The following is a 72,089-nucleotide window of genomic DNA, read 5'->3' as shown; positions in this document are numbered from 1 at the left end:
AGAAAACGTGTATTGCAGACTACCTGGCGGTAAAGACGTTACAGTACCAAGTATAATGCATCATGTCATGACAAGAAATAACGAAACAACAAATCAACAGGCTTATATCTTATAAAATTAAATTATCAATGTTTTAGTTCAGATCTAGACATGATAGAAACTAGGACTAAATTTGTTCTAACTTATATGTAATATGATTTTCATGAACAAACTTAAGACAAGGAGATGTTTGAGAACCATACTCATAATGTCATAGTTTTCCTTTTCTGTTTCATCTACCTCAGAATTGACTTTTCATGAGCAACTCGGCGGGTGTTTCTAGAAAAGCAGAGCACGCTAACTCTACCGGTGCACATGGTCCATGCTCCCAATTTCTAGTGGAGTCCTAGTTGCTCATTCCCTTTTGTTACTTTATTTAACTTTCTATATGTTTTTGTCGTCTCTGCTCTGGATTTTATTATTTTGATTTCCGGTGGAATCTTGGTTCCCTTGATTACTCTTTCAAATTGTATTAGCCCAAATATAATTCCCATGTCTTTTGGCTTTTGTCAGAATCGCAAATTGAATACCACTATAGCATCTTCATTTTTCAAAAACATTTCATAAGCTATTCCTAATAATGTTAAGATTTACCTCTATTATGAGGCGAGTCATATAGGGGTGTGTTCACGTTTCTCCAACATTTAATTATTAGAATAAATTAACATCAATTGGTCCTCAAAAGGTTTGGTAGTTTGAATTTATCTGTATTTTACCTTTTCCAATAAAAAAGTTTTTTTAAATGATTCGATTGACTAAAGACGCAATAATATAATAATAATGTTTTCATTTAAATTGTTTTTTTGTTTTTGTGTTTGCAAAAAGAAAGTAGCATATTAAAACAATACATATTATAGAAAATATATTCCTATCTTTTTTAAGATAATTATTTGAATTCTTCTTGAAAATGAAATAATTTAAAATTTGTTTAGGCAATATAATATTATTTAAATTAATTACAATAGTCGTCAAATGTATATACCTGATTATTATTAATTACAAGTCATTAATCAACTTGTTTCAATTTTCATGATTCATGGATTTTAGCTTTGTTCATAGCTCACATGAAATATTGAGCAGAACGCATTGGTGCCTTGTAGTATGACAATGCATATGTCTGTCCGTTTAGGTTCATTAAAAAGTAACAACGACGGCAAATGCAATGCTTGCAGTGAACTGTGTACCAAATAAGGTCGGCAGAGTCAGACTTGAGTTTACATGGTTAAGACAACTAGAGGGGACAGAAGATATTGACCACGTGATGTACCCACTAGTATTCTACTTCCTTCCAGGAAAGAGCAAACAAACCTACGACCGGCTCTTCAACCTACAGGCCATGCAGAAACAAAGACTACAGCTTTCTGCAACGACTTCGAGACTGCTACCCGCAACTCCGCATAGAGGGCTTTTCCCAACGTGTCACTCAAGAGCAGTTTCTCCCACTATACTCGGTATATTTGGCTGCGAACACAGAAACTTCGACTCGCATCAGCCTACAAAGAGAAAGACGACCTACGATTTTTGGTGAGACGAGCAGCCGTACTCCCACTTATCCCAAATGTCCTGGTAAAGGATGTTTGGTTCAGCGCATTTAAAGACGCATAAGGCATCGACATCGACACAACAGCTTTCGTCGACCATATAACCGAATCCTGGACAAGACAGGAACCACTAGAACCAATTCTCAACCGAAGGACCACGCACCAACGACCACTTCGAAGGATGGCAAGCTGAAGAAACTCATTAGACATGTCCATCTGAACATTTACAAATTGGTCGAACTGCTCCAAAAAACACAAGCAAACACATGAGCCAACCAGATACAGGTAGCAGTAGGCGCTACAGCAAGACCAAAGCAGAAGAAATACATCGACAACATACTTGGCATCCTTAAAGACGGATTCCTCCACCAACAAATGACAGATCAAGATTATGCAGACCAGACATCTTTTTGTACATGTATATGTATGGAACGTCGATAGTAATAAATTGTTTGAAATTGACTTTATGCTATGCTTTCAATGTATCTCTGAAAGTACTTCATGTTTTGTTAATTTTACATTGTTTTTATCATATGATACATGTGTATGCAATAACGCGATATATTTGTAATTTGTAATACAATAATTATAATATATATTTGTCTTATTTCAATATAACTGAACTGAAACTGAACAAAAAAAATAACATTACTGTGATCAAACAAGGAAAAAATCGAAAAAAGTATTTAACTTAGTTAAAAAAAAGGTAAAATACAGGTAAATTTAGACTATCAAACCCTTTTGAGGACCCCATAATCCCTAATCTTAATTGATGTTGTTTTAATCTAATAATTAAATATTGGAGAAACGTGAGTAAACCCATATAGGTTCCATCACAAAACTTCACCGCCATTACCTGTTATATTGCTACTATAAATTGATATCATATTCATGTTAAAGAAACTGAGTTTTCAACCTTTACCTTGCGTTTGAAAAACATATTCAAACACATTTTTCTTTAAAGCATTTTATTCACATAAATAATAACAATTTTCTTCAATACTACCATTGCACTTTTACATCTTTTCCTTTTTACACAATTTACATTCAATACGTCTATTTACATTTTTACATAAAAGCTCTTAGCATGTTTATTTTCCGAATCCTAAGGAAAGACGATATCTGCTTGGAACAAGCACAGAGTCAATCACATGAACAACCCCATTAGTGGCGGGTATGTCTGCTTGAGTCACGTGAGCAGCGTTCACGGCAACTCCCTTGCCTGAAAAAGAAAATAATTGAACATGAAGGTAAAAATATAAGTTGATAAACTTATTCAACGATTTGGCATTCCCTGTTTGAGGAAATTAGGAGAAAAAAACTTCAGTGTGCGCGCGCACATTTTTCCATTGTTATTTGAAGTATTTTATGCGTATTTTGTCGTTGTATACTAACATTTCTGTGTATATAAACGTGTATATATGTAAAAAAAGAAATTTTAAGATTGCATCAGAACGATTAAACGCGATACCTATTTTCATTTCTTTTTTTTTTCTATGAAGTACTATACTTAATGCTGCATTTGAACTAAAACTGAATGGGTAGTTAAACCTCTCTTGAATTTTTATTGATAAAATTTATATTAGTTCCATGATATTTTTGAATTTTTTATTTTATTATTGTTAAACTCTTAAATATTCAAAATATACGTCAAATGTAAATAATCGGTTTGTAGAAACAAGCGGTTTCGTTGTATAATCCTTAAAATGTACCATCAAATTGTTATTTGTAGATTCTTACATACTAAATAAACAAAACAATGGTTTGATGTAATTTTTTTTTACACAGTTGCACCGACATATATACTTTTCTTTCTAATTTAATCTTTTAATAATTTTTGTCAATATTTATACAGATACAAATGCATTTCCCATACCCCATTAACTATAGTATTGAATCAAATAACGCCAAAGTGATCTTACTTGTGACGTGGATTCGAATTCTGTCATGGTGTTGATCAAGAGTTCTGAGTGGTTCTCTGTTCCAGAGTCCTTCTGAGTATTCTGTATGAGGAACAACGTGGTAAAGGAGAATATCTGAAATAGAAAACAACGGGGTAAAGAAGAGAATCACTACAGAGGAGCAATGTGGTAAAAGGGAATATCTGAAAAGGAGAACAACTCGGTAAAAGAGAATATTTAAAATGGAAAACAACGTGGTAAAGGAGAATAATTGAAGTAGGAAACACAGTTGTAATGGGGAATATTTGAAATTGAAAGGAATGTGGTAAAAGAGAATATCTAAAATAGGGAACAGCATGGTATCGTTGAATATCTGAAATAGGGTACATCGTGGTAAAGGAGAATATTTGAAATAGGAAACAGTGCAATAAAGGAGAATATTGTACATGGTAAAAACGAATATCTGAAATAGGGAGCAGAGTGGTAAAGTGGAAAAATGGAAACAGAGTGGTAAAGGTGAATATCTGAAATGAAATACGTGGTAAGGAAGAATATTTGAAATGGGAAACAATGTAATAAAAGAGAATTATTTAAAATAGGGAACAGCATGGTAAAGGAGAATATTGGAAATGGGAACATCGTGGTTAAGAAGAATATTTGAAAATGGAATCAGTATGGTAAAGCAGAATACTTGAAATGGGAAAAAGCGTGATAAAAGAGAATCTGAAATGGAAAACAGTGTGGCAAAGGAGATTATTTAAAATGGGAAACGGCTTGGTAAAGGAGAATTATCTAAAATCGGGAGCATCTCGGTGAAGAATAATATTTTAAGTTGATAAATACCAGTATAAGCAGAAGCCATTACAAATCTTTAAAAACATCAGAGTAAAGGATTAAACTGTTATGCTTTTTTTTTTACAAATGAGCGTCTAGCATTATGAACAATGAATGTAAAAATTGAAATGAACAAAGCCGAACAAAGAAAAACAAACAAAATATAAAATGTAAAAAAGATAAAAAGCCTTGCAGGTGATATAAGGTTCAAATTCGTAAGTAAATATCTAAAGAATTACATAAGCATAAATAGAAAGCAACAGAAAACAACGAAAATGAACTAACCTGTCAACATATCCTTGTTGCTTGTTATCTTGCTTATGATATTTGATCCAAGTTTTGCAAAAGCGGCATTGGTTGGTGCAAACACTGTCAAATTATTACCTGTATAAAACGAAAATCATTTAATTGTTCATAAAGATTCATGTATAAATTGTTATTGGTATAAACATTGCCTGCACATCCGTCATATTTCTTGATCTTTTGTAAAATTTCGTAAAACCTGAGATAGATTAAACGCGCTTGTACTTTTCAATCAGTACCGATTTCGTCGAAATGTACAGGTTATTACAACATTAATTAGTACAAGTAAAATAAGTAGATATGATTTACTGAGTGGAATGTGTGAGAAAGAGTACGCATGGGAACCAAGATTATAGCGGTAATCAAAAGAATGCAATCCATGGACAAAACATGGAAAACAGACATACACAAAAAAAAAACATAAAATAACTAAAATTATACATACAAAGTAACAAAATCAAATGAACAATTCGGACTCCACTAAAAACTGGGAGCATGGACCAGGTAGGGTAAGCGTCATCTGCTTTTCTAGAAACAGAGAACTGGCTTAAAATCTAATATTTTATCCTCCAATTTTGTTTTATTTTTAAATCTGGTTTGGATTTTTTTTTATCGTAGTCCTTTTTGATATTCAGATTTCCCGATTGTTCTTGTTATGCGGGGATCTTGTACCCGTTTTCTAATATTGTTAAGTACGCCACGTACATGTATCGCCAAGTTCATGAATATTGCAATTAAACTTACCCTGTAAAGCACTTGCAAGTGATGCAGATTGAACTTGGGCTAACAATGTGCTAAAGTCTTTGTTTCCAGCTACAATGTCAACAATACTTCCGGTTGGCGGGGTCATAACCTTGTTAATAACATGAATCATTCCATTTGAAGCCTTCAGATCGAACTTGACGACCTTTGACCCTTCAACAGTTACCGTATTTTGCTATGGGGTAGAATAAAACAAATGTAGTTTCAAACGATTACCGTATGGTATTAAATTATGAAAACTAGTTTCAAACGACAGAAAAAAAATGTTTAGATTTTATGTTCCACGCATTACCATCACATTCTAGCAGGAATGAAATATGAGTTCGTACATACAATTTCATGACTGCATTGGTAACGTCTTGAAGGTAAAAAAGACAACGTTATAGATAAATTTGAACATGGCTTCATTATTCGTATAATTTCTAAATGCCTTATCAGTCGATATGATGTGTTAATCTCAGTATTAACACCTATTGATCTATTGCCTTAATCATTGGTTCTCATCGACTTTACTTGGAAGTTCCAAAAATGTTCTAACTTAATCTACGAAGTAACATTTAGAACTGGACATGATCCAACGTCCGTAGCTTCAGGTTCATATTTATGAATTATAACAAGCTGTGAGAGATATCTAAATAAAATCTTATAATCGTAACATATATTTAGAAATAAATGTTGCCCAATTACATGTACATGCATATGCATATAAATTACAATGATTTAAACATGTTTTATTGTCAAAAACAATGGGATTAGACACAAGTTGTACAACTTATCAATGCCTTCTCCTAATATATACATTTGATTAATACATACTTATGACATTTACAATAAATAATATCATTTACGAAGTTATTATAGAGACAAACAAACATATAGTGACCCATAAACATAGATTCATGCATTAGGGATTAATCAGGAATAAAACTGGACAGATATATGTAAAATATTTACTCAAATTGAATGATTTATAAGTTGAAATTTTCAAGACATACATGTATCAATGTTACAGTGGAACATGATAAATATAAGCACAAGTTCACGATATACCCTACCAGCTGATTGTAACGACATTATATTATTCATGTGAAAACCGCCTAGTAGCTTCAATGAACGTTTGAACATAACTAAAAATCAATGCGTTAAACTCATTACTCAAATTATCATCTCCAAAAAGCAGAGTGTTGAGACAAATATTTGTTCCTAGACCAGTCAAATTGTGAAAAAGCATGTTTCGTTGCACAGTTAAATTTGGACAGAAGAAAAAAAAACGATCTGCGTCTTCTGTCATAGCTCCACAAGAACAGCTTTTATCAAAAATAATATGTGCTCTAAATGAGTCGTTTTTCAAAGCATTACCCTTATTTCTAATTCGTGCGTGAGTCAAATTCATGAATCGTTTACCAATAAGGTAAAACGGTGGTGGCCTACTAATAGCATTATTATTACGATAATTTAATTTTAAACGTAATTTGAATATATCAGAAGAATGTGATTATCGTAAGGAGAGATCCAAGTTGTTGCATAGGCTCAATGTAGCTGGCAAAAATGACTGTTGATACAATGAAAGTCTAGTTGGAGGGACGCTACAATTGCACTTATTGTCAAGTTATACACTGACTTCTTAGATACTACATGTAATGGGGGAAGTAAATCTGATAAATATTCAGAACAATGTCCATTAATCATATTATACAACAAAAGAAGCTTCTTTTGTTATTTTCTAACCTTCAATGTTTCCCAACCAATCTCTCGATAAAGTGAATCTCAACTAACATACGATGTTAAACCCGTAACTATTCTGGCTGCTTCAAGTTAGATTTTCTCAATTCTATCTGAATTGACTAATCCACAATTATCCAAAACTTCGCTAGAGTATTCTAGAATCGGTCTTTTGAATGTGAAGTAAATCCTCTCGAAGAATTCCCGATCCAGCTTAAATTTTAATTTACTTAATACATTGATTTGCGTAGAAGCTCTCTCAATTAGAATATCTATATAATCTGTCCATTTGCAATCAGAGCTAAATACCAAGCCAAGATATTAATGTAATTCGACTGGTTGTATGATAGAATTACCAAAAGTAAAACAATATTAGTAGATCTGTTGCAAATACTAAATACAATAATGTCAGTTTTATCAGGATTTAGATTTACCAGCCATTCACTAGACCATACAAAAATATTTAAATCCATAGTAGTCATATTGACAAGTGTCACCTCATCATTGGCTCCATGACCAATCGAAATGTCATTTGCAAATAATCTGCAAAGCCCAATCATACTATCAGCTATGTCATTGACATATACAAGAAAAAGAAAGGGACCTATTACAGATCTATGTAGTACACCAGCATACAATGAGCCTATGGTTGATTTCCATCCATGAGAACAACCCTTTGTCTAGATTTTAAATAACTATAAAAATAGGTTTATAAACTATCTTCTCTAAGATTTTACTTGTGAAACTCAACAAAGAAATTGGTCTATAATTTGATACCTTTGATTTGTCTCCCTTTTTATACACGGCAATAACATGTGCCAATTTCCAATATGATGGAAACGTATGACATCTTAATGATTTGTTGAAGAGCATGCATAGGGGTCTTGCTATTTCATTTTTAACAGCAATAAGTATTCTGTTACTTATAGAATCCTAAAAGAACTTAAAGAAAGTTTTGAGTTATCGCTAGGATCGCGGAGTGGTGATATATTGTTGCTTGGATTATCACCCTTCAATAACATCTTAATCGTTTTCCAATATAATTTACTATTGGAAGTTGTTAAATCTGACAATGTCTCGTTAATACTCAGATAAAATTATTCAACTGCGTGTTTTTTTTTTTTTTTTCATATTGTTTACCTTGTTACGTTGGGCTTTGTACTTTAATAGATTACCTGGCGACTTATGTTTTAAATAATGTTTTCGTAATCGAACTCCAATTCTGATGGCACGTCTGAGGTTTGAGTTGAACCAAACTTTATCGTTTCCTCTAATCATGACCTTTTGTGATGGTATACATTCTGTACATAGTTGTAAAAATGTGTCCGTAAATAACTGACATGCTATATCTACATTAGGTTGCTTTTCAATTAAGTTAAACCAATCAGTATCAGCGATCTTTCTACGTAAGAGCTCATAATTTGCTCTTTTATAGTTCCACACTTGCCTCATATGGGTCTTCTTATGGTCATACCCGGAATCAATAGTAATGTAAGTGCCATCATGATCACTTATTCGGCGATCAATTTGATTCTGGACAGTATCACAAGCAATGACTGGTATACTGTCTGTTATCAAAATCAATGACTGGTATACTGTCTGTTATCACAATCAATGACTGGTATACTGTCTGTTATCACAATCAATGACTGGTATACTGTCTGTTACTTCAATACGGTCTAATAGAGAATCAGTATTGCCGAAAAAGTTTGTAGGTCTAACAATAATATTTGAAAGGCCTGTAATAATATCTCGAACTACACTTGGTAAATCAAGAAATTTTTATTCAAATCTCCAAGTACAATAACATTCATGCACTCGTCAAGAGCTGCCTTAATTGACTGATCAAATAGACACCAAAAGTTTGGATCAGAGTGTCTTTCTGATCTATACATAATATTTATTAGAGTGACCATTCATTTAGTTTTCAAATCAAACCACATCAATTCTAAATTAGGAATTCAAGGTCAACACGCCGTTGAAAGTTTAAGTGACTTTTAAAATATACAGTAAGTCCACCACCCACATAGTTCCTATCTTTTCTAATCGGATTATAAAATCCGGGAAGAAGAATGTTATCTGAACTGACGGAAATATTTAAATGCGATTCAGTAAAGAAAACTATGTCTTGCTCATCAACAAAATGAACAATATCGGTTATTTTATTATGCAAACTCCTAATGTTATGATGAAAAATAGATATGGAGGTATTATTCATAGACTCATTACTGTTAAGACTATGATTCAGGGACCAGGATTTTCATGTCTATCACCTGACAATAATATAAAACAATATAAGCATGAGCACATAGTAGATATTTACATGATACGTAGAAGTTATGTTGATATTAACTTACTTGATTATGATGGTAAATATTGAATCTGAGTTTCGTTCCTGCCAAAGTATCCAGCTCGAGTTCATTCTTGGCAGCCGAGCTAGGGATGCTACCAGCTACTACATGGTATTTCAGAAGTTCTGCTAGTTTAGCTGTGTCTTTGGTCAATTCCGCATCAGTTCCCAGAGCATCAAATGCAGCATCCGTTGGCGCGAAAATAGTAAAGGTTCCTGAAACAAGTTAAATTACAGAATGTACAATCTGGATATACAACATGAAATGTTTTTAGAGCTATACTGTCAAAGGATTATGTCACGACTCAACTGTCAATCAATTTAAGCAAGCAAAAAATACGTAGACAAAATGATAAACAGAATATAAATGATTATTAATTTTTTTTTCAATTTAGCAATTTGATTTACCAACAACATCTACATAGTAGTGGTAAAAATGTCCACTTAGTCTGACATAGTTTATAAATTTATGAGCACACATACAAAACAAATGGTAACAAATATGACGAGAATTCCCTTTGGATATGTAACTAGACTGTGTCACAAAAATGTGGGGTTAAAGTAAGGAGGATTTTATGACCGTATGCGTAAATTTTTTTAATAAAGTATTGTTAATTTTAAGGCCTCTAATCACAAATCAGAGTGCAGCACTTTACCCTTTTACCTAAGTATGCTTGATTTAATTCAAGATTTGTGCTGGTCAACGCTACTAACATAAATTGCTTACCCCCGAGCAGAGCATCAGCTAATCCTGCTGCCTTAACCAGATTAATGAGTCTACTCTCTCCATCAGCTTGGAGTACCTCCACTACATTACCACACAAAACTTTCTCCACAACGAGGAGCAGAGCCAAATATTTGAACATCTTCTGGATTGCTAAGTCAGGAAACGAGTGTTTGTAGTCACTGATTCACAGTTATTTATACTATAGTTTTACGTAATATTTGAAGGATACGCATTTCTGCTGTTAGAAACGTGGTTCTATCTCAAGTCCATGGTTTGAAAGTATTTGAATACACGTGATGAAAATATTAGTATAGAAACTTAAAAATGTTAACATGTGTCTCGTGTAAAACAATGCCATGTTTTATCTTTATTTACACAACACTGACCAGTAGTTGGTCTCAATATGACCCAAAGGTCATATTGAGTCCCAAAATTTCTATCACCGGTACACCTTACTGTGGTCATTATGATTGGTTTTCCCTTGATTAAATGGACCACTACACCCTTTAGTACTTTCTTAGGTAGTAAACTGGGAACTCTTTAAATCTCATATTCAATTGATTAGCTATTTTTCAATGAAATTACATCATCAGATATTGGCCATTTAATCAAGAGAAAAGAAAATCTGATATGGTCAAACGCAACCAATGCACCAGCGTTTAACATTACTAAATACTTTCAGAGATCACTAAAAGGCGTTCAAGAAGTATGAACACAGTCACAGCTTTAAGTTAGCCCTGAAGGGTCCCGACAACAAAGTCATAAAATTCACAGTAACAGGGCGATGACAGTTCTTCAAAATACAACTAAAAGATAAAATAACGAAACAAAGACACAATAATGACAACAACTCCTGACTCAGGGCGTGCGCATGTCTGCAATGTGGTTAAACTAGTATTGCAAGGCCTTAACTACCCCTTTTGTAATGTAAAGTCACAAATGAACTGAAACATCAAACAAACACACACAAAAAATCACTTAATGATACATATAATAACCTCCATTGAATACACTATTTAGTCAAAACTTAAAATCCGCATTTACTGAAAGCTAGCGGAGACTTTTTGTATCGCGCTAGAATTCAAACAAATAGCCTTCTGAAACAGGGTTATGTTGCTACAAGATTAAAGTCATCGCTACAGAAGTTTTAAGGTAGTCATCATGAACTCGTGGATCGTTACGGTATATCAATCTGTGCCATGAAAACTGATTTATTCAAGGTACCAGTATCGTATTGCATATCCCTGAGCGGGTGTACGTCAAAACATGGATGCCATAAAAATATAGTGCATTTTCTTTTTGCCTCTCTACAAACTAATGTTTTGTCAAAAGACATGAACAATGACTTAAAAAATAGAGCAAACATCACACTGTAAGATGAAGAACTTTTTTAAAAGAAAATCTAACATAATATCATAAAAATGTTCCACTGAAAAGGTTGGTTAGGTGAGTGCAAAACGAAAGTGAAAGTAGGGAAAATGGCTATTTATAGTTCAAGACTACTTTTCTGTCCAATCTTCGTGGACTCACCCTATTTTCTTTGCAGGAAATTATTTTTTCACATGTCCTTAGAAATGCTACATAAGTGAAAGTTTTATTGAATCAATTTACATATTTTTTAAAAAATCCTAAAAATATGCACTTCACTATAGAGGTCTATGGGAAAATTAATACGATACTGAGACCTCAACCTGTCATAGTTTTCTTTTCATCGTTTGTCTACCCCGGACTTGACTCTTTCACGAGAAACTCGGCCGGTATTTCTAGAAAAGAACATGTAAAATGACAATACCACCGAACCTTCCAGGATTAAAATGATCGGTGACTACAGATTTTGAATAGGAAGGTCAAGTCCCGAAAATGCAAGATTTGATGTAGGGCAATAATCGAAAATGACTTAGCTTTTATATAGTGATGCAATCAGGAGCAGCGTATCTTTATTAGTGAAAACAAAGAAATAGATAATTAGAAAATCGTATTCTTTACGAATAATTATATTAAGGGCAATTGACATATTCTCATTGGGTAATGACGTATGTATCAGTGGCCGTTCATGTCAAAATAGGGATATTTCTATCGGTTTACATATTTCTATCGGCTTACTTTTAACAAGCACCGGCTTAATTTTCAAAAGTATCGGCTTACTTGTTAAAAGTATCGGCATACTTTTCAAAAGTAAGCCGATACAAAAACTTTATGCATAGTGAAAAAAGTATCGGCATACTTTTCAAAAGTATCGGCTTACTTTTCAAAAGTAACGGCTTACATTTTGTTTTAGATATTAACCAATCCAATGTTCCATTACATCTGAGCATTTTCTCACCTAAACCACGCGATAGCTTGAACGCCAGGGATCTGCCTATAAACTATATCTGTTCCATCAGGAGGTCATTAATGATGCTTAGTGAAGACTTTAAAATTAGTAGCGTTTCCTTTTATTAAATAAACAATCTCTCTATATATTGTACATAAAATCGCTTGCCCACTTTGGGCATGTGACAGTTAAAAATTCAGCTATAAATAATTAAAAAGATCAAATTAAAGAAGCAATAGCAAACAATAAACAATTAATTGTATAATTATGAATCAGTCAAGTAAGGCTGACATGTAATAATTAACTCATTTTATTAGTAGCAATAAGGGCTATAATAATTGGTGCTTACATGTATGATGTATTGCATTAATTCAATTAACCATAATGGTATAAAATGTTGTCTCCTTTATTTAATCTATTATGCTGTTTATATCCTTATCCAAAAGTCTTAACATAGTCATCGCAAATTTCTTCTTTCTCTGAAAACCAACACAAATGATCTATGTGAGGCTTTCGTTCAAATTCAAGTAGCAGAGATGACGACGATAGGAGTTTAAAGACCTGTATATACCCCAGTGACTCTGTATGGTCGACCCTTTATCCCGCTTTAATATTGTAATTTATAGTTTAAATATATTATATAATTTAGAAGATTGAAATTGATAACCTAACAAAATAAAGAAAGAAAAAAATATGTATACTAATGAAACTATAACTAACTAAGTGATAATACAAAATATACAAAAATCATAAAAAAGTTAAAGAAAAATAAATGTTTAACGTACGAGGAAAAGCAAGACCAGGTGCAGTAAACCAAGTGAGAAATTTGGAAATAAAAAAAAATACGCCAAAGGTTGATAGGGGGTCGTTCTGGGAAAGAAAAAAATAAACTGTAGATGCGCGTTATTGATATGGAAAGAAAAAAATAAAACCAAAGTATATGACCAGGGGGTTTGTGGAACGAAAAATTAAAAGTCTATAGGTAATGGACTGCTTGTAATTTTAAAGTTTGCTTAATATGTGTATGCAGTTTTAATGACAGAATGTGTGTGTTTTAATGGTGTTCAAAGCTGTGATGTGCAATGCAGTTTTGAGCTTGAGTAATATGCCAAAAGTATATACAGAATGTCTTGTATCGGTCATCTTTAACGTGTCGGGCAACAGATATAGTGTCAAGTAGCAGAGATATAGATGGGAGAATACGATTATTGAACGTGATGAAAAATCATACTAAAGAATTATATACAAAACGTTGCAGCAAATAATTATATCAACAACTAAGTTAATGAGCATTCACAGTGCAAATCAAGAATTTTATTGTAAACTTTCGCAAATGCAAATGCATTAGAACTGACAATAAAAAGGACCTGTACCCTTATGGTATAATCACATCTGAATTCAGCAGAGTAGTGACAACGGGGTAGTTGGGTAGAGGATGTAATGAGGCTTTGATGCTTTGTTATCGTGTAAACGAGTTGTAAAAATGTCACTTGTATGATAGTCTGAAGGGTCAATTTAACTCCCGTTGACAAGGCAGATTAAATGTGTGTTAATTGAGATGCCTTATTCTTGAAAAATAATCTTAGCGGGATTGTTTGACAAATAGAAATAACACCCTTTAAACTACCATACACTATCAACATCTGCATCAATGACGTGGTCAGAACAGTTGAACATTTATTCGAGATTTTTAAAATTCTATATATTCACATCTCCGTCATTGTTGCTTTTATACCTGATTTTCGAGACTGTTTTCATGAGGTTTGTTTAATCTTAACTCTCGCATAGAAGAAAGCGCGCGTTTAATTATGGGTTCACACCTTTGATACGATCGATTTGATTGGCTACACATCTCTGTAAACTCTGCCAAAAGTATCGGCATACTTTTGAAAAGTATGCCGTTACTTTTTTCACTATGCATAAAGTTTTTGTATCGGCTTACTTTTGAAAAGTATGCCGATACTTTTGATAAGTATGCCGATACTTTTGACAAGTAAGCCGATACTTTTGAAAAGTAAGCCGGTACTTGTTGAAAGTAAGCCGATAGAAATATCCCTATTTTGACATGAACGGCCACTGATATGTATGCGGAAGTACATGTGATACATCCCCATTCTTTCAACAGTTGAGCACGTGTGAGGACGTGGCTGGGACAACTCTATACATTCTAAGGTAGAATGTTTTATTTGCCTTGGTGGCCTTTTTTAATTGTTTAATAATTGTTAATATTTTATTTTATAGCCTATATGGCTTGTTAATTGGCCTAGGTGGCCTGTTTTAATGGTCTAGGTGACCTTTGTATAGCCTAGGTGGCCTTTTTTATGGTCTAGGTGACCTGTTTAATATAGCCTTGGCTTGTATTGAATTGAATGCCTTGGTGTTTTTTCGTTGTGAAATAATGGTTTATAATGTTTCATTTTATAGCCTCGGTGGCTTGTATTGACCAAGTTCGTGGCGACTTTTTTCACTTTTTAAAATTGCTAAATATTCTTTTTATGGCCTAGATTGTTTGTCTAATGTCGCCTATGTTATGTGGCTCGTATTTTTCGAGATAAATAATTGAACGCATGAGTAATGCATGACCCCCTTTATTAAGAAAGAGATTTGTAACACGTGATGGGAGTATATATTTTATTTAATTACACCTTGTCAGAAACCAGTAAGTTAAAGGCCAGGTTGATTTTAGAAAGTATTTGAATTAAATTGTTATGGTGACTATTTGGTACATTTATTGTTAAAATGACTATATAATACAGTTTTGAGTCGAGTACACCCTTTTTAAAGTTTCAATAAAGCGGGGCGATAGAGGGTAATATGGTACTTTAAATGAGACCTCTTTATTAAATTTGTTACATTTTAATGAATTCTAATAATTATCAATAACTTGTTATGACTTGATAAGGAGATAATTGCGATATTGCTAATAATGAATAAGTTTTGATTGGAAACCGGAATACGCATATATGTGAATGGTTTCCGATACATAATTATATTTTTGGATTGAATAAGCAGAAAATCTTTCATTTCTGTTTTATCCATGCAATTAATCTCACGTTTCTGATATACGGATGACTCGAATATTTCATCTGTTTATAACTAATAGTCCTGAGAAGCCAAATGCTTATAATTTGTAATTTTATTTCTGTAGATAGTGTTGCCTACAGTATTGAAAAAGAAGCATTTATTGAAAGGAATGAAATTATTAAGTATGGTGGCCAACCCGAGTCATTAAAAGCTTTGGCGAGGGTGCAGAAAGAGGTAAAGACAGAAGATCTTCAGCTGGAGGAAATGGAAGGACATGTTAAATCCATAACAGGGGAGGAGCTTGAGGAAGTGCTTCAGCTTGCTGGCAGAGAAAACAACATTGCTGAAGCTAGATGGGCCCTTCATTGCCTCATACTCTATGCCAATGAGTTTGGTCAGGGTGGCCAGAATCTGTCAGATCAAGATCTTGTGAGTAACATTTTTTGTAACCCTTTTTTTCATAGAATGAACCTTCTCATGTGATGTTTGACTACCTGATTATGAAAGAGTTTGATTGATGATTATATGATTACTAGATGTATTTCTAATATTTTAGTGTCAGAATTTCGATGACCATATTTACCTAGGCATATTTTTAGCATTCATTTCACGCACAAGTCTTGAATATAAGTGGTATTCCAAGAGCGTCAGCTATAACCGCGTGTATCCATGAAACAGATGGATAATGATACTAAAAGAAATGATTGGCAATACACTGTCAATAGGATTTTATAGTTTTCATATTAAATGACTGGATACTGACTACAAAACATGTATGTAAAGTAAGTCGGGCGGGCAGAGCATGCACAAAAGTAACTAACTACATGTATATATAGATCGTCACTAGATTATTTGAGAGAATTCGTAGTTTACCCTACTCATGTTTAGTTTTTTCCTTTCAATCGAGATAACTACCGAGTATTTTACTTCATTCTTTTAGTCGAAACAATGAATTTGTCGAAAACATATTTAAATAATGTGAAACTTTGGACAGCTGCTTTGAAATACTTGTATGGTAACCTACTCAAAATTTATATGACAAATGTTATTAGTTCTAAAATATTGTACGAAATCTCATTACTCTGAATACCCCTCTTGTGTGTTATTGGTGGACTGACCGCTGTCAATTTTGAATCATTCATCTGATTGGATAACTGTTTATATTGATTGACATTAAATACATTCCAAAAACAGATATGTACACCCTGTAAACAAACCTGTTTGGATGGTCACGTGGAAAATGAATAGTTTCAATGCTCAATATTCGTACTTTATAGTTATATATGCAAATCAATGGCTATAATTATTACTAACAATTCCATTTTGTACATATTTTAATCCCCCATTCCTATTTTTGTTTGTATTCATTTTTGAATTTACTGGTGTAAGCAAATTAGCTTAGTTATAAGATGTTCAGTTTGATTATTTTGGTTTTTGGAGTTTTAACGGAAAATGAATGTTTTACAACCGTTTACGGGCAAGTCAATACAAGTTAAATAATTGCTATGTGTGATGAACTTGTATAAATGACATTTATGTTAGACCGGATGCATTTGGTTTTGTCCGATTTTCATGATAGATCTTTTTAGATCACTTTTATATACCTCACAGAATTTGGTCAAGATCTATATTTATAGTTACGCCTACGTATGAATGCGGATTTGACTTCATTTACTTAGTATGTATTGATAATATTTGAAACTGTCAACCACTAATACAGAATTACAATGCCTTGTATTTTGAGGTCAACTTGATTGTCTGGTATCAAGTTATCCCGTTTTGAATACATATAATATATACGAACATTTCTACAAGCATGACAGACAGTAATATTGTTTTAAAATTTAAGAAGTATATCCGAATTATTATTATCATTGAACGAAATTTTGAGCTACTCTATGAAAAGGGTCGTTTCAATTGCCCCATCTATCAATATATTTATAAGGATTTTGTTTCTTGTGTATTGACTCCATATCCCATCAGATTTTCATCAGTGAGTACCAGTTGAAATTGGTAAACTAATTTGTGTTTTATTCATTTATGTAGAGCTTTATCAAATAAGACATGACAACTTTTCGTTTGAAACGATAGTACTCCCTTAAAGTATTCAAACATTTATGGTTTGTTTTTCAGAATACTCCCTCTACATCATCAAATACTTCTGATGAGACAAATGGTAAGGCTACTGGTGGGAAACGTAAAAGAGACCAAGATTCGGATTTGGAGGACAGAATAGCTTCACTTGAGAAAACTGCAAAAGTTGAAGCCGTAAAAGAATTCAAAGAAAAGGGGAGGACCCTTTGTCTTCAGGATGAGCCAAGCAACCCTTTGATTCTTTTAACGTTAGAAGAATTAGCGAAAATATCCAGAAAGGTCGTCCATGAGGAAGCTGATATGTTTGAGGAGCTTGCTCGACAGGCAAATCGCCATCGGGGGAAAATTGACGTAGCTGCTTTGTGTCTGTCTGTCTAAGGGGGGAAAGCGGCTGATGCTATCTCCAAGGCCATTGCAAAATGTCTAAAGGAAAAACAGCCCGATACGAAAAGTGAATCCAAAAATAATCAAAGTGTCAATAGTTTGGGACCGCACCCAGAAAAGTCACCGCTACATAATGTTTACCCTCAACTTCAAACTTCATCAATGTATGGAATGCTACATTTTCCATTTTTTCCACCACCGCATCCTGCATCTACTTTCCAGCAAAACTTTAGAGGTAGACCACGATACTATCGACCAAGGGGTGCATGCTTATTTTGCGACAGCGCAACACATCAAGTGAAGGACTGTATTAAAATGAAGGCCGCCAAGAGCAAATAATACTCTAACTTTCATGTAATATGTATTAAAGTCTCTCAATGGTTATACATGTATTTGAATATATCATTTAAGTAATAAAGGTTCACAGACAATAAATATAGTTTAAAGATGCCGAAACGTTAATAAATGTGGATTTTTTGTACATGGGATTACCACACATCTAATACTTGAAGTTAAAGTTGTTAATTTGAAATTCCTTCATCCGCAATTCAAGGGACACTGATGCCCTAGTGGGATTACTCACGCGAATTGTAGGCGAGGGGATTTCCCCTTTGGTGATTCCATGCTGGTTTTATAGGACTTCTTATTAATTCGTTGTTTGTTTTTATATAGAACATTGGGGAAGATGATTACACTGTGGACTCCACTTTCATTCATGTTCACGACTGGGAAAGAAACAGTGGTTTTGATCCAACATGAGTAAAGATAAGGGAAAAACCAGCATGGACAACACTTGGAGGGGATATCCCTTCGTCTACGACTCGTGTACCATTAGCGGAACATGTACTGAGTGACAATGTTAATTATGATATTAATTTGCTACCTCTGCGTGACCCAGAACTTTTTGTGAGCGGTCAGGTACATGAATGCTTACCAGCCTGGCAATCTATTATAGGAGACAATTCAAATCAAAATGATATTTTGAAATGGTTAAAGGAAGGAGTTAATGTTGAAGATTTTTTCAAACACTTTAAGGGTAAATTTAAGGGGAAGGATTATGACTCTGATTTCCCTCCCAAACAATACTTCGCAAATTCCAATAGTTGTAAACAGTTTGCAGAATTTGTAGCAAATGAATTGTGTGAACGGATTGCTATGGGTTCGGTAAAACTTCTAGGCAAAGTTGGCACTTGCAAACCCCCCCAAAATTATAATGCCCTTAAACAGTTGAACCTAACAAACCACGCTTGTGCCACGATGAGAGGTATTTAAATTTGTGGGTGAAGGACTGCCCTTTTCATTTGGAAACGTTGCGAGATATATCTAGGTTAGTTCAAAAGAATGCTCTGATTATAACATGTGACGACAAGTCAGGTTATGATCATGTGTTTCTAAGTAAAGAGTCTCAGACGTATTTCGGAATACAATTTGGGGATTACTTCATGACATGCACAACGCTACCTTTTGGATGGAAAGCGTCACCTTATGTATATCAAACATTGGGCATGGGTGCTACATCCTACTTGAGAACCCTTGACATTATGAATACATTATATATTGATGATCGATTTGCAGTTTCCCAAGGGGGAGACATATGTTCGAGTCTTGACATTGTAGAGGAGGCAAACAAATTACCGTAGGTCATGCTTGAGCTCCTGACCCGATTGGGTTACACTCTTTCTTTTAAAAAGTCTTTCCTTATTCCAGAACCTTGTAAAAAATTTCTTGGATTTTATGTTGACTCACAAAGGCAAGCTTTCATTCTTCCAGGTGACAAAAAACTCAAGTTTATTGATCTTCGAGAATCAATCCTATCTTCAAAAGTAGTTGATTTGAAAACTTTGCAGAGATTTTGTGGCAAATGCATTTCGATGTCATTAGCTGTGCCAGGTTGTAAGCTTTTCTGCAGAGAGGTGAATGCAACAATTTCTCATGCAACAAAGAGCAGTCGTTTGGTTAATGTGACTAGTAATTTAAGGGAGGAATTGGAGTATTGGAGATTTCTCGACAATTGGTCAGGTTTTTTGGCATGGAGGTCAGAGTTCCACAAGACAATTAAAATGTCTACGGACTCTTCTGGATTTAAGTATGGGGCTATAGTACATGAAGGTGAAGAGAGGGTTGTCTTAAGTGATTATTGGGGTGAAGGCGATGATAGACACATCCATATAAAGGAAGCTGATGCTATCCTTCAATCTTTGAAAGCTCTACAGGGTACATTGTTGAATTCACGCACAGATCTTTTATGTGATAATACTGCTGTTGTTGCAGCTTGGAATAATCAGGGATGTAAATGTCAAACGTTGAATCAGGTATTGAAATCAATTTTCCATTACGTAGTTGATCAGAATATTGATTTGCACATTAGTTATGTATTCTCTAGTAAAAATGCAGCAGATGGACCCTCACGACAGATGAATGCGTCAGATACTATGTTAAGTCAAAGTTCTTGGTCAGAGATAGAATCTCTTTTTGGTCCGCATTCGACTGATCTTATGGCACTAGATTCTAATGTGATGTTGTCAAAAGACGGGAGTCCTCTACGCCATTTTACTCCTTGGCCCACTCCAAATTCGGCAGAAGTAAATGTGTTTTCTCAGAATTTAACAAAGGAAACAAATTTATATGTTTTCCCTCCATTTTTGTTAATTTTCCCCGTACTTTGTTAGAGGAACAGAAAGTTACTTGTACCTTAGTGGTTCCAAAACTTTACCCACTACCTGTTTGGTGGACCAGGTTAAAAAATGCTTCAACACACTCCTTTTGTCTTGGAAAGAAAGGTCAAACTGGAATTGTTAGAATTCCTTCAAAACAAGGGTTTATTACGGACGAAATAGGTTTGCGTTGGCCATTATATGTGTTTAGAGTATTATTTTGTCATTAAATGTGCTTTGTTTTTAGGATCTGGAAATAGATTGGCAGTATATTGAGACCAGGCTTGGTGAATTGGATGAGAGGCAAGCGTCGTCTTCTGCTCTTAAAAAGAAGAATAGTTTCTTGCAGACATTTGTTGCTTTTATTCGTGGATCTGGCTGCCCAACTTTAGCCACTTGCACACCAAACAAAATTCGTCAGTTCTTAGTGTGGAAAGATACTTTTGGTAAAACAATTGTACATAATATCCAATGTAAATATGTAGGTCAAAATGAACAAACCCCTTGTGCTTGCCCAAAAAGGTTATCAGCCGCAACTGTTGAGGGGATAATCCAGCAACTGATAAATGTTTTTGAGGAAAATGGAAATGGAAGAGATTGGGATGTGGTATCTAATACTGGAAATCCTGCTGCGTCCCCTATAATTAAACAATATTTAAAATTAATTAAGGAAGAACAGGCCAGGTCGCATGTTCTTCAAAAGCAAGCAAAACCGATATTTTTGACGAAGGTGAAACAAATGTGTTCTTTCATTAGCAGGGAGATTAAAAAACAACCTGGCCTCTCTGCTCGACATCAGTTTGTTTTGCATAGGGATCAAGCGTGGCTTAAGCTTCAGTTTTTTGCTGGTGATAGGGCCAGTGACCTCTCGGTGGTTGTAGCACAAGAAGTTAAGGTTTTAAATGATGCCTCAGGACTGGTATTCAAGCATACTTTTGGTAAAACACTCAGGGAAAGTAATTCCTTTGTAATCAAAAAATGTGATGATTCCGATGTCTGTCCGGTAAAAGGTCTACTTGAGTATGTGGAATTTTGTAGACGCCGAGGGGTTGATTTATCAACTGGGTATTTATTTCGTGTTGTGTCAGAAAATGGCAGAGTCCTTGACCAGTCTGTAACTTATTCAACAATATACGAAAGGTTAAGATATTACTTGTCTACTTTGGGAATTTATGATGGTGAGACTCCTCACAGTTTTAGATCTGGATGTGCTATCACAATGGTATTATCTGGATCTGTTGATAATGTTGATCAAGTCATGAGTCATGTGGGTTGGTTTAGCAAGGAAAGTATGGAATATTATACAAGAATACATTCATTAGTTGATGCTGGCATTGTAGCATCTAAGCTAGCAAAGTCTGTAAACGCAGCTGAAAAAAAAAACGCATTCTGATATAACAACTTGTCATATTACATAATATGAATTAATATATTGTTGTTCTCTTGTTTGAAATGAATGTAATAAAAAATTTAAATAAAAGTATTTTGAGTTTTGGGAAGACAGGTTGTCTGGGCAGTAATACTTAATGCAGATGGATCCTTGTTTGGTTTGTGGTAATCTGTAGTAGAGTTTTGCTGCCCATACCTTAACTTGGACTGAATGCATGAGATATCAGACACTGAGGACATGGGTATATTCTCATTGGCTGATGACGTATGCGGAAGTACATCCCCATTCTTTCAACAGTTATGCAGTGTTATGGATTTGTAGATGTGATAGGATATACACATTAATATTTTCTACCAGATAAGTATTTTCTATTTTATTGTGCACCCCCTCCCCCTTTTCTCCCGGCCCTTTTTGTGCCTTTGATAACCAAAATGTGGACAAGTTATTGGAGTTTAGAGATAGCTCTTCTATGTGTGGAGACAATTTTAACTATTCTTGGGAAGTTGGTTCGACTGGTACCTGAATTCCTATCGGCTTTTGATGTAAAGAGAGAAGTGACTTGGTGAAAGTAACATTGTCCACATTTTGGTACATCTCGATATCCCTTACATTCAGTTCTAACTCTGTAAAGAGTTTTGCTGCCCATACCTTAACTTGGACTGAATGCATGAGATATCAGACACTGAGGATATGGGTATATCCATTGCGCTTTATCATAAGAAATAAGCTTTATAGACAACATATGCAAAAAAATTCAAACGATTTTCATACGAATTTCACATGATTTTCACCCCAACTGAACAAATAAACTTTGTGATAGAGTCCACGTGAAATTCGGGTGAATCGAGTCTTCGCGCGAAATTCACGTTATTTGTTCACATGCAATCCATGTTAAAATGAAAATCACGTTTAATTTCATGCGAAGTTAATGTGAATTTCATGTGAAACTAGGTTAACACGAATTTTACCTGAAAAAATATTTGCCTGTGTATATTCCTGTAAAAAGAACTGGATTAGCAACACCGTGTGTAATGAAGAACCTATTATATTTTTGAAAGTAAATGCTTTTTGAAGTTTGTGGTATCAATAACTGTGGTGCAAAAGCTTTTCTGTTTGGAAAATATTGTGTTCATTAAGAACAAACACTTTATTACAAACACGAGTAAAACAGTCCATATAGGAAATAGAAATACCGTAGGACGGTTTTTCATGAAAATCACAATCTGGGAATGGAAAATTACAACAGAAAAATAAATCAGTTGCATTACAATAGAAACTATCAGTTGCTGAAATGATCCTTATGATAAGTCCTACCAAAATCTTCTTGATTCACAATTTTTGGACAACTTAATATTACATTAATTGCCTTTGAAATGCAAAATAAAAAAGGTGAGCGAGTCAGGCTCCTGAGAACCTCTTGTCAATCTTTAAAACCACCCTTGTTCAGTCGCATTTATCTGCTTATCAGAAGTACTTAACAGAAAATGAGATTCAAAATTAATTAATATTGTTTATCTCTAATAAAGGTATGAATTGTGGAATAGATATGTTTTCATCTGCGCAAATTATGAAAAATTTCCCCCGTCCTTCACGGTCTGTCACGTGATTTTCTGTTATGGCAAGTTCCGTTGAGTAACGTTTGTTTATCGCTATATCTGGACAAGACATTTTGTTATCGCTGAATTATCTCTGCGTAAACCTGCTCATCAGCAAAATGCAAACAAACTGTCCATCAACTTTTAAATCTTTCCCTCACATGTAAATTGTCAAGAATAACTATTATTTACTTATATTTGTTATTATCATTTTTTATCTTTCAGTAATACACTGTCTTATCAGGTATACACATATCAGGTTTTCCTCAGGGGATGTATTTTTCACTCAGAACAATATTTTTTTCCAAATTTTAATTTAAGTTCAACCGTAGCTAAAATAATCTTGATGCACTTTGCCAACAAATATAGAACAACTTACATTAGTGGCGACCGAGTTGCTCATTTACTCTTGTTACTTTGTATGTATTACTTTGGCTATTTTATGTCTGTCTGTTTTCCCTGTTTGGTCTTTGTCCTTTTGTAACATTCTTTTGTCTTTTGATTATCTTAGTTCCTTTTATTATTATTTCCTCACATACAACTCGCCAAAGATAAATATTTTTTTATTCATATTTATATCTATCTATAATACACCGTACTCGGGGTTTCTGAGCGCGTGCATTTTGCTCTCAGAACAATGTCTTTCCATTTATTATTATTATCATTATTATCATTATTATTAACTTTTCAACCTTTTTCTCACATGTAACTCGTCAAAATACATAATACTTTTTTATCTTTTTATTCATAAAACATTGTCATATTTGCAACGCACAAGGGTTTCTCGGCGCATGCACAATGTCTTTCCATTTTTTCTTTTATTTAATTTAAGTTCGATAGTTAAATGATCTCGGTACATGAACATTTTTTAAGACAATAGAAACTTATTTTCATCATTATTTTCATTGAAATTAACTTTCTGACGTTTATGAGTTTCATATGTTTTTCATGCGTTCCATATATACTTGTTCTAGAGTTATCGGACTTTGTTATGTATTAAACAAAGGACAATGTCAAATCTCTAAAGGAATATTTCCATTCGAGCTCCGCCTTAAGCGGGTTGTCCTACAGTGATCAGTCTGTCCGTCCGCCCCTCCGTAACATATTCGTGTCCGCTCTATATCTAAAGAACCATTATGATTTCATATTTTACATGTATATTAACCAACACCAGAGGGTGTGTCATAATATATGTACAACTTCCTAGGTCAAAAGTGAAGGTAAAAAAACTTTGGTTTCAGTTGACATCCCCATGTCCTGTGGTAAAGATCGTGTCCGCTCTATATCTTGAGAACCGTTATGATTTCAAAGTTTTTACTTAACACGTATACTAACCAATACCAGAGGGTGTGTCATAATGTATGTACAACTTCCTAGGTCAGAGGTCAAGGTCAAAAACTTTGGTTTCAGTATTCACATATTAAACAGGTGATCAATACGGCAACCCATCAATTAGGAGTCCTGCTGAATCAATTCTGGTGTCACTGTTTCTCAACAGATGCTTGCAAGATCTTCTTAAAGTGATCATTTCCAAGTTTTTGCTGATCTTCAATTGTACACTGTTTTTTTTTTATAAATTTTATTCCACAATTTTCCTGATTCAAATAATTTGCTTCTTTATGTTATATTTTTCTTATTTAAAGTATAACCCATACATCCTTTTTCAAAAAAAATGCAGCCCTCAGCAAATTTTTCATGTTTTTAAAATTTAATTCGCATCCTTTTGTTGGTGGGTCATAATAGATTGAAGGCATAATTCTAAATATGTGACAAATAGCTATTGGGCAGCACATTTAAAACATATTATTCAAACATCAACCCATATATCCAGAAGTCACCTAGTGGTCAACAATGAACTCACACAATGCAGTCATATCACTATTGTACTATGAAAGTAAGTCTAGCATATTTATCAGTTTTCACTAAAAAATCTTAGAATAAATTCGCACATAACGAGACTATGTAATAACTTCAAATAATGCTTCATACATGTATCAGCTTATTTACCGCATGTTATTGACAGCGGGGCACACAGAGATGGCTCCCATCTCAATGATATCTAGTTAATTCTGCACGCTAAGGTTGGCCACAACGTAAGTTACTTATTTTTAGCATTTTATAGGAACTTAAGATATTATTTGCATACATGTTATGTTGATAATTAAAACGATTGTTTACGTTTGTACACACAAATCATGTGACGTCAGATATAACTCTATTTGAGATAGATATTTGGTCAAATCGATACTTACCTGGCCTATACTTACCCTTAATTGTATTTGGTACGTCCCTTGGCCTGATTAGCCCATTTTCGAAATTTTGAAAACGACTCTACTACATGTACCCCCTCTTTCTGTCGGCCAACAGCAACGTATGGAAAGCAATTCGTGTCATCAATAAAATATTTTTTGGTGTAAAATGTTTCTACAAGATTCTACATAATGTTTAATACTGTTTTTTTTTTATATATATTGAATTTATTTTTGATTTATCCATACATCATTTAAAGATTTTCATGTATTTTGATTGATATATGTAAGTTTATTATTGTGAATTGTTAACAGTACTACATTGCATTTTATTTTTGTTTTGTAGTTCTTTACCGCTTTTTGTTGGTAACAAGCATCAATAAAATTGGTTTAGACTGACTGCGTCTTAGTAAGGCAGTACAGTTTATTAAGGATATCCTGCACAAATGACCGTATGGCCGCTGTTACTAAAAGTAGAACATACAGTTATTTGCAAATAACTCAAACACCGTTGGATTTGACAAAATTCTGATGGAAAGTGATATTGTTCACCATCAGAAGACAGACCTTCGCCGAAATGTTCAATATGATATGTTGCCTCTTGTAGGATTTATAGCCCCTGAAACAGATTTTTTGTGGTTTTTTTTCACGTGTATAACTCCCGGAAATCAACATGTATTGCAACAAAATTTAATATAAGCCGACAAAATTATTTTACGGTTTCCTCCACAAACTGATCATTTAACATTTTTCATCGGTCTAAAGACATGGCCGTCATTACTAAAATAGCACATACTGGTCAAAATGTCTCCTGATATGAATGCTGATGATTGAAATGTTGAATAGCCGTGGTTTAACTTTATTTTATGTTCTTTTTAAGCAAATGTATATAGGGCAAATGCCTGCTCAGACCCGGTGGAATAACAGGGCATAGGGGAACCTCCTGCCCATTTTTTTTCCAAATGTTCTAAAACTATTTGAAAGCATTTTCAACATTTTACAGTGCCTTAGGTACTCTTTTGAACTTAAAGCATTTCGGCATTTTTTTTTAAACATGGTAACAAAGCATGATACCTTTACTTACTTAATTAATAGGGCATGTTTTGTAAGATGAGCGATTCAGGGTTTTCAGGAGTGTGCAAGGTGAGCGATTCAGGGTTTTCAGGAGTGTGCAAGGTGAGCGATTCAGGGTTTTCAGGGACCTTTCTCTTTATCATTAGTTTATATCATTATGATTGTACCGACCATTAACATATAATCCTTTATTCAATTATATATCAGTCTATGTTCTATCGCCGATGCATGTATATCACAAAATATGGTTAATTTTCTTTATTTAATATTTAGAACAACAACAACAAAAAAATGAAAGCCTTACTAGTGTATAGTATTATTATAGGATTATACTCGGTTTTTTTTTTTTTAGAATTTATGGATGTGTAAATAGGCCTTGGTCTGTATAAACTACAATATCGGTACCTGGCGAAAGATTTCGTTTTTAAATTTAAAGGAGGATTGTAGTTCTCGAGTAGATCTATCAAGTTTATTCTATTCGCGAACGGTTGATGGGACGAATGAATCCGCGGTCATTGACCATCATTATAACCGCTTAATTTAAATAATTTTCGTCCCATGTTTAAATGACTTGTGATATTTTTGATGATATCATTTATATTGGATGTCCACTTTGTAATAAAGTTATTCCGAGATGTTTATGATTTTTTTATAGGTATAGTTTTGGCTTATCTCTCTATGATAATAAATACCTTTATTTCTGTTTTTTTTCTTGATTAAATTCCAAAATCCACTGTTGAGACCATTTATTCAAGGCTTTTAGATCAATATTTATACATGTAGCATTTTGTATTTCAGGCATATTATCACTAGAATAGTATAAGAAAGTGTCATCTGCAAACATTCGTGTTAATGGCCTTAGAGTTTCTCCGATATCGTTTATATTATTATCGTTTATTATATTATATTAGAAATAAAAGAGACCCTAATACCGAACCCTGGGGTACACCTGCACTTATATTTAATAGTGATGATGAAGAAGATTTGCATTTCACTTTTTGTTCACTGTCACTCAAACTATCTTTGAACCAGTTGTAAAAATCGCCTACAATTCTATATGCGTTTAATTTGTGCAACAGACCTTTATGCCAAACTCGGCCAAAAACTTTAATATTTTTCAATGAGTTGATGTACGGTTTATTGTTTCCGTCGTGTACAGACACACATTGGGGGTATGGATACATGTACGTGGATACCGGGGGTACAAAATCGAGACGGTACCGAGACAGTTAAGTCGACTTTTAGGTATTGGTTTAAAAAATGAGATACTTATTTGAACAAGCGATCATTTCACGGAACTCTTTGATTATCAAGCGTATTTTATGTTGAGTTTTATGGTGGTAAAAGCGTTTCATAAAAGGTCGAACACATCGAGATTTCAGGATAGGGTGTCCGTGCGAACATCACTAAATGTTTAATACTAATTCATTTCCCTGTGATTTATTTTAATTATAGTTTATTTACCTTTTATTTAGCCCACTTGAACGATCTAAGACAAAAACAAAACAAAACTCGGATCTTAAAGCCAAAATCCAAATATTGCGTGTGCCAACTGGGGGGTACAATTCTCAGTGAAGATAAGGGAGAAGAAATATACTTTAAATGCTAGACTAAGTACAGTACCATACATCAATGCACTTACAAATTGTTATCTTTTCAATACTTAAAGTTTCGGTAATTTTAACTGAGACTTTAAACAGAGTACAATGTAACTCATGGAGATGTGTGTCAATGCGACATATTGTTTGTATGGATGTTGCTTATAACCGAAGATACATGCACTGACCAAATACCATTCCTCCAGCAGACATAATGGTGATGATCGACTCGTTCATTTTCCTAACATGAATTCTTCTTCGCAAGAAAAAAAGGTTGAGTGATAACGATTGGAAAAATACGCCGTGCATTCGATATTGTAACCTCCAAAACCAACAGGTCTCTTTAGAGGGACCATTTAAAAATGATGTAAACATTTAAAAAATCGCCAGAATATATTTTTGTAAAATTAAAAAACATTATCTTGAGAAAAACTTTTCAATTTCAATATAATACTAAATTATAAAATAACTACCTACCGCATAGTAGTGTGTGTAATATTGACCCCGGAGTTAAGATATTACACGATATATTTTAACCCTGGGGTCAATATTTCGCTGGGTCAGAATATCATATGACACCTGAAACCAGGAATTAAAATACACATTTTCTTAGATAAGATTGCTTTAAAATGTGTAGTGTCATTACAATCGTCGAATATGATTTAATAGACTTTTCTCTTTATGCATTATAAGGGTAAAAACAAACATTTCATGATAAGGGTAACAACAAACATTCCACGATAAGGGTAACAACAAACATTCAGTGATAAGGGTAATAACAAACATTCAACGATAAGGGTGTAACAGCAAACATTCCACGATAAGGGTAACAACACAATTACCGAGCACAAATCTGATCCATTATCAAGTCGTCTGCAAAAACAAATCTGGCAAAATATATTACATTACCGGAGCAGCTGTTATCGCAATGGTCCTGAATTGATACAAGCATTTCAAACGAAATGATGGGTTAAATCTAGGTTCAACAACACTAAATCTCCTTCTTCCATATCGGTCGGCGTGAATTAATCGGTGGTGATTAAATAGCATATTTGCCTAATTGGTATATCAAGAGTCATATCAGCATAAAGAACAAGTTACAAAAAAAAAACAAAAAAACAAAAAAAACAATCCTTACTCATATTTTAGAAGAAACTGAGTATTTTTCAACCAAGGACTTATGTCTAAAAACGAACTTGATAAGTTACATTTGAGACACATTTCTTCATACTCCTTATACAGGAATGGTGATTGGGGATTTTCATCGACCTTGAACACAAATACAGGCCTCTCACGATCGATGTTAGTGGTTAATACAACCAACTGGTGTTAGTGGCGGAGCCCAGCCTTCGTGATACCTGACCGAAGAACTCGGTCAGAGTATGTCCTACCGGCGGCTGGGCCTACTCGCACTGGGTATGGGAGCGTAAAATAAATTGCCTCTTGGTATTAAAATGGGTATGTTTGTTATAAAAAAATCTTTATTCCATTCCGTGTAAAATTGTACATAATAAAATGAGATTTTTAGAACTTATCAAATTAGACATGCTCCACGCAGCGACATACGTTTGCTTCTTTCTTAATAAACCACTGCAGACTGGCTTTTAGAAATTCTCTGACCTAGTACTAATCAGACGTCGTTATTGTGACGGGACCAATAAGGCTGAAAAAATGGATGCCAGAACGAACATAATTGTGACAGGTATATCAATTGTTGGAATAATCATACGTTTAACAACTCTAAAAGTGTATGATGTTGACTTAAACCAGAAACCAGACAATCTAGGATTCTACTCTTGCCCCGATATCAACTCAGAGCAAAACAATAATTTTGCACTTGAAAAACTTTTCCCGGGAATATCTGATATCAATAATGGCAGACCAAATACAACAAAAAGTTGTAAATAGAAAAATTGAGAGACCAAATACATATCTTATCATTTTAACCATCTTACTGAGTAATGATATACATTTCAATCCTAGACCAATTGGAATGCATGCATCAATTGTTCAAAGCCCGTTAGGAAAATTCAACTTCCCTTCAAATGAATTTTTTTCAGCTTTCAAACTCATCGGAAATGCACAGACGTTTCATTCAAAGAATACAACAGACTCATATTTGAATATAAATAGGCTAAGATACTGTAACGGCAGTCGTCTGTGTGTGCAAGTTTCTCAGTGAAAATGGCCAGTTAACACTTTGAAATGTGCAATAGGTAGTGTACGATGTTTAGTGTGTGCTAGTGTACTGATCAATGAATACTCTCTGTATTATACAGCTGTGTTTGCTTTTCCAGATTTATGTGTCAATATCAACTACCTATATTCTGACTTAGTAACCTCATACAGGACATCCTCTTATGTGGTACGTCCGTGCACTGAGCTCTGTAACTGTAACACTGTCTAAATGAAAACACCGTTAGAAATACATACTTTATTTGACCAAGTACAAAGCCTTTGATATAAAACAATGGTACATACCGCTTATAAATGCATAACACTTAATAACCAAAATTAAACGGTATGACAATACTAGTGGAAGTGACTGATTAACACCCTGTTTGTTTACCGCACCATATTTGTAGCTCGACAGAAAACAAGAAATACAAATAATTTCATGATGAATCAGCGTATGAAGAAGATGAAAGGTCAGAATAAATTTAAACCAAAGCATTCTCTTGGAATGTTACATTCCTATGAGAAAACGGTATAACCGTAGATAAGTTAGAAGCAAAGAATATGCAAACTGTAACAGTCAAAGCGTAGAGACGGTGTGATACACACCTGAATGGCTATCTATAGAAGAAGCGATAATCCGCGCTGACGAACTCGCTTAAATACTAAATGCCAACTGAATTGACCAGTCATTGCAACGGTTGTTACTCATGTTATTAAGTCAATCTCGTTCTCATATACATTAAGCTTATGCAAAAAAGAGAGACTCAACAGTTAAATGTAAAACTCCGAGCTCAGCTCACTACTGTTAATAACCATAACGAAATCATATGATAATCATGTGATAATAGCAAAAACATGCGTACATAAAAACAGATTAAAGTCACTTTCATTACAATACAAATTTTGTTCTATTAAAGACCTGCTGAATAAAAACATTGTTGACCTACTTATGATAGTTGAACCAAAATCAGATGAATCCTTTCCGGATACACAATTCATACTAGACAATTACCATCTACACCGTAACGACTGCACTGTCAGTGGTGGCTGTCTTAATATGTATTTAAGGTCTGATTTGGCCTGCGATAGAAAAAGATACCTAGAATGCAATACCATTGAGTCAATTTCAGTAGATATCTCCATCAGTAATAAAAAGGGGTTAATATCAGGACTCTTCCGATTTTACAAATGATGTTATTAAAACTTATGACAAAATTTCAGGGAAATATGACACGAAATGTGCCGATCCAACATTGAATGATGTAATTCTTACAAACCGTAAAAAACCTTTCACAAATGTAACCAACTTCAACTGTGGCTTAAACGACGCCCACAACATAATTTCTGTCAAAAGCGACCACCACAATATCATTTCTGTCCAAAGCGACGCCCACAATATCATTTCTGTCCAAATAAAAGTAAAAATACCACCTATTAGAAAAAAAATTCAAAGAAGCTACAAACATTTGAATTGAGAAGATTTCATCAAAGACCTGACAAATGCTGAACTTTCAAGCAAAATTGACCACGCAGAAGACATAAATGTACTTATAATGATTTTCAATCAGAAATAAAAACCATTGTTGATAAACATTTTCCAAAGAAAAGACGCAAAAATGTTGAAAAACAAGCACCTTCCATGAACAAACAATTACGACAAGCTATACGAAATCTATGCTCTACAACAAATACATGAATGTAAAATCTAAAAGAAATTGGGAATGCCATAGAGTACAACGTAACTTGTTAACAAATTAAAAAAGAAAGTCAGTAAGACATTATTTTATTGAACGTTGTGTTGGAGGCTTCTGGCTTACCATAAAACCCTTTCTTACAAACAAATGTAGTCATTTTGAAAATAGCATTGAATTATGTGACAATAACGAAATTGTCAATGACCAATCAAATGTAGCAAATATGTGTAACAACTTTTTTGTTAATGTACATGTAGCCAAAGAGATTTGGAGTGGCATTTGCCCAGCAGATGTAAACCATCCTAGTGTTACAGCTATAGCTAAAAATAGTAAAGTAGAAGGTAATTTAAAATTTGAAAAGATTGAATGTGACTTTGTAGAAAAGCAGATACATAAAATCAATGTAAATAAATATAGATGGTATATCTGTGAAAATGTAAACAATTGGAAAATCAGCTTTACTAGAGCCTATCACTAAACTTGTGAATATGTCATTAGAAAAATCAACATTTCCTGACGCTTTCAAAATGCTCAGATAGTACCATTACATAAGAAAAATAGCCAACTTGAGGTCGGAAACTACAGACCAGTTAGTATTTTACATGCAATGTCGAAGATCTTTGAGAAAGCCATTTACCAGCAGCTAATTGATTATTTTGATAAGATCTTATGGTCTATCTGAAAATGCAGTTGAGTTAATATGTATACTCGGCGTCACATAAATAACATGCTGTTAAAATTTGAATAAAAATATTTTCTACGACTTTATTGACACCAACCGTCGTTTAAATTGTCTTAAATGACTTGCTCATTCGTTTAGCCAAACAGCTTCTCAAAAACAAGTCGCTTATTAGCTTAAATCATGCGTAACAAATCCTTACGGGAAAATCCCATACTAATATCCGCCATGTTGGTTTTTACGGGACGATTTGTTTACAAACGAAGTGCGTAAGTTCCCGTCGAACTCCGGTGACAATCGTCTGCTTGATCAACTTCTCGGTATTATACGTTGTTCGCGTAAAATAAATCCGAGATATCCGAAATAACGCCAAATTGCATTCTGGGTTCTTCGGTTTTTGGACAAACCATTTAAACGTAAACAACATCTCCTAGCAACCCGATCACTGTAAACATGGCCGACTTTTTACAATGTAAATATTGCCACCTAGAATTAAAATCTGACCGGAATTTAACGATTCAATGTTTAGGGAGAAGCCGTTTGGCTAAACGAATGAGCAAGTCATTTAAGACAATTTAAACGACGGTAGGTGTCAATAAAGTCGTAGAAAATATTTTTATTCAAATTTTAACAGTATGTTATTTATGTGACGCCGACTATAGTTATTTATCTGATTGAACACAGTGTGTCAGATTTTGTTTGTTTTGTTGGGGTTTAACGTCCGAGCAGCAATATTTCAGCTATATTCAGACGACGAACATGAAATTGATGATAAAATGAACATGAAATGATGATGAAATGAAAAATGGATGGGACATGAGGACAATGGGGTCAACAAATTTTGATTGCCACTGGAAATAGGGCGAGGTGGGTAAGGTCGGGCAATTTAGCCTTCTGTGGCGGAGCCCTATGGTTCCTACTCCGGGGGAATACCACAATAGGGTTCTTTAACGTGCGAGGAACATGGCATCTTTCTCAACACGGTGCACCACTACGGTTTGCGGTCAGGTTTTCCGTATTATAGCCTGACAACCCCAGCATTTAACACGCCAGGGGTACCCTATTCCACCACCTGGGGCACACATCCCAGTTGCCCTGTGGGCAGAGCGCCCTAGCCCCCGGCTAGGGTTCTGAGCACTATTTAGTCGCCTTTTGCGACAAGCTTAGCGCCGCTGCAGGCCTATTCTTTTGACACCCGGACCTGCACGGGTCCAGTGTGTCAGAGTAGGGTCTGATTTAGTACATGGCAATATATGTATATATATAAAGGAGTTCCCCAAGGTTCTATCCTTGGACCTATACTTATTTAATATATTTTTAACGATATTTTCACTTTTGTTACAGATAGTACTTTTTATAAGTATGCAGATGATAATACATTGTCATACTCAGGCACTGAAATCAACGGCTTAGTCAAAATTTTGGAAAATGAAAATGCTATTTTAATAAATTGGTTTTCAAATAATCAGATGAAGACTAATCCGGAAAAATTCCAAGCAACTGCCATAGGGAAAAGGACCAAAAATAGGGATCTAAAATTTAACTTTGACGGGAACGAAATTGTTTGTGAGGATGAAGTGAAGTTCCTGATTGTGACAATTGGTTATCAAATGAAATTTAATACTCACATAACAAATATATTTAAAAAAAAAAGCATCAAGGCGGTTAAACATTTTAAAACGCATTAGAAAACATTTGTCAAAATTGGAGAGGTTAACAATCTACTATTATTTTACAATGTTTAATTTTAATTGCTGTCCAGTGGTTTGGCATTTCTGTGGGGAGGGCAATACAAAAAAAAAGATGGAGAAAATACAAGAACGCGCCTTACGCTTTATTTATGAAAATTATGAATGTACATATGAGGAATTACTTTTAAAATCTGGTTTCCATCTCTTAAAATAAAACGTCTTCGATATATGGTAATAGAAGTTTTAAAAATTATCCATAAAAAGTCTCCAACTTATTTACATGACATTATAACTTTTAAAAACTCTAATAACTCTTTTAGGAAGGACAATTTGGCAGAAGTTCCTAGAACAACAGGATTTGGTTTACACTCAGTAAGGTATCCTGGGCCACACTCTGGAATGAGCTGCCAAATTATACTGAAACCCGACTTTAAATAAAATGTCTTAGTCTTAGTCTTGTACCATTGAATAATGTCGCGTAAAATCATTTACTTTTTTCGGAGTATGCGAAATACTTGAATTTTATCCTAGATATAAAACCGCCTAAGGGAACATTTGAAGAAGTTGAGTTGAAATTGAAAGATACCTTGTGATCTGTAGAATTGGTAAATCTGACACTTGACTTTGTGATGACACTTTTGACAAAGATAGAAAGTGCAACTCCGATGTTTAAGTTTTTTATCTCAATATGTTAATTACACTTTAATCTGGCATTCAAACTTGTTTAAATGTTTTCCTCTATAATATAACTTTGTTGAGCGTTATGTAATTGTTGTTGCGTTCTGAGAAATGTAATAAAAATAATCGAAATTAATCATTATAATAAAACTAACAAATTACAAATTATTAACTAGTGTAGTCAATTATTAATCGATTACATGAAATCAACCCATGTAATCTACATCGATTAATTATCGATTACTGTTGAAAGTAATCGTGCCCATTCCTGAACTATACAAGAACAATGCATTATGTATACAATATCAAATATTGACTAACGTTCGTATATTGGCCCAAATATGATGAAAACTGTAAATACAATACAGAATACAAAAGTGCACCAATACGGGATGTATCCGTCCAATACGCTTTTACCCATCTAATACGTCGTATTGGACTAGCGTATTAGACAAGTTATTCAATAAAGGTTTTCCATATTGGCTGACTTATTGGTCCTCGGATAGAAAAATTGGACTCGGCCCAATAATTATGACACTATGGAAAACTTTACGCAATAATACTATAGTATCATGAATATATGATACATGTATGTACGTTATATGAATGTTAATGCAGCGTATCCACCTGTGGGTTTAGGTAGTTGGTATAATTTTTAGTCTATAGATACAGAGATCAATAGATAACTATAATTTGAGTTCCGTGAAGAACTAATACCCCGCTGCAGTATGAGTTGAATTTCTATATGAGTCTTTTTGCTTGTTATTAAAGAGAATTTCTCGAAAAAACGGACAGACAGACTGTAATTAAACTTACATTCATGCAATCCCCTAAACTATATTCCTCTTGGTATGAACTAATATTATTGACAGGGAAATTGTAAAGATATAACTTATATGAAAAAAAATTACAGATGTCAATATTAAGCAGCAGAATGGAACAAACAAGGTATCCTATGTGTATCTAGTACAACGAGTTTTCACAAGTATACTTGTCAATTAGCATTTCTGTTTTATCATCTACAACCAAATGCGAGCATTGGTGTCTAAGATCTCACCGGTCGACCGTGTCTATACAAGCTTTATGTAATATTTATTGTGACAGGCATAACGAAATCTCACGTTACTTTCGACGTGGATCTTATCTAAACATAAAACTTCCCCAAATGGGGCTGGTTTACCACAATTACACAATATTTCATGTGAAAAGTATAAAATAAAGGACCGTTTTCATCTTGGGCACTTAAAACGGTTTCATTTCCACGGGTAGAAGAAAATTGCCGACAGTGTACAATAAAATGCTCCAGTTTCTTACATCACTATTAGTTATTCACATTGTATTTGGTGCAAACTTACTAGAAGTGTTACAAGCAAATGGAAACTCAAAACTGATTAAATATGCCTCAGCATGCGGACTAGCCGATACACTAATGAAAGGTAAGTCTAAAATAATATTATATGCCATGCGTCATACAAATGGAGGGTGGGTATAGTTATCCCGTGTACCTGATAATGAACATCTGTTTATCGTAAAAAGATTGATTTTAGAAAACATAAATGTTTGATAGCATAGATTGTTTTAAAAGAAGGAATCTGGTGTTAGATGTCGGTCTTGTAACAAACATTAAAGTTCATTTAATCCGCAAAAGGCCTCCTCTTAGATGTAACAATGTGTCAGTTTCAGTTGAAGCTCGAGATATGAATAAAAGGGGCGTTAACCGCGGGCCAAGCATTTCATCTTAAATGTCGTACTAAATCTTGGCTAGTGCAACTGTTTTAAACTTTCAAGTTTCGTGTGGATCCAGGTATTTCATGTGTATACATTACCGAACTAATAAACTCAAATAAACGGTTGCATGTAAAAGAGGAAAAACCGTATTCAAATGGCAATCGTGACCGTGAAAATTCAAAACCAGTACTCGCAGAAACCATTAAAGAAATGATTGAAAGGTGTACGTACAGAGCGTAAAAAATTTGGAGTGTCTTAACTTCAAACATTTTATAAGTCAATTGTTAATGTGTTTTTTTTCAAATTGATATTAATTATCTTTATTCTATTATTTAAAGGTTCATTTACCATCTTTGCTCCTACGGATGCAGCGTTTGATACCCTGGGAACAGAACAAGAGTTACTGGCTGATACAGACGCCTTGGCTAGTTTATTGCTTTACCATATTAGAGAAGGGGTGTTAAGGAGCATAGATACTAAAAATGAGCAAGTGGTTGATACTATGACTGGTCAGAAAATCAGATTCAACATATACTCACATAACCAGGTAAGCATAGATAAGTCCTATATTTGTCAAACCGTAGGTTAATTCACCAACATGAAAAGTATTGATTCAAATAGTCCCCTCATCAAAACAAAAGAAGAAAAAGAACGGGGGGAAATTAATAACACACACACACACACACACACAATCACCAGAAATGTTCATTATTAGTTAATAATAATGATCAACGCTAACTTAAGTCTTTCTTTTATTTCTAAGGCCGTGACAATAGAAGGAGCAAAGATTTCTAAATTCGATTTGACGGCTTCAAATGGAATTGTTCACGTGATTGACAAAGTGATGTTACCATCCAATGGAAACATTGTTCAGTTGGTTGCTGGAAACAAGAATCTAACCACTCTCCTATCATTGGTTTCAAAAGTTAGAGATTTGACTTCTAAACTACAGGGTGAGTCGTAATTTCGACTTTTTTTAAGATAAACAATCCTACACTTTTGAAGAGTAAAACTATACTTGTTGAAAGTAATTTAGTCGATATAAATGTACCCATTGTGTCAAGAACCGCCACTTTTTATTATAACAGAAGTATGTTAACAATTGTAGAAGTTTTGGACGGTACATGTACGTGGAAGCATTCTAAATCAATATTTAACTCTCTTCCATTCACAGTTCAGAAATCTTAAGGGAATCACAGGGTCCTTATATCTTCTGTCTTCCTGCATCTGTGTGTGTGTGTGTGTATGTGTGTGTGTGAGAGAGAGATAGAGAGAGAGAGAGTGTGTGTGTTTTTATGCATTTGTTTGTTTACATAATATCATCGCCTCTAGAATTAGATACTAATAGATGTATGAGCAGTGTTGAATGATGCGAGTTGTTGACTTCAGTAATTAACAGTCCGTGGATTGTCCTTCAGAGTCTGGTCACTAACATTGACATTCTCGTGTATATTTCAGCTGACCCATTAACTATTTTTGCGCCAACTAATGCTGCGTTTGCGAGTCTTTCTTCCCACACTTTACACGTGCTGAATAGCGATGTAGGACTTCTTGAAGGTATGCAAAGAAACTAAGTTATTGCTTTTCTTTGTATCTATTGTAAGGCATTTTACTGCGTGCTTTGAGCAAGTCAGTTTGATGTTGTAACTTGAAATGAACTTTTTCTTTTAAAACGTTCCTTACGTATTCTCTTTTATTATCATACATCAGGGAAGAGGTAGCAGACGTGTTTAAGGTTAACACGATTAACTATTTAAAATGCATTGAGTATTGCTTAACTGTTTAAAGTTCATTAATTTTAATTTAAAAAAAAACAGAGTTACTGGAATACCATGTAGTACCCCACACAGAATACTCATCCGGTCTTTACAACAGAGAATATCTCAGAACATTAGATAGACACAATGACAGAATCCGACTTGGCAATTCTGGTAAGTTTTCACCTGCGAATACATGACAGAACTAGATTAAACTGGTATTTTCGGAAGAGAATACCTCAAAACGTAAGTTAGAAACCCATGACAGAATGAGACCTAGAGTATCTTCTAGTAAGTTATCTCTTGCAATTATTAGACACAACCATAAAATATGGTATAATTTGTTAGTCATCTCCTTTATGTTGAGATGCGTTTCTTATATACTTCGAGTCAACAAAATCTACGAATCACATATGTATTTTAGAATGAAACTAGAAAAACTGTGAGTAACACCCACTTACTAAATGAACCCACTCCCCCATTGAGAAAGTGCATCTTTTTACCTCCATATATATTGATTTGAATCAGAATTTAAAATAAAAGGTATACAGTGGTAATAAGGATTCCTTATATTCACAAATAAAATAGTTCATTTTTAAATATGTGGAACACACAAATTGATTCGGATCAAAATCTAAAATAGAAGATGCACAATGGAAATATGTAATAAAGATTCAGTGAAAGTTTCATTCAATTCCATTCAGTGGTTTAGGAAGAGTAAGAGATAAGGAATGTGTCCATCTAGTATAAAGAAATACAGACGAAGGACCAGACACCCTCATCAACAAATGTGAAGATGGGGTTGTATGATAAGATATGTAACTTTCATCCACTTTGAAACGTATAAGTTTCAAACCGTTCGACCCAATGATTTAAGGAGGTAGTCTTAGGGTAAGGGACTTAACCCTTACAAATCATTGGACCGTTTGTATTTAGCATCAAAGTAACTTGGACTGAATTCATTCTGTTTCAAATGAAAGCTTGATAGGCTCTGGTGAAATAGAATATGATACAAACATATCACTGATTTCAATAGTTATGTGCCTTACCCTAAGTCTACCTCCTTAAACAATTCAATATCCTAGATAATTTTAAAAAAGTCTCGTGTATACATTTAACTATTGTTTGAGCATAATTGTAGAAAGATATTTTATTTCAATTTCTCGTGAATTATCATTCAATAATTTTCATTATTTCGGAGAATTAAAAGTAAACATGCTCGCCAATGCTGCATTATTTCCAATTAAAATGTTTTAATATATTTAAACCTCACATGAAGATTAAAAGGAATCTATATTCCAACAATCATGAACTTTATTTGAGTTAGTGATGCGGATAAATAATAAATTTATTTTCCATGCAGGTCACGGTGTAATAGTAAATTTTATAGCTAAGGTAGTACAAGCTGACCTTTCTGCCTCAAATGGAGTTGTTCACATGATCGACCACGTGCTAATTCCTTTACGATTATACCATAATCTCGGAATTAAATATAATTATGTTTTTGGAAAATGATGGACACAGACATGGAAGAGAGTGTCCGATCAAGATCTAGGAGAAGAGATGACAGTTTTAGTTACGCTTTTGTACAGTTTTACATAATGTTAATAAAAATAAATTTATATATATGTTTCACTTATTGACGTATAACTGGAGTCTGGGCTTGAGGGAGCAAAGTAAGCATGTCTCTGACTACGGCAGCATATGTTACTCATACGTAGGATTGATGCAATATCAAATAATCGTATTTGACAAGGCTTTCTTAGATTGTATACCAAAACGGTTGAAAAGAACAAAGAATAATCAAGGAAAACAAGCTTATAGCGGTAATCAAAAGAATGTAATCCAAGGACAAAGACCAGACATGGATATCAGACATACACAACAAAGAACATAAAGTAACTAAAATCATGCATACAAAGTAACAAAAGTAAATGAGCAACTCGGACTCTACAAAAAATGGAAGCATGGGCCAGGTGCACCGGTACGGTATTACACCAAGCATTTTCACAACTTATTAACAATACAGGCGATCAGCAAACGGAGCAATCAATAATCAATGTGCAACGAACTATGAACATTGAAATGGACAAGGTAACAATTGTAATCGATTGCAAAATGTTTCGGTCAGAATACATATTTTAAGTAAATCATTGACATATTTTACTTTGCGTCTATATTGTCGGTAACATGATTACGGAGGTTTAGTGATTCCGTCCTTTGCTTAATTTACTTTATCAACATGAGGTTGCATTTCTTCAAATTGTACTGTAAAAGAAAAGACATTATGATAACTATATACAATATAAAAAAAAACCTATATGTGTAACTAGAGAACTTGGCTAACTGTTCCATGTATTTCATTCCAAGATCATTCGACTCGCAAGCATTGCAAAATTTATCCTAATCTAGTTTTGAAATGTACATGAAAAGCACATGGTGTAACAGACTGACAGCTGTAATGATTTTGAAAGACATTTTAATTGATATAAAAGAAAGCATATAAGCACTATACCTTGTGGATTGCTCAGAAACAGTAGAGAAGTTCCCTATCTTGTCGTTATCTTTGGATAAAACATTACAATGTATTCATTTGATAACGTATACTTTTTTTTTAATTCTGGTTCCCTAGATTCCGTTTTACATTTAGACGTTAAAAGTTGCTGTGCTGAATAGAAAAAAAATCACTGTAGGTTTACCCTCATACCTAAATGCTAAGATTCATAACCAAAAATTAGCTCCCAACCTTCTTTTTCATACAGAAGAAAAATTCCAACATACATGTATGTATTCGTATATAGTATAGCATATAGAAACATATGTTTATTACCAATAAAAAAAGGAAATTAATAAATAAATACAAGCAAGTTATATATTGTTGTCCAAAATGAAAAAAAAACATGTACGACCAATTTATGTTGCAAAATCCCATGTAGTAAACATGTGGAACTTTGTGACCGTACAATACCATAGAGATCTATGTCCTTTTACTCTTCTTTGTCTGAAAAGAGGGTAAAGTTTGTTTTAGCCCCTTATTACTTAATTGGTATGGTAATAAACCCTGGAAATCAATCCAATCCTTACATTTGTTTATACAAAAACGTAAGGTAAAATTTATTTTACTCAGGTCAATCTACGAAAACCGGACAAAAGTATTTGTATTTTTCCCCTTTTGAAACTTTCCAATGGTTAGAGTCGAACACCAAACACAATTGCACGCCTTACTTGTACAATTGCACAGAGATCCACTCAATTTTAATTATAGTGTTATTTCACAGATATTCATTCAGTTTTACTATGTATACAATTTCACAGAAATCCATTTAGTTTTACTGTAGCACAACTTCACAGTAATCCGTTCAGTGTTACTGTGTAGTACAATTTCACATAAATACATTCAATTTTAATGTCCAGTACCATTTCATAGAAATCCCTTCAGTTGTACTGTGCAGTACAATGTCATAGAAATCAATAAAATTCATTCAGTTTTACTGTGCAGTACAATTTCACAGAAATTCATTCAGTTTTACGTGAATTACAAATTCACAGAAATCCGTTCAGTTTTACTGCAAAAACAAAATATCCAAGGACAACAATGACCCTAGTACCATACAACATCATACGACTGCAAAACTGTTGCTGCAATATCAAAGAATTGCTTTGTTGGGCGCAGCTATCAAAACCTGCAGAGTTTGAACCCTGGCCATGTACTAATGGGACAAATATAGACACAACATTTAAGCCTTAAACATCTGACTTTTGTGATTAAATGTTAGACACATGATAAGATGGAAGGAGCCCAATAACTTCAGTATAGATGTACGAGCCAATATAAAATTCAGACATTGGCCATGTATATGTTCAGCCTGGTAGAGGTGGTTTATGTTGGAGAAAACCAACCAAACAAACGATTCTTTGTCCGTCTACATATGCTATATTTCTTATGTAATGCAGTTCAGATTTGTATCTGGGAAGAAATAGATGCATTCATCTCCCGCGAAAATCAAACCAATCAAACCAAATCAAGGATGATTAAACTCTAAATTTGGCTCTTGGACATAAATTTAAATTTATATATAATTGGAATATAAATTGCTTTGCAAACAGCCCCCCATGTTCAATTTCCCTTAGTTATCTAAAACTCCTTATGGATTCTTATTTGTTGGTGCATTTTCATCAAAGACCTCAGTTGTTACAATTGTGTGAACCACGTAGAAATTATTGCTTTCAATTGGAAAAGGAGTACTATTGACAAGGATCATTAAGAAATGGTTGAAAATTAATAAAAATATATTTCCACCATATCCCTCCACCATACTGTATGTCATATGTGGTAATATCAAATGATTATTGATCTATGTGTCAGGTGTGAGGTAGTGAAACCTATACATTTGATTATTCAGATATGTCATATGACACAATTCCCTAGAATTAAAATCCACTGTAACATTTCGCAATGAATTTTCTAACATTTATAGGCACATCTACAAGTACAATAAACAGACAAGAAAATGAGACCAGTGAAATAACTACTTTCTACATTGTGTAACCAATACTTATAGAACAGTTTACCAATTAATATTTATCGTTACATATAAAAACACTATTTAATGAACAGTTACCAATTAATAACTATTTCTCAGTTACATGTAACAACAATATTTAATGAACTTTAACTCCGCCGCATTTTCTTTGCCTGTCCTAGTGCAGGAATTTCTGGCCTCTGTATATCTTATAAAAAGACACTTTTTACCTGTACCTGTGTATATTTTTTTTTGGGGGGGGGGGCAGCTAAAGCCTGCCCGGTTCTGTGAGGGTTTCCTCGTCGTTAATTGAAGTGTTGGCGTTGAGCCGACATTTATCATCCCGATAGGGTTGTTGTCTCTTAGACATATTTGATATATCAAGGAGTAATCAAGGGAACCAAGGTTACAGCGGTAATCAAAAGAATGCAATCCAGGGACAAAGACCAGACATGGAAAACAGACATACACAACAAAGAACATAGAGTAACTAAAATCATACATACTAAGTAACAAAACTCGGACTCCACTAAAAATGGGAGCATGGACCAGGTGCATCGGTAGGGTAAGCGTCCTCTGCTTTTTCCAGAAACACCGACCGAGTTGCTCATAAAAAGTAAAGTCCAGGGTAGACGAAAGAGGAAGGAAAACTATGACACGTTGAACAAATCAGTTTTCATGGTGCAGATGGATACACCGTAACGGTCCACGAGTTCATCATGACGGCCATAAAACGTTTGTAGTGATGACTTTAATCTTGTAGCAACATAACCTGCTCCAGAAGCCTATTTGTTAGAATTCTAGCGCGATACAAAAAGTCTGCGTAGTCTCGGCAAGCTCTGGCGTAACGTATGGACTTAGTGGCTGCATAACTATTACTTGTTGCTATGCTGATCAAACAATTTGGAAATAATCAACAGCTATGATTTTCTGTTCCTTTTGAAAAAAAATATATAACAATTCATAACTTTTAGAAAATGTTATCCATTTGACAAATAACATGTAATATGTATTGGACTCATAAGCCCCTACTCTTTCGTCTTCTATTTGGGTGAAACCGATATCGATATTTCGACATGATATGTTTTCTTTTTAAACATTGATGCCTTCATTTTGAGATGTTTTGTTTGAATAGCGGTATATTTTTCCGAATGATTCTTATTGTTATAAACTTAAAGGAAAGATCATCGCTTATCATGAAGCCGTGGACTGCTTTTTGAATTTAAAAATATCAAATTTTACAAAAAGCCGGACACCTTTTGTTTGTACATTGGCGTTACAGAGATTAAATAACATTTATAGGAAAAACGTATTGTGAAAGAAAAGTAATAGTGTTGAGATGACAGTTTCAATTCTCGTACCGTTTTGGCATTTGACATAATTTGTTATAAACAGGCTAAAGATTTATTCGCCTCTTTGTCCAATAGAGCTTGTCGTCGATTGCCGGCTGCAATAATTAAATAATAGGATTATCCAAAAAAAACATTTGAAGATAGAAATATTATAGCATTGGAAGGGAAACAACAAAAAATGTCAAATATGTGAAATCGTGGCAGTAAAAGTCAAAACCATGGGGAGATCCAAAGTTGTTGTTGGTGTTTTTCTTTCTTTCTTTCTTTTTTTGTGGGGGGGGGGAGGGGGAGGTAGGTGTGATTCCTTTGCCCTCATTTTCCACGAAGTGAAAACTTTCCGAATGATGTGCCAATTCCGAAGCCTTCTCTGTATCTGCCTTTGAGTTATGTTACCATTGTGTGTAATATCAATATCATAATCATAATCGCGTACAATAATAATAACATAACATAACTTTATTTTATCTTTATTTTATCAGCACAACTTATATATATTACATTGAAATACATTTTAACAATAGATATACATAATCATACACATTTATCGCATTGATGAAGCATTTGTCATCATAAATATAAAGGTATCTTACTTTAATACTTAATGTATAAGACCTAATGTAGGTCTATATTATGACTGTAAAATGCCAAAGACTTTTATGAATTGCTAAATTACTATAATGAAACATGGCATGTCTTTGATTAATACTGATTCGATAATATTTACATTTTGTACATATATTACAGTTGAAATGTACAGGTCTTCGTGTACATATAGTACAGTTTTAAAAGTCTGCTGAATATTTACTTTTTCCCAAATCCAAGATAGAGTAAATATCTTGCGGGAACAAGCACGTGGTCGATGACATGGACGACTCCATTTGTGGCGGGAATATCAGCTTTTATTACATGAGCATTATTTATGGAAACACCTGAGCCTGAAAAAATATCAAATATTGTAAATGTATAAGTTTGGAAATAATATCGTTAAAGGTACTTCCATGTAAGTGACTATTTGTGATAGATTTGTTCAAGAAATCAATTACAACAGTAGTTTAGACAAAATAGTCATATTCTTATCGTAAAAAAAATTAGTAGTTTGTATACAATGGGCATATGTATTTAAATGTATTGTTTTGCGTCCATGTGAAATGAACTATCGATTTTAATGGATGTTACATCAGACAGGCTATCGTTATTATGGTGTAGAACATGCTTCTACCTGATAAACCCATTTTAATCACAAGTGGATAGTTTGCCATCTTTTTAGCCTTAACCTGAAGGTCATAATAAAATCTGCAAACTGCGAAACATCATTTCCCAACAAATACAATACAAGAACAAAAAAAATATAATTCAAATACATTGAAAAAAAAAACATGACTAAAAAATCAAAGGCATATAACGTACTTGAAACTCCGAGCCTAATTCTATCCTGGTGTCTATCTAATGTTCTAAGATATTCTCTATTGTAAAGACCGGCAGAGTATTCTGTGTGTGGTACTACATGGTATTCTAAGATCTCTGAAAACAAAACAAAAATGCTTAAATGAAGCACATTCAACGATGTTTTTGCATTCATGATATATCATCACCATTTTATTTGCACAGAAATATATATCTTAAATATGGAAAACTATTGTCTGACTCAAGGTGAATCAATTGATATTTTATTGTTTTCTTTTATTCTGTGACGGGAAGTGCAAGATTGCACAACTCGGCTTGACAGGTGCCTTAAAAAAGCAGGAGATGCTCACACAACTGAAGGACATGAGTTTTGTGGAATCCGTTTCTCGTTTTTGTGTGTAATTTTTCCCATTCTTGTTGTTTGTCTCAGTCAGTTTTTTTTGTCTTCTGGAATGTATTTTCTTGGATTTCACAAGTTTGATATATCTCTCCTCATGGACACTTCGGAACGTTTGCTTATATAGCTTACTTTATTATTTATAAATCCATATACACTTTGAACTTTGCGACTCGGAACAGACAGGCAAAATCAAACATTAATGTTAATGCAATCAATTCCTAAATATCTGTGATCATCAAATATGAAACCATACCTTTTAGAAGACCTTTGTTACTTGTTATTCTTCTAAGAACTGTTGATCCAAGACGTGCGAAAGCGGCATTTGTTGGAGCAAACACGGTAAGGGCATCACCTATAAGAAATGTTTATATAAATGGCCAACGAAACATGTAATTACCATGAAGTGAATAAGCTTTATAATTTTAATAATAGTTTCCAATGACTAAAATATGTTTAATTTTACATCACTGTCTTATAAAGATCAAACTGAATTTCAGATAACATTATACAAACCTTGCAATGCAGATGCCAATCCAGCTGATTGGACCTGTGCTAGAAGCGTACTGAAATCACTGTCTCCTGCAACTATATCCACAATATTTCCGGTCGGTGGGGTCATAACCTTGTCAATGACATGGATAACGCCGTTTGACGCACCGATATCAAAAGATTCAATTGTTGATCCTTCAACGGTTACAGCCTATTAAACAATATAAAAATTAATGTATTGGAGGAAAATTATTCCCTGATTGTGACCACAAATTTCATCTTTGTTAAAAAAAAATCGTTTAAAACATTGTATCTATAACTGTAAGGAAAGTTAATGTTTGTGGCTTTCGGTCTAGATAAACTGCTGACAATAGATAGTTTTGCTACTTTCAGGCACATTCATCATGAACACTAAAACATGTTTAAAACATACATTATATACTTTAGACAATAATAAATGTTTTAATCAAATATGAAATTATTCCATGACCGTGGACATTCTGTCAGAAATATGAACGGAAGGTACAAAAGTAGTGTAATTTCTGTATTTGGTAAACTTCGAGCACTTCATTGTAATGAAATGTATTATCAGAAAAACAAAAATAATGAGGACAATTTAGTTAAATATATTTTCTAAAACTATTGTATGAAAGCAAAAACATTTACAAATGGAATTAACTAAAAAAATGTGTTATTTTGAAATATCAAATAATTTTCTTTTTTTCGATTTAAATACGGATATAATGTTTGTACAGTCCAAACTTATTTATTATCGTTCTTGAGTTTGCTTGATTTGGTTGATTTCAAAGGGAGATAAAAGTATGATTTCTCAAAAGTACAGATATTAATATAGAAAGGACAATTTTTACATAAAAATAGAGCATATATATATTGAAAAAAATGCATCGTTTGTTCGGTGGGGTTTTCTTCAAAGTGAATCGCTTAATATGGGCATTGTATGAATTTTATGTGGACTGGCACTTAAATGATATAAAAACATTGGTAGGTTTATTGGTTCCGATTTCTGCATATATCTTCCATGCTCAATATACGGCAAATAACTGCTTTTGTCGAGTTTCTTGTATAACATTTCAGAATAATAGAAACTATAACGATTAAATAAGGAGCACTATAATGCATAACACTTAAAATAGTTGAGTACTGTAGCATTTAAGGATATAACTCCTAAACTTACATTGTTATGGTCATAAATGTTGAATCTAATTTTTGTTCCTGCCAAAGTTTCCAGTTGAAGTTCGTTCTTGGCTGCTGAGCTTGGAATTCTACCCACAACCACGTGATATTTTAGTAGATTAGCCAAGGCAGTTGTATCTTTTGTTAGTGCCGCGTCAGTTCCCAGAGCATCAAAAGCAGCATTTGTTGGAGCAAAAATTGTGAACGTTCCTGGAGAAAAATGCCTTGATGATAAAATTCAACTCAAAGCCTTTTAAAACTAAGACAAATATATTTTATATACGATACCTTTATAAGAATTAGTCTGCGTATAATCATCAGGTATAAGTTATGTTATTATATCAATCAAATTTGTATTTGTTTTTCGTGTTATCAATTCATATCATGGCCATTAAAATGTACTGTTTGCAATAAAGCATTAGAATTAACAAATGGTAAGACAAAATCAAATAAAGATAACTGTGGAATAAAAAGATGATAATATATAATTATTATAAGCAAGATCAAATTAAATGTCTTGATTTTTTAATAGCTTTAGTTCTAATACAAAATAACCATTTGCTTAAATAAGATAGAAAAGACATTGCAACTTTTTATTAAAATAAAAATTGTATTATTTTAAATCAAACTCGTATCAAAATAAAAAAAAACGACATTAAAAATCTCAAAACAGTACACTATATCGGAAGTTCTGATATTGCTGATACTGCTGTAAAAAGTCCAGAATAATATGTTATATTTAAATTTTCATTAACAACAGAAATGCATGATTAATTGTTTTAAGAAATAAAATCCCAAATCAAAGCGTTCATTTTTCAAAACCTTTACCTCCAAGGATAGCATCAGCAAGTCCGGCTGCTTTAACCAAAGTTATCAATCTGGTTCGTCCATCGTACTGAAGCTCCTCCACCAAATTGCCACACAGGACACTCTCTAAAGCCAGGAAGACAACCAAGTATCTAAACATCTTTACGCACTTTAGTCAGGAACTCAATGTACATTGGCTTCAACATTTCTCTTATTTATATTAAATATTTGTAGAGATTTATGTAAGAAATTTAACGACAACCACATGGATGAAACGTGAGGAGATTACAAGAACAGTGACGAAAGAATTTATTCCTTCGTACATGTACCATATCAGTCAATGACCACGGAGAATCAGCCCTGTACAATATGGAAATAAGTACACATGTCCCTTTCAGGTTCACATTCAAGGTTAGAAATGAAATCTGTCAAAAAAGTAACCATTCTTTAAATATTACATAAAAATCATTAAGGTTTCACTAAAGTCAAAATTCAGCCATTAAAATCTGTACATTTCACACACTAAAGTTCAAAATTTTCAGATCAAAATTCAAAATTCTCAGTTTTAAAAGTAGATTTTACAGATTACATCATGCACTTCATAGAATATATGAAGAAGTATAAAATTTACATATTACATATGCGATTATATGTATATGTCACAGATAAAAATAATAATAATAATAATAAAAAAACAAAAACAAAAACAAAACTATGGAGAGAGAAGAAAATTAGAAAGGTGTAAATTAAGTCCGAATAAACTTACACTGGAAAAATTTTATCTGAAGAAGAAACATACTTAAACGCAGAGAAAGGCAGTTTTCCAAATTAAATTACTTTCTTTTCATTGGCATACATCTTAGAGTTTTTATTGTATTTTAGACCTGTTCACGGAGTTAAAGGAAAAATGAAAAAGGAGATTATTTTTGTCATGGGGATAATTTTAATATAATTCCATTATACATTAACTTCTTTTATAAAAAATTGTTCTTTCAAAATACGGTAGGTTCTGTGTATTAAAACCTTAATGAAAGACAGTATGAAAAAAACATTTCCTTTTGGTAATAGTTTGTCTGTAATATAAGACAGGTTTATATTATATGTACGTACAGATCGGATTTGACTAATTTATGTAAATTTCAATCTATAATACATGTAAGTCAACAGTTTATGTAAGAAACTGTCCCAAAACCACATGGTTAACACGTGAGGAGATAACCATAATAGTTACAAAGGAACGTTTTCTCACACTTTTAATGATATGTGATTCAAATTTAATAAATACTTCATCATTGAATTTGACAACTTATGAAGTATAAAATTGTTATGAGGAGCAAAATACGTCATTGATTTACAGCAATTGTTTTTGGATTCAATCATGTAAGTCCTGTTTGGAATATTATTAGTATTAAACTGAAGCTTGAATATCAACATCTGAACCAAGAAATGCTATCAATCTTTTATACAGTGTATTCTATGGATTAAAAAAGTAATCCGGTTATAGTTCCTGTGGTCTATGTAAATAGGAAGAGAACATGTTTCATCTACTAATGAAAAATCATTAATAATGCTGAATTCAAAATGAAATAGTACTTTAAATATATGCACATCATTTGAACGCGATGGAAAAATAATTGAAACAAAGGGTTTATGCAACCTAAAATATTTCGTCATGTTCAAGCATGAAGTCAATTTTAATAAGAAAACTACACACTTCTGAATAATCACTTAATGAAGAACGATGTATAATTTGATATTAACCATAATGACTACTAAAGGTGCAATGAATTGTCTACTTAATTAACAGTGATTTATAAAATTTTAACAATCAATAACATTGACTGAGGAAAATTATTGGACTACATCTATGACATTATTGATATTTCACAAAGCAAAACATGCAAAAATATTTCATCTTAAGTTTTTGACAATATTTTAACATCGTCAAATTTGATATTCAATATCTAGGTAAATCGTTTGATGTATTTGCATTGCCTATGTGAGTACTCAGTCGCTTGGTTGTCACGTTAGCGACGGCAATAAGCAGACCCTGCGATCCACATAATATTGTAAATACATTATCAAGCCACTTTGATTCTAGATAGAGAGCTAATATTCCAGTTTTATCCTGCAAAGGACGCATGTTCTACCAATATTGCTTGTCTAATATTGTTAATCGATATTGGGCAATTATTTTTAGAATAAGTTCAGGCCACGTCGGAACTACGTTTTGCCTTGTAAACTGAAACAATATCGCGGGCGTCGTTTCGATCTCGCTGAAAAAAAATTATTCATACATTTTGTACGTTTTTTGCATGTAATATTTCTCCTCATTGGAAATAAATAGTCGGTCCGTCTCATATGTCACCCCATTTACTGCCTTCTCAGTCCATTAGCTCATCTTACTTCTCTCAGACCCAGTCAAATTAGCCTGTTAACTCAATGTTTCATGGTTCGACTTTGAACATTCAGAAACTTATTTGTATACATGCATCCACCACCAAATTCCATGCATGAATGACTCGTTTTGTGACGTAATGATACTGTAAAAGCGTTTGACAAGACTTTGTGACATTTTTATCCTGGTGTAAAACAGTTACCTTTACCATTTATATCATTGAGATAGGTGATTTTCACGATATAAAGTTAAAAATAAATCATAATTTTACGAACTCATTTCCGCTCCCATTATCAACAATTTCTTCAGAAAAGTGCCTCGCCGTTTACGCAAAAAGGAAATACCTCAGCCCCGCAACCGTAGTGTTGTATAAGGATCATTTTTCGGCATTAAATCACCAAAACAAAATAGTTTTTTAAAATACTTTTAGAGTCATTTTCATTTATAAAAAATATTTTGGTTACAAATACAGAAAGCATTTTCTCCCGAATGTATTATTTTAAAATGAATGGGCACACTCGCACGGATTGACGTACCAATATTGTCGCTAAGATATTACACTGCAATGCGTCATTAAAGGCGTAATTGGGGTAGAATAGACTAAAACCAATATATTTTTATTTGGTGGATTAGCAAAATACAACACCAGAGTCCTAGCATATCGGAAATATGGGTTACTCGGCGCAAAAAGGGTGTAAATCGCTCTGTAAAGCCTCGCGAAACCCCTGTTTCTTAACCTTATACCCATATTTCCGATATGCTAGGACACTGAATATGTATTGTATATATCCACGAACAACCTGATATAGATGGCATCCCGAGAAAAAATATCTTAGCTTTCGTTAGGGTTGATGATTGTTGGGTATTGTCATTAGACAATTTTGTCGTGTGAATTTTGATCATTATAAAAAGAAGGCAACAAGTGTTAATTACAAGGTAAATAAAATAAGGTTTCCAAGACATTGTGTTGGGAAGCAGCTGACTTTCCATATCAAGAGAGTAATATGGTGGTCCATATTAATCAACAAAGACTGAAATTCCCACAAATATAAGAGGAAGTATAAGTTTACCGAGTGTGATAAGACGTCTTTACCTTTGACTTTTAGTTTTTTAAAATGAACGTGTTTTTTTCAAGGGAAATAGTTTAATTCGTTATTAGAGAAGCCTTGACTAATAGAAATATAGAAACTTTCTATATTTCTGTTAGTCGAGACATCCCCAATAACAAATATTGTCCATGCAAGTCATGATTTGGATACAAACAGTCCCTACAGATAATCAAAACGTATTTTGGTTTATCATCTTATCTCATATTTCCATTGATTATATTTATCTTTAGTCAATGATTATTCATCCTTGAAAGGTTGTCTAAGTTTTCATCAAAAATTGGGTTTATGAACTCATTACAACTATAATCTTCATTACGTGTCAGACGAGCAATGCAATACCTAGCCTGAATCTTGTCGGGGATTTTAATTCGATAAGGACTTTTTTTCAAAAAGATATTTATTGAATTTTGCCTTAGGTAATTCACTTGAACCCGCTACTCTTATCCCAGAGAATAAAATATCCATTGGCCTAACATCGTAAATTTCGTTACAATAGCTTCCAGGTCGTTAAAATATTCAATACGCCACTGAATTCCTGAATTTTGCCCATCTCTTATTCCCACAAAATTAGTTTCGCAACATGCATAATTCACGTTGTCACGTATGGGTCGGTATTGAATATAAATAATGGGAAATGGAGCATTAGGAATGAATCAATGGAGCAATGGTATTGTGACGTCACTACATCATTTGGTCTGTATGTAATCGAAAACAAAAAAAATGAAATACCTGTTATCGTCCACCTTTTCGAAAGGATAACACCTCTAAATGATGCAAAGATTGGTTCAGTTAAAGGCAGAATTTATTGGATTGTTCAGTATTATTATTATTATTATTATTATTATTATTATTATTATTATTATTATCATTATCATTATTATTATTATTATTATAAGAATAAAACGACGATACGTTATTCAATACTTTATTAAGAGTAAAACATGGATTTATTATTACAAAGTTATAATAACATTTTTATATTCGGTAGTAATTCATCAATTTCCGCTTTTTAAAATTTAATCATAACCGGGTTTTTCTATAACCTTGACTGGGACTGTGACGCCATGAACATCGTTTGGGTTGCTATGCAAGTAATCTAAAACAAAACAACTAAGATAGTAGTTTTGAAATGGCTGTCATCTTCAATTTTTACCAAGGATAACACCTCCAAATTATGCAAAGGGTGGTTCGGTTAATGGCAGGAATTCATTGGATTGTTCGTTATTATTATCATTATTAGATAAATGTATTATCATTATTATTATTATTATTATTATTATTATTATTATTATTATCATCATCATCATCATCATCATCATCATCGAATAGATTGATTATACGTTATTCAATACTTCTGTTATTCTATATTACAAAGTTATAATAACATTATTATATCCGGTAGTAAATCATCAAATTCTAGAAATTTAAGCAAAACGAAGACATCAACCCATCAAAAAAAAAAGATGTTCACCTCATTTATTTTGTTTTCCAATAACATACATTAAAAAGACAACCAATCCTTATTGATCCCCATTATAAGTTATCAATGATACGAAACTTCGTGATGAATATTTGAGAAAAAGGATTTACACACTTTTACCTTTTTTTTCCAAAATGAAAGAATCACCAAGAATACGTCAACAGTGTTTTTATCGTTACTTATCAATTATCATAGCTACATGTATAGCTACCGTTCAAAAAGGAGTAAAAATTCGAAGAAAATAATTCACAAGTAATAGAGCATGCATACTATAATATTGACATTCAGGATTTCAGTGGCGTATTGAATATTTCAACGACATCTTATGTATCTGGAAGCTATTCTAATGGCCAATATTTTTCTCATGGAGGCTGCCCAAAGAAGCCATATTGGTACTGCTATTGTGACCACCGCTGTGAAGGATTGCTGCCAACATAGGAATACAACTATGATGAGGGCAGATCATTATAGTTGTGTAGGTTTTACAAGTCCTTCGTCAAGCATTCGGGGCATATAAAAATGTTCGAGTCATTTCAAGAATGATAGTCTAAACGATCCTTGCACTAATGGCACACTGGAAGAGGCAGGACCACCTGTAGTCGATGTAAATGACAGATCAAAAGTCTACAAGGATAAATATTGTGCCACTCGTAACTAAATTTACGATATTATCCCAATGGATATTATATTTCTCTGGGATAAGAGTAGCGGGTTCAAGTGAATTTGGTCGGCAACATTGAAGGAATACCTTTTTGAAAAAAAGTCTTTATCGAATTAAGGTCCCCGACAAGACTCAGGCTAGGTATTGCATTGCTCGACTCACACGTAATGAAGGTTATAGATGTAAACTGTTCATAAACCCTATTTTTGATGAAAACAGACAAGCTTTAGGTAAATTCGTTCTGCGTGCCAAAGGGTGAACGAAATGGTAAATGTCTTTATAGTTTCGTGGATCATAATCTATCGCCATTAGATGAGCAGAAGAAGAACTATATACGGCTGACTGTACTGTTTTCTTTCAAGGATGAACAATCAGAGACAGAAGATAAATATAATCAATGGAAATATCAGGTAAGGTGTTAAAATGAAATACGTTTTGATTATCTGCAGGAACTGCTTGTATTCAAAACATGACTTTAACCATATTAATGAGAAATGTGGTTCATTGATGTCCAAATTTCATCTTTTTCTCTACATATTACACTGATTCGCACTTATCTTAAGAAATAAGAAAGGATCTCGTTTCCGAATTGCCTACAACATAAAAGGTTTTTCTAACACATCGTGAGTCTGGGAAGAAATCTTTCCTTTACCTTATTCTTAAAAGAGGTTACAACTATAAGTTACAACTTTTAAATTTTTTTATGACTATTGTTAAAAAATATGCTGTCTGCGAATCGTAGAATTAACTATCCGTCCCGACTAAAACTGTGATATAACGTCCTGGTTTATTTACATTTCTTTTACGTTTACTGTTTACTTGTTCATCATTTTGTATTAACGTAACAAGTCCTTCATATCTTTTTAACTTTAGAATTCATTCATATCGTTTTAACTTGACTAGTCAGTCATATCGTTTTAACTTGACTAGTCAGTCATATCGTTGTTACTTTAGTAGTCATTCATATTGTTGTAACTTAAGTAGTTATTCATGTCGTTGTAACTTGACTAGTCATTCATATCGTTGTGACTTTAGTAGTCATTCATATCATTTTAACTTGAGTAGTCATTCATATCGTTTTAACTTAAGTAGTTGTTCATGTCGTTGTAACTATACTAGTCATTCATATCGTTGTAACTTAAGTTGTCATTCATATCGCTGTAACATTAGTAGTCATTCATATCGTTTTAACTTGATTAGTCATTCATATCGTTGTAACTTTAGTAGTTGTTCATGTCGTTGTAACTAGACTAATCATTCATGTCGTTGTACCTTATGTTGTCATTCATTTCGTTGTAACATTAGCAGTCATTCATATCGTTGTAACATTAGTAGTCACTCATATCGTTTTAACTTGACCAAACATTCATATCGTTTTAACTTGACTAGTAATCCATATTGTTGTAACTTTCGATGTCATTCATATCGTTGTAACTTTAGTAGTCATTCATGTCGCTGTAACTTTAGTAGTCATTTATGTCGTTGTAACTTAACTAATCATTCATATCGTTGTAACGCAACAAGTCCTTCATATTTTTGTAACTCAAGAATTCATTCATATCGTTTTAACTTGACTAGTCAGTCATATCGTTGTAACTTTAGTAGTCATTCATATTGTTGTAACTTAAGTAGTTATTCATGTCGTTGTAACTTGACTAGTCATTCATATCGTTTTAACTGAAGTAGTAATTTGTATCGTTGTTACTTAAATGGTCATTCATATCATTGTAACAAGATAAACCAACTATAGTAATTTAATAATTTTTGTTTGAAAATAAGGGTAACAATGAAATTACCTGACACTTATCCGTTTCAAAATCAAGTCAAGTAAAAAAAAACTGGCAAAATAGATATTACACCACCGGAGCAGCAATGGTCCTGACCTGGTACACGCACTTCATACGAATGGTTGGTTAAATGTAGGTTTTCCAGAGCGCTAAATCTCCCTTTTCCATTGCAGGTTGAATTAACTAGGGTGATTAAAATGCATTTGTATGCTATTGTTATAATCGGTAAATCGGTCACATCAACACAAAGAAGAATGTTTTAAAAGAAACTGAGTATTTTTCAACTAAGGACTGATATTATAAAAAAAAATTTTGGTAAGATACCTTTTAAGATGCATTTCCTCATACCACGATTCAGGAGTCTGTTAAGCAGGCATTTATGGCGTTTAAGGAATTCGGAGTAGTAAGTACTGGCTCTAGGGTTTCGAATCAATTGTGAAAAACACCATATGCAGGAGATAAAGGGATATTGTTGCACAGGTAAGGAACATTTATGATATAAAAATTAATGTTGTCTCTTTTATCATTAATCATAGTGCTGAGATGACCATTGTTGTCAAAGTCGTGATGTAGGTCCGAAACAAGATGCAGAACAGGCTGTTTCTGTAGTCTCCTTTATCTCGAACTCTGGCGGATATATTGGCGGTAGCCATTTACCAAAAGAAGGGTTGTTGATGGCCAATACATCATCAATATATCTGTGTGTAAAGTTAAAGGATAAAGCATCTTTTAATATGTTTATTTTTTACGAGGTTCTGAAGAAATTCAGTTTCGAATATATATGCATATTAAAACAAATCGGCTAGAAAAGGAAATGGAATTAAATTGCATTTCCATTTTCATATAGTCATGATTTCTGTGGAATTTAAAATATCACCAATAAATTGAAATACTCAATTATATTTTGCACTTGTATTTATTATTATTATTATTATTATTTATTATTATTATTCATTTCAGAAAACTGTTTCTCAGGATTATTTGAATGTATCTCGACCTTTTTTATGTACCTTTTAATGTGTTCACATTTTCGCGCATAAAATGTGATAACTACCGGTGTTTCATTCGTCACGGCAAATTTTGGTGACAAGAAGTGTAAATTTTGAAATATCAGAACAACGTATTTAAAAAGTAGTAGAATCTGTATTTTATTATCGGTACAGTAGTTCGGGAATAAAAGACTCGAAAAGTGCTTATATTGATTGGCGTCAATTTTCAGTTTTTAGTAAAGCACTAAGATTGTTTATTAGATTATGAGCTCTTTGATTTCTCAAAACATCACAGTTCACATTTCTATATTTTGTTAGAAATAAGAAGTCGCGGTTTGACTGAGCTACACACCCATGAAGATCACTACACAAATAGAAGCAATTCTTTCACCGTAAATCATGAGTTTTTAAAGCAATCACCGCCTTTAAATCCATTTCCGAAGTAGAAATATTTTCCTTCTTCCTGGTTTATTCACCCTGCTTCAAGGAAACCAAGGTTATAGCGGTAATCAAAAGAATGTAGTCCAGGGACAAAGACCAGACATGGAAAACAGACATACACAACAAAGAACATAAAGTAACTAAAATCATACATACAATGTAAAAAAGTAAATGAGCAACTCGGATTCCTCTAAAAACTGGGAGCATGGACCAGGTGCACCGGTAGGGTAAGCATTATATGCTTTTCTAGAAACACGCACCCAGTTGCTAATAAAAAGTCAAGTCCGGGGTAGACAAACGAGGAAAGGAAAACTATGACCCGTTGAATAAATCAGTTTTCATGGTGCACGTGGATACACCATAACGATCCACGAGTTGAAGATAATACGTCATCTGTATAGCGGAAACTGAGATTGAAGGATCTAGCCAAACGATATTCTTTCTTTCTGATCAGATCAGCTATAAAGTCAGCCTCATAAGAGTGAAGGAATAAGTCAGCAAGTAAAGGAGCACAATTTGTTCCCATTGGAACGCCGACCGTTTGTTGAAAAACACGTCCACCACACTGGACAAATATGCAGAAGAATGTAATCCAGGGACAAAGAACAGACATGAAAAACAGACACACACAAATAAGAACACAAAGTAATAAAGAAAAGAAAAAAAAACATACAAAGTTACAAAAGTAAATGAGCAACTCGGACTCCACTAAAAACTGGGAGCATGGACCATGCACAGGCTACAAATATAGTATATGTAGATTGAAAAATGCATCGTTTATTCGATGGATTTTTCTTCACCTTGAATCTCTTTAATATGGGCATTGTATGAAGTTTATGTGGACTTGTACCGAAAAAAATATAAAAGCATTGGTTGGTTTATTTCGTTCCGTTTTCTGCACGTGTCTTCCATGTTCAATCTTCGGAAAATGTTTGCTTTTGTCGATTTCCTTGTTGAACATTTACACATTTAAGAATAAAATAAACTATTACGATAAACAAGGAAGCACTATAATGTTTATTGTGAATACTTAAAATAGTTAAGCACTGTAGGGTTTAAATATATAACTCATAAACTTACATTGTTATGTCCGTAAATATTGAATCTGATTTTTGTTCCTGCCAAAGTTTCCAGTTGTATTTCGTTCTTGGCAGCTGAACTTGGCATTCTACCCACAACTATATTACTATATTACTACTACCAAGAAATCAGCTTAATCAAATTTTCAAAAATTCCCAAATTAGGAGGCCAAACGTGGTCCTTACCGAACATTCTCCTTTGTTTTTACTTTTCGTGTTGTAAATTTATATCGTGACCAATAAATGTACTGTTTACAATGAAGCATTACAATTAACAAATGACAAAACAAAATCAAGTAACTTTAATTGTGGAATAAACATATAACAATTAAATTATTCTTAGAAAAGCGGAATCAAATTTTATACCGTTTACTGTAAAAGAGTAATCAAGGGAACCAAGGTTATAGCGGTAATCAAAAGAATCTAATCCAGGTACAAAGACCAGACATGGAAAACAGACATACACAATAAGGAATATAAAAACTATAATCATACATACAAAGTAACAAAAGAAAATGAGCAACTTAAAGTAATGAACTCCGTAATAGCTTTAGTTCAAATAGAAGATAAACATTTGCTCGACTTATAAGATATAACAGACATAAACTATTATTACTAAACTAAAAATTGTATTATTTTTAATCTGATTTGTAGATTTGTAGCAAAAAAATATTAATGAAATTAAGAACCTTAAAACCATATAAAGAGTTCTGATATTGTTGTAAAAAAAATCCAGAACAATATATGGTTTATCCATTTTACTGAAGCTTCTCCACCAAATTGCCACACAACACATTCTCTACGGCCAGAAATACAACCAAGTATCTGAACATCTTTACAAACTTTAGTCAGGAACTCAAAGTACATTGGCATCATTATTTCTCTTATTTATATATTTAATATTTGTAGAGATTTATGTAAGAAATTTAAAGAAAACCACATTGATAAAACGCGATGAGATTACATGAATAGTAACGAAAGGATGTATTCCCTCGAACCACATCAATTAATGACCACAGTGAAAATAGCCCTGTACAAGATTGAAATAAGAACACGTCCCTTTCAGGTGTTCACATTCAAGTTTGAAATGAAATCTGTCAAAATGTAACCATTCTTTAAGTATTACATAAAAATCATTAAGGTTTAACTAAAGTCAAAATTCAACCATTAAGAGTTGTTTACCTTAGTACTTAGTTATACTTTCACAAATATATTTAATATATCTTCTGGGATATTTCGTTGTTGCTGCTTCTGAACATAGCATTTTTTACATACTGTTTGTTGGGGTTTAACGTCCGAGCAGCAATATTTCAGGTATATTCAGACGATGAATATGAAATTGATGATAAAATGAACATGAAATGAAAAAGGGATGGGACACAAGGATAATGAGGTCGACAAATTTTGATTGCCACTGGAAATAGGGAGTGGTGGGTAGTGTCGGGCAATTTAGCCTCCTGTGGCGGAGCCCTATGGTTCCTACTCCGGGGTTCTTTAAGGTGCGAAAAACGTGGCATCTTTCTCAACACGGTGCACAACTATGGTTTGCGGTCAGGTTTTCCGTATTATAGCTTGACAACCCCAGCACGAAAACGCCATGGGTACCCCATTTCACCACCTGGGGCACACATCCCAGTATCTCTGTGGGCAGAGCGCCCTAGCCCCCGGCTAGGGTTCTGAGCACTATTTAGTCGCCTTTTACGACAAGCGTAGCGCTGCTGCAGGCATATTCTTTTAACACCCGGACCTGCACGGGGCTTTTTTACATACAAATGTAACAACGTTCAATGGTTTTGTGCGCTTGTAGGTCGACAAAATTTTCATACCGTGAAAATTAGTAAGACATATTTCATGTATTTCTTTTTCACATATCAGCAAATAATAAAAAGGTAAACAATGTGTGAAATGCAGAATTGAAATTGTACACTTAAGTGTGGATTTTTACAGATAAAAGCATACATTTCATAGAATAAAGTATAATATTTAGATATTACAATGTCCATTTCACAGATCAAAGAGTACATTTCACAGATTTATGTATGAAAAAAAACATCCAACCCCAACCTCCATCCCCTAAACAAAAACAAAATCAAGGGAGAAAAGAAAATTATTCTTTCAAAATACAGTAGGTTCTGTGTGTTAAAATCCTTATGAAATACGGTTCGAAAAAGCGTTTTCTTTGATAACAGAATCTCTGTAATATAAGACAGATTCATATAATAATATAAATAGAATGTTACTCAGTGTCCAAACAGGTCAGCGTTGACCAATTATAATTTCAATCTGTAATACATAAAAGTCAACGGTTTGTGTAAGACATATGTCCCAAAACCACACATGGTTAAAACGTGAGGAGATAATCAAAATAGTTACAAAGGAACGTTTTCTCACGCTTTTAATGGATATATGGATTGAATTTTAATAAATATTTCATGAACGTATGAAGTATAAAATTATGTATGAGGATCAAAATGTGTCATATTTTACCATTGATTCACGGCAGCTTGTTTCAATTATATAAGATCAGTTTGGAATAAGTATTAAACCAAAGAAGATGTGAATATAAACATATGAATAAAAAGAAATGAAGTCAATCGCGAATTTAGAGTTGTCAAAGTAATCCTGTTATCGTTGCCCTGGCCTATATAAATAGGATCGAAAAAATGTGTTTCATCTACTCATAAAGATCATTTATAAGGCCGATTTATATATCTATATTTATATTTACAAAACGTATTTTTATAATATACACATTATTTGCACGCGATAGAAAACTAGTTGAAATAAAGGATTTTGCAGCCTTAAAGATTTCGTCATATTCAAGGATGAAGTTTTTATAACATTTTTTATGACTTTGGAATTTTCTCCTCTACATATTTGAGTTTTATGATGAGTGTATTAATCTTGCAAAAAATCAAAATTTCTTGTTTCTATAAATAGTTTTAACAGCTGTTGATATCAGACCTCCAAATAATTTTACTGATATTAAAGCAAAAAACTTTTGATTAAACTTTATCATGTAGAAATTTAGCATTTCACCAATTCAACACTGCAGTTGATATATTTGGCATTTTTTTATGATTTCGACACATCTTCCCATTAAATGATTTACATGTAGTGAATTTTGGTTGAAACTTACCATAGAAGTGACCCAAAATTTTCAAATTGCTCAAATTAATGTTTCAAAACAGTGTCCAGATTATCACAAATTTTATCATTTGTAGAAGGTTGTCGAGGGATACATTTTAACTGGTCATTACGAACTGGAAATTCCTACAGCCGGTCATTACGAAATCACGGACATGCATTACGAATTTCAAAACAGGGCATCAATACGGGACCATTATGAACTAAATCAAAATAGCATACATTTCTTTAATTAAGAGTGGCCTACTAATTCAATTGATTAGATTAGGATATTTAAAGTTGCCGAAAGATGACACTGGGACTAAGTATATTGAATTATTAGGTATGTTTAATCTTGAGCTTTAAATTAACGATTTGGGCTTGGATTATCGGAAAAGGTAACAAAAATCTCAAATCTGAAAGTGGGAGCACATACTTTTCCATACAGAAATGCTAAAGAAAAAAGGCGACTTTCGTGTTTTAGTGATGTAGGGACGAAATGGGCAGTCAAATCTCATTGTTTTGCACGAATCCAGGTGTTGAAATTAATCTTCAAAGTACATATCTTTTCTCGTTTTACTCTCTTACCTTGTGCGCTCTGTCAAAAGAGTTTCCATAATATTTAAAAAAAAGTTTGATTCCAGATCAAAATGCACTTAAAAACACGGTTTTTAAAATTAAATTATTCGGGTTTTTTTTCTTAAATTTCCCTGGTCACATACTAGAACAGTATTAATAAACCTAAGAACGATGACGGAAACAACCCAAATGTTCCGTAAATTATGGATATCTGAAAAGTCATGGTTTTTTTAGATGTCGGATATCGGGCGACTGGTCACGTGATTAATTAGCTCATGAATATTCATTCTTGATGATCGCAATTTCTCCATATGAATTATTAGTTATGTTTAATCTTGTGCCTGTCTATAAATTTACGATTTTTTATTTTATTTTTTTTTTTTTTTTTGGGGGGGGGGGTTATTGGAAAAGATAACAAAACCTTCATGATTTATTTTCATAATTATTTAAAGCATCGAGATATAAACTTGTTTATAATTAATGTGAAATCATATGTATTGATAACAGATTTCTGACTATGTCCTGAAATAAAGTTGGTTAATAAAAGTATAATGCAATGCATGGCTATTTCCATATTGGCCCTGTAAAATGCCCTTGGTATTACTAATGGCCCTTTTCAATGCAAACCTTTTTTTTTAAAAATGATTTGATAAATGACTTTATTGATCTTTTGCTCCCACGTATAACCACACAGTATGGCTTGCAATGGTGTGTTTTTAATGGTTCTCACTTATCTATTTACATAGCCAATCAAATTAAGACTTGTATATATATTCAAAAAATGTTTTAATTCAATAATCCTTTCTTTTTACATGTTCATAATTAAATATCTGATATCGTTCATATTAATATAAATCACTTATTTGCAAAATTATGAAACTCAGTTTTTTATATAGAAATTAAGTTATTTCAATATTACATTATTTTGCCACTCTCGATTTGAATGTACTCGATCTAACCTAAGCTTAAAAGGCAAGAAATGACTCGATCACTTTATCAAAAAATCAGTCAGTAATTTTTTTCACAATCAGTGTGCAATAAAAAATTGCCATGGAACCTTGAGTCCTTTACATGCCCTTTTCATACATAAGAGTGAAAGAATACGTCAGCAAGTAGAGGAACACAACTTGTTCCTATTGGAATGCCGACCGTTTGTTGAAAAACGCATCCACCACATTGGACCAAATATGCTGTCGATAAAAAAAATCCAGCATTTTGAAAACATCTTGGATATATTAGGAAGGTGATTTGGAATTATTTTTTAAAAGTATGAGGAATCTCTACCAAGAACTATATATTTGTATAAGGTGTGCCGTCTATTTGAAGTAACAACGATGTGTAATGTTTTTGAGTCGGGATTTTAACTGAGTATGAGTAATAGAAGTTTAAAGAGTTGAAAAGTCATAGGTTTTAATGCTATTATGTTTTGATAATAATCTTGAATTGAGGGTTTCCAGTAGATCTTTGGAATTTTTCAAGATCCACTTGAATTGATACCACTATGGGAGAAACAAGTATTGTAGGACTTGAGACCCTCTTTGTGGTTGTAGAAGTTAGAAGTTTTGAAAGAGGTTTTGTGGTACATTTTGCAGATCCAGCGATGGAGCGATGTTTGTATGCATTTTTGTGGAGTTTAAAAATCCAGTACATTGACGGTAAATCATAATCATCGTCTTTAGTAGATAGCACAGGTGTATGGTTTTCCACTATCTCTTTTTGGGGAGTGTAAAGTCAGTATAGGTCTTACTACTTGTGATATTATAAAATTACGTATTTCTTTTTATTATTCGTACATATTTGTCCAGTGCGGTAAAGACTTTTTTAAACAACTTACTACACCTGAAATTATTGAAATTATGCTGATATTTAGGCGTGTTTAACTGTGTAATTTTATTTCAACGGTGGCCAAATTTTGATAGGGGGTTGTGATCAGCCCGAAGTATTAAACCCCGCAGCCTTTTTTGCTCCTATAAAGGCATGTATTCTTTGGCATCTGTATGTCTTGCTTCGGTTTCGCCTTCAGTTTCAGTGAATTTTCTTGTCGTTTTTTGGGTGGGTTACCTTTTGCTGACATTTTCATCCTGGTGGGGTATTGTCTCTTTGACATATATACCATATCTATTCCCGTTATATTACGGTTTTGAAGCAAAATCAAAAACAAAACAAAAGCAAACACAAATAAACAAGCACATATAACAAATAAAATAAAACAAAATAATAAAATTCGTTTTGTCATTTGCTTCCATCGAATACATGGTTCAGATAGTGTCTACCTTCTTTCATCATAAAATGTAAGAGCAGTGAATACTAAACCTTTAGACTTCAGAACATGCGCATTGATTCATCCAGACTTTACTGCAAAATATGTAAGCACGTTAATTACAGTATTTGCTTATTAATGGTGTTCTTACACTGACCAAGCCTCGATTATATTCATCCCAAAACACACTAAACATACACACCTAAGTTTTGCATCGTGTGTATACATTTATCTTGAAAAATACAACGGTGAAACATCAACAGAAATTTTCTTAATACAATCGACACGACCTTGATTTCCAAATCGTGGTAATATATCAGCTGTACAGCGAATGGAGTTTTATTTCTCAACTCATACATTGTGCAAGAAATTGTTGTCACTATATGCAATTGTTTTGGTGAGGGCTAAGCCGCGCCTACAGAAACTTGGAACAATACTGTGTTGTCTAAATAAAAACTAAAACATCGTTTCGAAAGTTAAACGGTCACCACCATGACTTAGTCGATCGGTTGGACCTACATATTTCCAGAGTGACTATTGAACTACATTGGTCATACATTTTCCCCTTGTACTTGTTCACTTCGTTTACTTGCCGTACTAGTGTATTATTATAAAGGCAATCCACTTTTAATTCTACCTGTGTGTTTTTAAATTTAGACTACCCATTACTTTTCTATCTGTGAATTCTTAATTAAACTATCCATTTTTCTCTAGTAAGAACTTATTCCCTTGACTCTGGAAATGTTTTCTGGTACACACAAAAGATCTAATGAGCCTTATTTGATTAAATGTTAGCAGACTCAATGTTATTGTCTGTTTCTCGCTTAGCTTCTGTGCACTGGTAAATTTGCACTGGTTGTAGATTTTCCCCGTAGTGTAAAGTTATGTGTAAAATGTAGTCTTATACGATCCCTATATTTTAGGTAGACACTGAGTCTGACTTTCTTTTGTTTCAGTTTATTTAAAATCTCTGGCGTCGACTTTTGTGCTAAGAAAGGGAGATTTGTTGACTTTCTAATAAAAAAACCAAAACATACAATTTCTATTTACCTAAAACATTTGTTGTTTTACAATATATTTGTGCATATTATCTTCCTATATCTCACCTAACAAACTGTTGTGTAGCCGTGAATAGGTCTTTTATTATGTTTTATCAGTATCATTAGTCCAGTATACATACTCTACACCTGACACAACGTTACAAACAATATTTTGTTATTGAAAGAAAATCCTTTCTGATGATAAAAATTTAGATCTATATGCAGCGGGAAAATTTCTTTAACACATGAAATTGTATTCCATCATCAAACTATTGATATTAGTACATGCATATTTCTGTAATGGCCAAGTTAGTGGTGATTCGACTGCTGAGCCAGCTTAAGGCGCAGCAGAAGACCAATACCGCCGTCCAAGGACCATTAAAAAGTGTATCACATAAATCGAAACGTGTCGACATATTAATTAATTAAGCCAGTACTGCGAATGGAAGGATATCGAGTATATCTTAAAACTAGTTGCATTCTATAAAAAAAGCAATACGTAAACAGTATATTTTCTTCGCTTTGTTGAATTGAACGATTTGCCCTAGTGTGAAATGGTTTTGAGGAACTGCTTTGTGACTGTGTCGGTGAGCTACATATTGATGCTACACTATAACCGGATGATACGCACTTGCATCATTCCGAAGAAACTGATATCACTCCCCGTTTTTTAATAGGAATTCATACATATATAATTCTATGAGGTTCGCTACATCATCAATCCAGGTCGTCTTTATTTCCTGTTTCCTGGTTCTAGATTTTTACATGTTTGAATTATCAAGCTGCTGACCTTTTAGTACATTTGCCGGTATTTTTTGTCTGCTTTTTAATATATTCTGATTTAGCCTATTTATTACCATTTTATTTATGCCCTCACCACCAAGTGGCCAGGGCATATGGTTCTATGCACATCTCCTTCTTATTTAGAAATGTAACAGCTGTCTGATATTTTTTGCTATGCCTTCAGATATCAAGCTGAAATTTGGTGTGTAGTTGTAAACTACCGATTGACTATAAGTTTTGTGCGGCTTCCTTTACTTATACAGTCCATGAAAGAGTAATCAAGGGAACCAAAGAACATTACGTAACTAAAAATACATACAAGGTAACAAAAGTAAATGAGGAACTTCGACTCCACTAAAAATTGGGAGCACGGACCAGGATCACCGGTAGGGAAATTTCTCCGATTTTCTAGAAAGAGGAAAGGGAAGCTATGACACGACGAACAAATCAGTTTCCATGGTGCCGATGGATACATCGTTACGATCCACGAGTTTATGATGGCGACCATAAAACGTCTGTAGTGATGACTTCAATCTTGTAGCAACAGAGCCTTGTTCCAGAAGCCTGACTGCAAGAAGTCTAGCGCGATACAAAAAGTTTTCCTTTACCATCGATCTCTAAGTGTAGGTCAAGATATGCGGCTGATAGGCTGAAAGCGATAGTTATCTATTTGTAACACAGTAATCCATTGCGATAACATCATGTGTACATCTAGCCCGTGCCTTTTAATTACTCAATGACTCCGTAACCTCGACAGAGATTGTAGTATAAAATTCCTGACGCTGACTAGCATACAAAAAGCACCGATAAAAGACTACATTTATTCTTACATTCACTAAAAAGTATTATTGACAAGTTTGACAGATTCAGTGTTGATATAAATTCAAATTTATATTTATTGGTTGTTCGTTCAACATGTATTAATACTACCAATCATTACCCATGAAAACATGGGATATCATGATATTTATTTTACTAAAAACTTCCAATATGTATTTTTATTTCAGTTCAACAAAATAAGTACCAAAAACAATTAAATTTAATATACTTTAACTGTCGAAATAACACCAAAATATTTCTTATGCTAAGTTTATAGTGTTTATAGTTGTATAAACAAAAGAGTAATCAAGGTTTTAGCAGTAATCAAACGAATCGAATCCAGGAACAAAGACCAGACAAGGAAAACAGACATGCAAAACAAAGAACATAAAGTAATTAACTAATACATACAAAGGAACTTGGACTCCACTAAAACTGGGAGCATGGATCAGGTGCACCGGTAGGGTAAGCGTCTTCTGCTTTTCTAGAAACACCCGCCGAGTTGCTCATAAAAAGTCAAGTCCGGGATAGACGAAAGAGGAAAGGAAAACTATGACACGATGAACAAATCAGTTTTCATGACGCAGATGGATACACCGTAACGATCCACGATTTCATGATGACAAGCGTATTTCTAGTGCGATACAAAAAGTCACAAAAAGTTGCGTGGTTTCGGCAAGTTTTGGTATAACGTATGAGTTGTGATATGAACACATTTGTGATTACGTTTGTCGTAAAGTTTGGTCAATAGTTTTTCTTTATCATCTATGTCTAAAGCGAAAGCAATGTTCTCAAGGTTTGAAAATGGAATCTAGAAATGGAAATGTCGTCTCCTGTTGACTATGATCATAATGACTGAACCAATAGACGACAGACTTGAAGATGTATAAGTTATAACGGACAAACCAGATACTGTGTTGGCTTCTTTAGGTAGTTTGTCAATTGATATACATTTCAAAATGTCAACATGTACTTTCCAATCACTCATGCGTCTTGTTGAAATTTCAACTGTACTGCAAAAGTCTTCCAATGAGGCTTTAGATACAATAGCGTCATACTCTTGAAGGCAATATTAGTATTTCGCAAATCCAAAGTTTCTGAGCGTCGATTGTCTTGATCAATGATCGTCATGCGTTGTCTATTGACCATAGCTTTGATACGATGAATTTCATGACTATAAACACTTTTAAGTATATTTGCATCTCCTTTGACTTTTAGTATAGCTTTTTTGTAGTCAATTAGGAATGTGATTTTGTCAATTACTTCTGTAAAATTTGTAACATTTTTCACAAGAAGAGTTAATATACCAATTCGGATAATTTCTTTTCGTAACGAGTTGTTTGGCAGTTGAATGTAGTACTCTAGTTCAAATGGTACATTTGTGAACACAGGCAGGTTATTACACTTCTTCACTGCCTGAAAACAAATAAAAATACTTCAGAAAATTCCCTTTAGTTTCATATTTTACGAATTATATAATATTCAAAATGCATTCGCCGAATACAGACGGATCGTGAGAAATATATTTGCATACCTAATTTTTCAATTAGAATACTTTTTACAATGTAAACTGAAATTGTTAGGATGAAAATTCATATATTAATATCCCTGATTATTTTAAGTCTTTTTGTCAGATATATTTGATTTTTTCAAAGTACTCGACGAAAATGAATGTAAACGTTATAGGTTCTTCTAGTGCAGGATTGAAATTGAGTTAAAATAGATAAAGAAAAGAAAACAGCATCAATGTTCAGAGAAGCGCTACCATAAAACGTTTGAGTTTTTTATCATGTATAGTTGATCGTTGTTATCTGATGCATTGTGGGTAAATCATACAATGCATATTCGAGGAATATGGTAAATGTCAGACCTAGGTAAGATATTTTGAATTAACAACACCTGATATTATATCATGAATGGGACAGCCTTACATAGATGTTAATGAAGACCATGGCGGAATGCTAATGAAATGCTAAACTTATATCATTTTAACCAGGTTAATGAAATCAATAACGCTGTGTCTCATTCCTTTTGATACTTTCACAAGTATGAGTTTTGGAATCAAATACAGGGACAAATGATTCCAATCAACAAAGGCTAGTATTACTTCTTATATGTTGTAAAAATGTCAATGGTAAAACAAATTAACAAATATAATATTGGAATCTTAATTTATAAAATAAATAGAAAAAAATAATTCATTTTTAGAACATGGACTGTGTGCAATTTTTAGGGAAAGAGTCAAGTGCTTGTAAGAAACCCATGAATAGTTTCTGTTATTTCGGCTTTTCCAGGTTTTAACGATAGAAAAAGACAATGTAACAAAAAGAATCACTAGTAACTTGTTTTTTAAACTGTAGAAATATCTTTATTTGTTTCACACGAAATTGATGGATAAATTGACGACAGATCTGTTTTCTTTCTTAGATATGTCCGACGGATTTTGACATCAAAATTGTTTTACGAATGATTGGTTGAATTATAACTTCTACTTTAAAACAAGTTGGATATAGTGATTCATGTGCCCGTTCGTTCGGGTGACTGCGGGTTAGTTACAGCTTTTTATCAATGCCAGTTGTTATTTTACTGAATCTTTATACAAAACATGAAATTTGATTTAAGACTCTAAATTGACATAATCATCGTTTATATTTTAAGGAGCTTCTCAGGTATACATCAAGTCATTTGTGAAGGTTGTTTTCTGTTATCAATAATGGAACTGTTGTTTAAATAATGAAATATATATTGAAACAGACTGAGACATTCTACATAAGTTAAGGGTAAGTATTTACTTGCTACTCCACCATGCCTATTGTCTTAAAAGATTAATCAAGGGAACCAAGATTCTAGTGGAAATCAAAAGAATGTATGCCAGGGACAAAGACTAGACATGAAAAACAGACAATCACAACAAAGAACATAAAGCAACCAAAATAATACATATAAAGTAACAAAAGTAAATGAGCAACTCGGATTCCATTACAAACTAGGAGCATGGACCAGGTGCACCGGTGGGGTAAACGTCCTCTGCTTTCTATAAACACCCACCAAGTTACTCATAAGAGCCAAGTCTGGGGTAGGCGATAGAGTAAAGGAAAACTATGACACATTGAAAAAACCAGTTTTATGGTGCAGATGGATACACTGTAACAATCCACGAGTTCATGATGACGACCATAAAACTTCTGTAGGGAGGGACTTCAATCTAGTAGCAACATAGCCCTGTTACGGCTAGCTTTTGCATAATATATTAGTTGTGATATGACAACTCCAAACGCACGTGCTGAAGGGATGTTGCCACAGATGGAAGGAAAGTTTACAATTCAGAATAAAAAGTCATCACTTTTGTCGTAAAGTTTGGTAAATAGTTTTCCTTTACCATCGATCTCTAAGTGTAGGTCAAAATATGATGAGGCTGACTTCTAACCTTTATCTCAAGTTCTTTGGGGTAGATGTAATGTATCAAATCCCTGAAACTAGGATTGTTTAAAGACGGCAAATCCTGTTGTAAAGAGTGATCAGCCAATTACTGGACAACTTCATGTAAACCTAGAATACCACTGTTTTCGGGTGGAGAAAAGAAGTTTCTTTCGATGTATGAACATGTGAAGTAAAATGTATCGTAAGAAAAGGGAATTATACTGATAAAATATTGATTCAAGGTATTAGGGGATCGTTAAATGGAAAAATTAGAAGCTTATTGTTGTAACTACCAGATAATGCAACTACAATTCAGATTATTGATAAACTTGCGGGGTATATGATGATTAGCAGTGAATCATTGTTACAAACATTTTACAGTGAAAATCAACAGCCTAAACAATCTGTTGCCAAGTATTATGAACCTGGAAAGTGTTATTCTGTTAGCAGTAGAAAATGGTCAAATCAACTTTCAAAACGAGATGTTATGTTGTACGTTTTGTTCCAATCTTAGAGATCCGTTATTGAAAAACGAGAGTCATTATAAAAACGATATGGTCATGCATTTTGATAAGTTGGGGACAGAAATTAGATCGATAGAATAAGATCATTCAAATTATTAAAAAAAATGACTGTAAAGTTTAACATCCTTTAAACTATTGTACAATCAGAAAAAACTAAATGATTTTTTTTAAATCAGTTAGAGGTTTGAATAAGAGAACGACGTCTGTTTAAAGTGAATTAAAACGGGCTAGGACATTAAATTCAGTTCAATATAGGAACAGATCAAGGTCAATATAGAGGTGGCAATAGAGGTAAGCGAGGGTTTGTAATATAGATACAGTTGATCAAGACAATTATCAAGGTCATAATCAGGGTAATCTGTTAATTTAAACCACTAATAATCTCTGGGAAAGACTGGAAATTTAGATCAATCGGCTTAAGATAATAAACTTTGTCCCACATCTTATTGCTATGCATGTGCCTCT

The 72,089-nt window shown here is 33.4% G+C and overlaps 4 protein-coding genes and 2 pseudogenes across 4 annotated transcripts; 4 read left to right on the top strand and 2 right to left on the bottom strand.

Annotated features, from left to right (window-relative positions):
* Positions 1–2,537: 2,537 nt before the first annotated feature.
* Positions 2,538–10,319, bottom strand: LOC148610692 (transforming growth factor-beta-induced protein ig-h3-like). The gene is made up of 6 exons (XM_088541641.1): positions 10,180–10,319; positions 9,460–9,668; positions 5,363–5,555; positions 4,601–4,699; positions 3,503–3,616; positions 2,538–2,802 (listed from the first exon to the last, which is right to left on the bottom strand). Exons 1-6 carry the CDS (start codon positions 10,316–10,318, stop codon positions 2,672–2,674), a joined length of 885 nt encoding a protein of 294 aa, XP_088397767.1. The 5' UTR covers position 10,319; the 3' UTR covers positions 2,538–2,671.
* A 3,279-nt stretch (positions 10,320–13,598) lies between these two features.
* LOC148610691 (uncharacterized) lies at positions 13,599–18,334 on the top strand (annotated as a pseudogene).
* Positions 18,335–18,372: 38 nt separating this feature from the next.
* Positions 18,373–20,920, top strand: LOC148610690 (uncharacterized; annotated as a pseudogene).
* On the top strand, positions 20,895–22,042 carry LOC148610689 (uncharacterized). Its single transcript, XM_088543220.1, has one exon. The coding sequence runs from the start codon at positions 21,389–21,391 to the stop codon at positions 22,040–22,042; it is 654 nt and encodes a 217-aa protein (XP_088399346.1). The 5' UTR covers positions 20,895–21,388.
* Positions 22,043–36,753: 14,711 nt separating this feature from the next.
* Positions 36,754–40,477, top strand: LOC148610688 (periostin-like). Its single transcript, XM_088541639.1, has 6 exons — positions 36,754–36,911; positions 37,542–37,750; positions 37,967–38,156; positions 38,662–38,760; positions 39,021–39,134; positions 40,324–40,477. Exons 1-6 carry the CDS (start codon positions 36,773–36,775, stop codon positions 40,473–40,475), a joined length of 903 nt encoding a protein of 300 aa, XP_088397765.1. The 5' UTR covers positions 36,754–36,772; the 3' UTR covers positions 40,476–40,477.
* Positions 40,478–45,636: 5,159 nt separating this feature from the next.
* Positions 45,637–49,289, bottom strand: LOC148610687 (transforming growth factor-beta-induced protein ig-h3-like). The gene is made up of 6 exons (XM_088543219.1): positions 49,151–49,289; positions 48,324–48,532; positions 47,153–47,339; positions 46,893–46,991; positions 46,243–46,356; positions 45,637–45,770 (listed from the first exon to the last, which is right to left on the bottom strand). Exons 1-6 carry the CDS (start codon positions 49,287–49,289, stop codon positions 45,637–45,639), a joined length of 882 nt encoding a protein of 293 aa, XP_088399345.1.
* Positions 49,290–72,089: the final 22,800 nt, after the last annotated feature.

Source organism: Perna viridis, chromosome 8, assembly GCF_037379345.1.
Source record: "Perna viridis isolate PV_CMFRI_1.1 ecotype Kerala chromosome 8, ASM3737934v1, whole genome shotgun sequence".
Classification (NCBI taxonomy): Eukaryota; Metazoa; Mollusca; class Bivalvia; order Mytilida; family Mytilidae; genus Perna; species Perna viridis.
Note: the sequence above shows the minus strand (reverse complement) of the source record. Positions and strands in the feature narration are given on the sequence as shown.

Coding starts and splice junctions, on each gene's coding strand:
- LOC148610692 (XM_088541641.1), bottom strand. CDS start 10,318: ATGTTCAAATATTTGGCTCTGCTCCTCGTTGTGGAGAAAGTTTTGTGT. Junction 5,556..9,459: donor ATATTTACCATCATAATCAA/GTAAGTTAATAT, acceptor TCTACCCCATAG/CAAAATACGGTAACTGTTGA. Junction 4,700..5,362: donor ACTTGCAAGTGCTTTACAGG/GTAAGTTTAATT, acceptor CGTTTTATACAG/GTAATAATTTGACAGTGTTT.
- LOC148610689 (XM_088543220.1), top strand. CDS start 21,389: ATGTGTTCTTTCATTAGCAGGGAGATTAAAAAACAACCTGGCCTCTCT.
- LOC148610688 (XM_088541639.1), top strand. CDS start 36,773: ATGCTCCAGTTTCTTACATCACTATTAGTTATTCACATTGTATTTGGT. Junction 36,912..37,541: donor AGCCGATACACTAATGAAAG/GTAAGTCTAAAA, acceptor TATTATTTAAAG/GTTCATTTACCATCTTTGCT. Junction 39,135..40,323: donor AATCCGACTTGGCAATTCTG/GTAAGTTTTCAC, acceptor TTTTCCATGCAG/GTCACGGTGTAATAGTAAAT.
- LOC148610687 (XM_088543219.1), bottom strand. CDS start 49,289: ATGTTTAGATACTTGGTTGTCTTCCTGGCTTTAGAGAGTGTCCTGTGT. Junction 47,340..48,323: donor ACATTTATGACCATAACAAT/GTAAGTTTAGGA, acceptor ATTGTTTAATAG/GCTGTAACCGTTGAAGGATC. Junction 46,992..47,152: donor ATTGGCATCTGCATTGCAAG/GTTTGTATAATG, acceptor CATTTCTTATAG/GTGATGCCCTTACCGTGTTT.